The 54,480-nt window shown below is 37.9% G+C and overlaps 1 protein-coding gene across 1 annotated transcript; it reads right to left on the reverse strand.

The window, feature by feature from the left end:
- Positions 1–18,585: 18,585 nt before the first annotated feature.
- Positions 18,586–48,293, reverse strand: LOC141522499 (serine palmitoyltransferase small subunit A). The gene is made up of 2 exons (XM_074235986.1): positions 48,058–48,293; positions 18,586–40,189 (listed from the first exon to the last, which is right to left on the reverse strand). The coding sequence occupies exons 1-2, from the start codon at positions 48,167–48,169 to the stop codon at positions 40,086–40,088; spliced, it is 216 nt and encodes a 71-aa protein (XP_074092087.1). The 5' UTR covers positions 48,170–48,293; the 3' UTR covers positions 18,586–40,085.
- Positions 48,294–54,480: the final 6,187 nt, after the last annotated feature.

Genomic DNA, 54,480 nt, shown 5'->3' on the forward strand with positions numbered 1-54,480 from the left:
AAGGATCTTGAAAAGCATCACTAGAGGAATAGCTGAATTCCAGATATTTTATATGACAGATTCAAGCTAAATCAGTATTTTCACATACTGACACTTCTAAGTCAAGAACAAAGGAATAAAAAGGCTCAATATGGGCTCAAAAGGACTTTTGACTCATTCATTTTCCATTGTTCTCTGAGATGGAAATAGATTCAGAATTTGAGTAACAACAGTGCATTTGTAATACTTATGCAATGTCTGTATTATTCATTGCAATGCATTTGTCAGTAGATAAAAGACTCCATTGTTTAGCAATCTACAGAGTATTTTACCAGACAAATCACTGACTCATTCCTCACTAGATTGCTTCATCTGTAGCTCTATATCATCTGTAAAAATGAAGTTAATATCTTTACCTACTTACCTCAATGTGTCACCAGAATTGTTTTTTAAGTGCTTTGAATTCATCTTATTTTGTAAATTAAAATTAGCTATGACATTCATTTTTCAATACATCCCAATTCCCTTATTTAAACTTTTAAAGCTTTAACCCTTTAAAAAAATCTTTTAAACATCAACTTTAGTACAAGTTCCCTGACTCATTTCAAAAAAAAAATATGGCCTCTGTTTTAACTCTTTGCATCAAACATTTGGAAAACTTTGATTGTACTCTAATAAGGAATGATCTGGAATCAGATGTGACTTAGAAAATAGTCAAGCTATAGCATTAATCAGATTAACATTTTTAAAACAGTTAAATAAATGCTTTGCATTATATATTTACTATAGTTTCTTTGAATTATAATTTATTTGCTGTAGAGAGCCAGCCCCAGGTAGTGATATTCACATATCCTTGATGATCTTCTTCATCAAAGATATATATGGATTATTGCTCATTGTAAGGATCCGTTGGCTCAACCAGTAAACCCTCTGGAGGTAGTTGTAAAAGGTTTCTTTGATAGAGAAATATGCATATTTTTAAGAACAAATATTGTAAATTTACCCAGGAACTTGTAAAACTGGGTCTCCTTTAAGTTTTTGCTATAAAATTTCTGAGTTTCCAAAAATAAAGTTGGTAGATTTTCACTTCCCAACCTTTCGTGTTTGGATATGTTTGCCTACCCAACCTGACTCTTGGAAATTCATGTCCAGACCCACACCAGAGCTATTGCAGGTGATAATTTGCATTACTGGAAGTCATGAACAGAAATTGCTTCAGAAGGTTACCTCCTAACTATAATTTTAAAAATCTGAATCTTCCATATCTATGTAAATGACCACTTTTTGCATGATTTTGATAACTATCCCTAATGGGAATAGTTAAAAAAAAACTTGTTCTTTTTATACACTGGATTATAAAAGTATGGGTATAGTATATAACTATTATTAAAGCAAATCTATAAATTCTTAATTATATTAAAAAACCCTACATGTTAAATTCTAATTTGAAAATACACATTGTCTAGACTGGTTACTTCTAACTAATATTATAAATCAATGGGTACAGGAATTAAAACATTTTTTTAATCATCATTTCCTTTGATCTATTAACTTGATGAACTGACAATAATATAGTATATGAAATACTCCAAGATATAAATATTAAAGATGTTTTCTTCTGGGATACAGCCCAAACTTGTGGGTTGGATTATCTAAGAGTAGCTACTCTCTCAGGTTTTTAGTGATAAGCCAACGGACCTGTATTTTTAACAGTTTAACTCACAAATTCCTATTAACAATGTTAGACACAACTCACTTTTAGTGAAATCCTTTAAGATGATGTGATGATATTTGTCCTTCATTCATGAAAAAGACCATGACATCAGGGAAGTAAATGCCATGACAAGCAAGCAAATTGGATTTGAGTGAGCCAGGTGTTGTGCTAAGTCATCAGCCTTATTTTCTCCTCCAGAGCCAACTGGTCCAGTGGCCAGATATGAATCAAGACTACCAGAGGTGACCCTGGATATGAGGCAATCAACAAAGATGCTGTAATAAGAACAGTAGCTACAAAATATTCTCCCCCCAAAACTTGGGACATACTTTTCCACAGATACACAAGATGTTCATAGGAAGAGTGGGTTCAAATTTAGGGTACAATGGTAAAGGGGAACGTGTGAAAGATACATGTATGACAAAGGTATCCCATAACTTTGGAGACTTAAGGCCCTCTCTTTATAGAGGATTAATGCAGCTTCCTTTTGGGTTGCTCACCTGGATTCCCTAGGGCTGTACCTTTCCATAGCCAATTCTATCTTCTATGCTTCCAAGCGTCATGATCCCTGAAGCTACTACCTCTTTCTAGTCTATCTAAACTAAACTAAAATGTTCATCCAGAATTTATATCTGTACTTCCTGATTTAACAATTAGTGTTTCCTACTAATCGAGTTACTTTCTCCTCCTCCTTCCTCCCTTCTACCTTTGTAGGAGTCTCCTCAGGGAGCTCCAGGTTGCAAAGTCTCTAATTCTTCAGGGCCTAGTTATTTAAAGTCCTCTGGGATATGACTAATTTGTTTGCTCTCAAAATGGTGCTCATTCTGGCCCTTAGTGTCAGAAGGACTGGTATGGTCAGACTTTACTCCTCCACCAAGGTTTGTTTGTAACATTAAAGTGATCCTGAATGGGGTGTTTGAGCTCTCTTCCATTGGCTACAGCTTCCACCAAAGGAGATTACCTGTGCCTCTGTTTTCTATAACTACTTAAAAGTTGGATTAATTTTTACAAAGAAATATTTACTTCAAAGGTATAGCATGAACCAACATAAAAAACACCCACTCCCCTAACACAAGGGGTGCATAATACCTCTTTGACTTCCCTGACTAAAGAGTGAGTAGATTCACAGTTTAATTTAATTCCTATGTTATACAGTTCCATCAAAGTTCCAGGTCCAAAGTCTCCCTTGAGCTAGAATTTCAAGTAACCCTTGGTTTCTCAGAAAGTCCCTTCTGAATGCAACATCTAGAATCCTGCCTCCTATGTTGCCCTGGCTCAATTCTGGGTCCAGACTATACCAAGTACAAAAGAACTTGGCCATAATAGGAGAGGCTTCATCTAAAGGAAGATATATGGCAGAAGTGGTTGGAAGAAACTTGTGAAAGCTTTTGACTAGAACCCTACATTTATGTATTCAGGTGAAGTACTTGACTTCATATACCTAATACACTTCTAACATATGTGGATTGGTCAAAGATCATCACAAACTGTAGTACAAGAGAAAGAACATTGATCCTGTGTTATGTTCCCACTTAGACTAGTTTATCCTTCCCCAGGTGAACCTTGAAGAGGCAGGAAACAAGGATGGAAAGTTCTCCAAGTTCTCCAAGATCTCCATTTATTAAACCAAATACAAGTGCTTAAATATCCTCCCAGCCCCTGGTCCACTCCCATGCCTATGGCACTTAGTAAAACAATGCTCTGGTGCTAGAGGATACCAGGTGATAAAGGTTTACAGAACTCTCACACAAAACAGTCCCTTATATCCCTGGAGTCAGAGGTCCAAATTCAAATTCTGTTTCTGATATTGTATGCCACAGGCAAATCACTTAACCTCTTTGGGACTCATTTAAACTGAGAAGTTGGATGGTATAATTTCTGGGACCTATTCCAGCTTTCAAACTATGATCCCATGATTTTCAGAAGCAGGAATATGCAAATCATGGTAAAGTAATGGCAAGTTTGAGGAGATAGCAAGATTTGAGTCATTATAGAAAGCATAGCAGTTGGTGATATGGTTAAGAAAGAGTGAATCAGACTTCCGGCCAAGATGGTGGAGAGAAGACAGGCACAGTTCTAAAGTCTCCTGATCTCTTCCTCATCTATCACATGAAATAAACCTCTTAAAAGAAATCCAACCCACAAAACCCAGAAAGAAAAGCCAGGATTTATCTCCAGCAGCAGCACTGTATAAATTTGGGTGGGCCCAGGTGTGTGAGCAGAAGAACCAGCCCAGCTGAGGAATGACCTCAGGTCAGGGTAAAGAGCACCATTGATTGAAGGCAAAATAATTCAATTGCTCCAACTCCTCCCTTCAAGCAAAGAGAGAAGGCCTCAATCAAGGTCACAGACACTCCAGAGAAAGCAACCAGCACCTCCTACTGGCCAGCCAGAGAAACTGTACTCAGTGAGTAAAGCCTTTAGTGATCCCAAGGCCCTGTGAACCAGCCCCTTCCCAACTCAAGGTCTTAGCAAAATGAAGAAGGATCAGCAGAAAGGTGGATCCATAGAAAACTTCTTGGAAGGGAAAGACTAACTCAGCGAGACCTGGAACCTCTAAGGAGAATATGATATTGAAGAGAAAAAAAGCCTGGACTTAATATTACAGGATCTAGAGAGGAAAAACTGCCCTGATATCATGGAATTGGAGGGCAAAGTAGTTTTTGAAAAAGTACATCGATCCCCACCAAAAAAAATCCTAAAATGAAAGCACCAAGGAATGTTGTGGCCAAACTCCAGAAGGATCAGATAAAAGAGAAAATCCTGCAAGCAGCAAGAAAGAAACAATTTAAATATCAAGGAGCCACAGTGATCACGCAGGACCTGGCTGCATCAACATTAAGGAATTAAAGGGCCTGGAATGAGATATTTCAAAAAACAAGGGAACTAGGAATGCAACCAAGAATTTACTTTCTTGCAAAGCTGAGCCTTCTCTTCCAGGGGAAAAAGATGGACATTTAATGAAATGGAAGAATTCCAAAAATTTCTGATGAAAAGACCAGAACTAAACAGAAAATTTGGACATCAAACAGGAGGTTCAAGAGACACATGAAAAGGTTAAAAAAAAGGGGAGGTAAAAGGAAAAAAAAATGCTATCCAGTAAGTTGAAACTGGCTATATTCCAGCATAGGGGAAAAAAGATTTTCATAAATCTTGAGAATTGTAACTCTAACAGAGAGAATATATCTAGCCAGAAATGATGGACATTCATGACCTATCCATGAGACTGCTATCTAAAGAGATGTAACTGACTTTAACCCCACTTGGGAGAAAGACTGTAATAACTCTCAGGAATTTTGACTCTATTCGATAGAATATACTGAACTAGAAGGGACAGACACTCAGAATTTTCTATGACTTAGAATGATCCAAGAAATACTACCTCCTTAAAAAGGGGGACAGGAAAGAGATGGGAGGAGGGAGGGGATTGAATGGGGGTAAATCTCATTACACTAAGAGGTACAAAATACCTATAGTAATAGAGGGGAAGAAGGGAGGATATGGGAAACACCTGAATCTTCTCATCAGACCTGGCTTAAAGTCAATTTACACATACTTAATTAACTTAAAAAAATCTAACATTTCAAGTATTAAAAGGGGAAAAGGGGAGGGGGGACAGAGAAAGGGAGGGGGAGTGGGGGAAAAAGGGGAAATAACAAAAGGAAGGGAAAGGAAAGGGGAAAGGGGAGAGGTGATATAGGAATGCAAACACACTGAGGGGGGTGGTATTCAGAAACAAAATACTGGGGAATATGGATAAGGGGGGGAAGGGGGAAAATACAAACTGAGGGAAGATAGCACAGAGGGCAATAAAGAATTAGTAATCATAACTTTGAATGTGAATGGGATTAACTCTCCCTTAAAATGTAAGCAAATAAGAGTGGATTAAAAACCAGAACCCTACAATATGCTGCTTACAAGAAACTCATTTGAAGCAGAGAGATACATATAGAATAAAGGTAAAAGGTTGGAGCAAAATGTATTTTGCTTCAGCTGAAGTAAAAAAAAAGCAGGGGTAGCAATCCTTATCTCAGACAAAGCAGCAGCAAAAATAGATAGCGTTATAAGAGGTAAGGATGGAAACTTTATCCTCCTAAAAGGTACCATAGACAATGAAATCATTTCAATACTGAATATATATGTACCCAGTGAGACAGCACCCAAATTCTTAGAGGAGAAGCTGAAAGAACTACAGGAAGACATAGAGAGCAAAACTCTACTAGTGGCAGATCTCAACCTCCCACTCTCAGATCTAGATAAATCAAATCATAAAATAAACAAGAAAGAAGTTAAGGAGGTAAATAGATTATTAGAAAAATTAGATATGGTAGACTTATGGAGGAAACTGAATGGGGATAGAAAGGAATATACCTTTTTCACTGCAGTACATGGAACTTATACAAAAATTGACCATGTACTAGGACATAAAAACTTAATGATCAACTGCAGAAAGGCAGAAATAGTGAATACATCTTTCTCAGATCACAATGCAATAAAAGTTATATGCAATACTGGGCTAAGGAGATATAGACCCAGAATAAATTGGAAACTGAATAACTTCATTTTAAAAATGAGTGGACCAAAAAACAAATTATAGAAAGAATTAACCATTTTATCCTAGATAATGATAATAATGAAACAACATACTAAAACCTGTGGGATTCATTAAAAGCAACTCTCAGGGGATATATTGTAGCTCTAAATGATTACATGAATAAATTGGAGAAAGAGGAAATCAATGAACTAAACATGCAACTAAAAAAATTAGAGAAAGAACAAATCAAAAATCCCCAATTAAATACCAAATTAGAAATTCTAAAAATTAAAGGCAAAATTAATAAAATTGAAAGCAAAAAACCTATTGAATTAATAAATAAAACCAAAAGTTGGTATTATGAAAGAACCAATAAAATTGATAAACCTCTGGTCAATTTGATTAAAAAAAAGAAAGAAGAAAACCAAATTGCTAGTATCATAAATGAAAAAGGTGAACTTACCACCAATGAGGAGGAAATTAAAGTAATAATTTGAAATTATTTTGCCCAACTTTATGCCAATAAATTTGATAATCTAAGTGAAATTGATAAATTTTTACAAAAATATAAGTTGCCCAGGTTAAATGAAGAAGAGATTAAATACCTAAACAAGCCAATTTCAGAAAAAGAAATTCAACAAACCACCATTGAACTCCCTAAAAAAAAAATCTCCAGGGCCTGATGGATTCACAAGTAAATTTTACCAAACATTTAAGGAACAATTAGTTCCAATTCTCTATAAACTCTTTGGGAAAATAGGGAAAGATGGAACTCTGCCTAACTCTTTTTATGAAACCAATATGGTGCTGTTACCTAAACCAGGAAGAGTTAAAACAGAGAAAGACAATTAGAGACCTATTTCCCTGATGAATATAGATGCAAAAATCTTAAATAAAATCTTAGCAAAATGATTACAACAAATTATCACCAGGATAATACATTATGATCAAGTAGGATTTATTCCAGGAATGCAGGGTTGGTTCAATATTAGGAAAACTGTTAGTATACTCAATTATATCAACAACAAATCTATCAGAAATCATATGATCATATAAATGGATGCTGAGAAAGGTTTTGACAAAATACAGCATCCATTCCTATTAAAAACACTAGAGAGTGTAGGAATAAATGGACTGTTGCTTAAAATAATTAGCAGTATCTATCTGAAATCATCAACAGCCATTATATTCAAAGGGGAGAGGCTAGAGGCATTCCCAATAAGATCAGGGGTGAAACAAGGGTGCACATTATCACCACTACTATTCAATATTGTATTACAATGTCAGCAATTAGAGAAGAAAAAGAAAGTGAAGGAATTAGAATTGGGAAGGAAGAGACAAAACTCTCACTCTTTGCAGATGACATGATGGTCTACCTAGAGAATCCTAAGAAATCATCCAAAAAACTACTAGAAACAATTAGTAATTTCAGCAAAGTTGCAGGTTATAAAATAAACCCTTATAAATCCTTAACTTTTCTATATATGTCTAGCAAGATACAACAGGAAGAGCTAGAAAGAGAAATCCCATTCAAAGTAACCTCAGACAATATAAAATACTTGGGAGTCTATTTGTTAAGACAGACTCAGAATCTTTTTGAAAACAATTATAAAACATTTCTCACACAAATTAAATCAGATTTAAATAACTGGGCAAATATCAACTGCTCATGGATAGGTAGAGATAATATAATAAAAATGACAATGCTACCAAAACTAAACTATCTGTTTAGTGCCCTATCAATCAAAATTCCAAAAAATTACTTAATGAGTTAGAAAAAATTGTAAGTAAATTCATATGGAGAAATAAAAAGTCAAGAATTGCCAGGAGCTTAATGAAAAAAAGTGCAAAAGAAGGTGCTTAGCCCTACCTGATCTAAAATTATATTATAAAGCATCAGTCATCAAAATTGTTTGGTATTGGCTAAGAAATAGAGTGGTGGACCAGTGGAATGGGTGTAAAAGCAGGAGATGATTATAGCAATCTGCTATTTGATAAACCCAAAGAGTCCAGCCATTGGGATAAAAACTCCCACTTTGATAAAAACTGCTGAGATAATTGGAAGTTAGTATGGAAGAAACTTAGATTAGAACAACACCTAACACCCTTTACCAAGATAAGATCCAAATGGTTACAGGACTTAGACATAAAAAAAATACTATAAGCAAATTAGAAGATCAAGGACTAGTTTACCTGTCAGAGCTATGGAAAGGGGAGCAGTTTATGACTAAGGAAGAGTTGGAGAACATCACCAAAAAACCAATTAGATGACTTCAATTACATTAAAAAGATTTTGCACAGATAAAACCACTGTAACCAAGAGCAAAAGAAATGTAGTAAATTGGGAAAGAATCTTTACAACTAATGATTCTGACACAAAGGACTCATTTCTAAAATATACAGAGAACTGAGTCCTATTTTTAAAATAAAAAGCCATTCCCCAATTGACAAATGGTCAAAGGATATGCAAAGGCAATTTACAGATGAGGAGATCAAAGCAATTCATAGCCATATGAAAAAATGCTCGAAATCATTAATTATTAGAGAAATGCAAATTAATGCTTCTCTGAGGTACCACCTCACACCTCTCAGATTGGCCAATATGACATGAAAGGATAATGATCATTGTTGGAAGGGATGTGGGAAATCTGGGACACTATTACACTGTTGGTGGAGCTGTGAATTCATCCAGCCTTTCTGGAGAGTTATTTGGAACTACTCCCAAAGGGAAACAAAAATGAGCATACCCTTTGACCCAGCAATACACTACTGGGTCTATAGCCTGAAGAGATGAAGAAAAAGGCTAAAAACATTACTTGTACAAAAATATTTATAGCAGCCCTGTTTGTGGTGGCAAAGAATTGGAAATTAAGTAAATGTCCTTCAATTGGGGAATGGCTTAGCAAACTGTGGCATATGTATGTCATGGAATACTATTGTTATATTAGAAACCAGGAGGGATGGGAATTCAGGGAACCCTGGAGGGATCTGCATGAACTGATGCTGAATGTGATGAGCAGAACCAGAAGAACACTGTACACCCTAACAGCAACATGGGAGTGATGATCAACCTTGAAGGACTTGCTCATTCCATCAGTGCAACAATCGGGAGCAATTTTGGGCTGTCTGCAAAGGAAAGTGTCATCTGTATCCAGTTAAGGAGCTGTGGAGTTTGAACAAAGTTCAAGGACTATTCCCTTTAATTTAGAAAAAAAACATATATCTTATTGTCTGATCTTGTTATCTCTTAGAATTCTTGTCTCTTCTCTAAGGATATGATTTCTCTCTCATCACACCCCATTTGGATCAAGGTACAACATGGAAAGAAAGTAAAGACTGAAAGATTGCTTTCCGTGGGGGGTGGGGTGGGGGGAGTGAAGTAAGATTTGGGGGGAAATTGTAAAACTCAAATAATATCTTTAATAAAAATTAATAAAAAAAGTGAATCAATTCCCTAATTGACAAATGGTTAAAGGATATGTGTTGTGGCTTGCTTCCTTGGGGTCCACAGTGGCAACCTCCCTCCAGGAGGGGAGCTGAGAATAAGGAGTCAAGCCACTACTGCCTTATGCCTCCAGCTCAATTTTATTATTGCTTAGCTATTACATATATACTGTTAGGTCTTCCGGGGTAGAACAAAGAATAATGAGGTAATTGTTAGAGGGTGCAAGCGATGTGTAGGTGTAGCTTCTTGCATTACAGGATAGGAGGGTACATTAGGGAGGAGATGATAAGGCACAGCTGTGTCTAGTACCCTCGGACAGTGGGGCGGAATGTCCAGCTCCCAAGAACTTTGGCTCCCAAGGACTCCAGCTCACCTTATCTCTCAGGGTGGCAAGCCAGCTCCTGAGACTGTCCAGGTGGTGGTTTACTTGGAGATGATTTGTGTCATGGCTGTTAGAATAGCCTGTGTACCCACATCTCCCCCGTTTTTCATTTAGGACCTGGAGGGTCTGAATAGTCATGGCAGAGCCGATGAGGGCTTTTGCAGCTTTGCACTGGTTAATCAAAGAACAGAGGAGGAGTAATAGGCAAATAAGAATGAGAACCCCAAGAACAATTTTGGTTGGGCAAGTCCAGCTAAAAAAATCATGCAAGAGCATGTCTATGGAATCACTATCTAGTCGTGGTCGGATGACCGTGTCATTGAGTTCCAGGACCTTATATGTCATGTTGGCAAGCAGGGATTGCAAGTGGGAGTCCCACTGGGAGGAAAGCTGCCTATTGAGGAGAATTTGAGCATGGGAAAGGTTTTTTACAAGGAATGGTGTCACACAAAAGGAGGTATATCTTGCATCATACATGGTCCTAATTTGCTGTTCTACAAAAGAGATTCGTTCATTAGTGAGGGCTAGCTGTTGTTTTAGATTAAGGATAGCTCCTCTCAGGAGATTATTAACCTCATTTTGCTGGTGAAAGATTCCAGCCATTTGTCTGGCCATGTGCTCTATATCCTCTGGCCGTGGGGTGGTGGCAAGGGTGGTGGCTATAGAGGTGGCTGCAGAAGCTATAAATGTAATAAGGGATGCTATGAGCAGGGCAAGTAGGCCAATGGCTCGGGATTCCCTGTGATAGATTGTAACTTGCTGAGTCCACCCATCAGTGGTCGCAGGTATCCATAGATACCTGGGTGTATGGACCAGGACATGTGTGTCAGCATCAGGCAGGGTGCAGGAGGTAAGATAGCAAGAATTATTACTGGAGCAGTTCAGGATATCAGAGTGGTCAGGGGTCAGATTGGTAGCTACCCAGAAAAATGGGGGTGTGAGACAGGCCTGCCTGTGTAAAAATACTGATCTTTCTGGCTGTATTGTAGGCTCAACCAATGCTAGCTTGGACCACCTAGGGTCCATTTTTCCCCAAGTTCCATTATACCAGACAAGCCCTCTCATGAAAAAAAGAGGTCTAATGTCTGTTCAGGCTGAAGGGCCACACAGAAAGGCCTGAGACAGGGCGGTGTATTTTGTATATGGGAGGGGTCTATATCTCAACGGGGGTGCCCCAATCTCATCTAAATCAGAATAGATACTGAGCTGGGAACCGAACCAGGGGGAATGTCCAACATTAGGGAGAAAAGGGCAGGGAGGGGAGTGTGGAATTTGGGGTGGTCTAGTATTCTCAGGTCCATAGTACAGTGTTTTAAAATCCTTGGGCCAGCACACACCAGTGCCATTGTATCTCCATAGACTTCCAGCTGGGAATCTTATGTCAGAAGAGTCAAAAGCAAAAAGGTCCTCTTGAATTGAGCATGTTAGCGGGACCCAGTATAGGTGTACAAAGGATCAGTTAAAGGTGAAACCGACAGAATTGGAAACGTTAAGAGTCCTGGGAAATGGTGTAGCTGCTTGTTCTTCCAGTGAGAGTGCAGGGAGACCCACAGCAAAGAGTGCAGGGAAGAGAGATGCATCATAACCTACGGGTAAAAGAATTGAGGGGGAAGGGATAAGTGCCCACGGGGGTGGGGTGGCCTGTACTTCGGGGTATTCAGCAGGAACAGCATAGTAATGAGGAGTTGGTGAAGAGACAAGTGTCCTTTGGGTTTAAAGTCCATTGCTCTTTTTGCCAAGGTGAGGAGCTGGTGCTGGAGCACTGTGGGAGGTTGGGGAAATCGCCTCCTCCCCCTCCCTCTGCGTCTGTTGTTCAGCGACATTCTCTGAATCTCTTTGGTGAGGGCTGTGACGTGGGGCGTCATCTCGAGAGGCAGGCCGGATCAAACAGTTGGGAATCCACAGTGGGTCAGTGCAATCTGTGGGAAAAACACAAGCAAACCCTCTCCCTTGTGTTAGAATAGGGTCAGGTCCCCTCCATTTGTTAGAAATAGCATCCTTCCAGTGAACCATGGGCAAAGGTGTGGCCGGGAAAAGAGCCCCCCAGTGTTTAAAGGCAGGGGAAAACCCTTCAGAATCAAAAGTCAGTAAGTTCATAGTAAAGAGGGCCCCGTGCAGGGCAATTTTTGGGCTATGCCAGTTGTGGGCATCACTGTCTTTTTGTTTTAGGAGAGTGTTCTTTTACGTGCCATGAGTCCGTTCAACAATTGCCTGGCCTTGTTGGTTGAGATTCCCGTGACGTGTTTAATTCTCCACTGGGAACAAAATGTAGCAAAGGGGGAAGAGGTAAAGCAGGGGCTATTATCTGTTTTTATAGTGTGAGGGACCCCTAGGGTGCAGAAGGTGGCCATCTAAACAGTGACAACTGCTCTGGAAGTTTTAGAAGTCATGGCTTCAGCAAAAAGAAAGTGAGAGAAAGTGTCAATACAAGTAAATATGTATTTGTGCCAGCCAAAAGGCTCAAAATGAGTGACATCAGCCTGCCACAGAGTTGGGTCGGAGCCCGCGAGGGATGACTCATGTCCTAGCGAGTGGGCTGAGGGGTAAAAAGGGTGCACACTTACTGCACTGTTGAGAGAGGTGTTTGCATGCCTCAATGGTTAAATCAGGGTAAAGGCGGTGAAGGGATGCCGGAGACAAATGAAACCTGTGGTGGAGCTCCTTTGCCTGCTGCAGGGGGTCAGAGGGGGCAGTTAACAAGATAAGATTGTCCACGAGACCGTTGCCTGCAGACAAGGGACCTGGCAGCCTGGTATGTGAGCGGATGTGGGAGAGGAACCACGGTGCTGCTCTGCTGTGTAGAAGTGACTGGCAGGAATGCATCAGAGCGGAGATGAGGTCGGCTCTTCTGGAGGCAGGGATGCAAAGGGGAGGCTAGAAAGCGTCTGTACAGCATAAGCACTGTCACTGAAAATGTTGCTGGGATCGGACAAGGACCAAGGCTAGGGCCTGCAGTTCTCCCCATTGCATAGACTGGGTGTGAGGGCTCTTATGAGTGAACAAAACAGAGCCATTTTTGTAGATAACATTAGCCCAGGTGCTTTCTGTTTGCATCTGTAAAGGCTACATAAGCTTGTGGAATGGGTCGAGGGGAGGGAAATGAGAAGGGGAGTGTGCTGACAGGGGGTGCTGAAATCCCCTTGAGGAGAGGGGAGGGCGGGTAATGGTTACCAACAGACCCTGCAAAGCCCAGAAGTGCCAAGGCGAGATCAGGGGAGTCAGAAAAGCAGTGAGGGATATGGTGAAGGGGTATGGGGAGGACAAGTTCGTCAGGGTCGGTTCCAAAATGAACTTTGGCAGCCTTCCGACCCTTTAGCATGAGATGAGCCAAGGACAACACCAGTGAGGCTATACGGGGAAGGGAGGACTGTGATAGGTGTACCCAAAGCAGGGGTGCACTCTGCCAGAGGAGGGCAATGTGTGGAAAGACAATCAGGGAGAATGGTTTGTGAGGGTCCCTTTGGGAGATGGTAGCTAGGCGTAAAGCTGAGTTAACTTTGTCAATGGCTGCCACGGCCTCTCTGGTCAGCACACAGGGGCTAGAGGGATCAGGGGAGCCTCTAAGGCAGTTGAAAAGAGGCTTCAAATCTTTAGTCGAGACAGGCAGGGAGGGGTGAAGCCAGTGAATGTTCCCACAAATCTCCTGGAGGGAAGTAAGAGTGAGGGTCTTTGGAATGGTAATGGCTGGCCGGCCTAAGAGGGCTGAGGAAGAATGCACCGTAAAGCCCAGGTAGGTAAATGGGGGGTGCCTCTGAATCTTATCTGGAGCTATTTTCAGGCCAAAAGTAGAAAGGCTCTCTATAACCCAGGCCTCTATCGTCTTAAGGGTGGCCCAAGAGGGGTGGGACACTAATATATCGTCCATGTAGTGGATGCAGGTTAGATGTGGGTAGGGTTAACATTAACTGGGAAAGCCTGAGCAAAAGGTTCTGGCTTGGGGGGAAATGCACCCCAGCAGGAATCTCTCATCTGGCAGGCTTCCGTGAAGTCATTAGTAGGTGCTGAGGGGGCAGGGGAAGCATCTTGATGTTTCAGGCCCTAGGGGTTATCATCAATGGGCTTGTCTGGGATTTCACTGTGTGTCCAGGGTGGCTCTGGGGGAGAGTGTTGGGGGAGTTGGATCCAGTCATTTCCCTGAGGCAACTCAGGGTAGAGACGAGGAGGCTTTGGGCGGGGTGGTTTCTCTGATGGAGGATCAGGGAGGGCTTAGGAGGAGGGGGGTGAGTGGATTTCTCATTAGTTTGAGTGCCCTCATCGCAGACCTCAGTGAGGTGGCATGGGCTCTCTGCTCTGGCCTTTTCTGCATCTAAAGCTGCCTGTAAAATATCTTGAGGCTTTTCCTCTCTCCCTGAAAGGCAGGCATGTATTGCAGTGACAATAGGATAGAAGGGCAGAGGGGGAGAAAAGTCACTATGGACCTCAGCTCTGCAGGCAAGTGTCAAAACATGCCCCCAAACATCAGGATCCAGGATGTGACCAGCTTCAATCCAGGGGGGCCAAAGCCAAAACTGCCTGGAGTGTTATTTTACATTCTTTTTCAGTGCATTTCAGGCAACGGGAACTTAGGAGTTGTTTAAGAACCCGTACTTGCGTATCTTGGGAAGAAGGGGGAAGATTCCCCATTAGAATAAGGGACTACAGGGGGCTCTAATAGCCATGGGGCCGCTGGGGCAGGGGGCTGTCAAGTGACCAGCCCGAATGGGGCACTTACTTTGGCCAGCAAGGAGTGCGAGTCTGAAGAGCTCTTCAGAGGGGGATCCCGGGTTTCGACACCATTTGTTGTGGCTTGCTTCCTTGGGGCCCACAGTGGCGACCTCCCTCCAGGAGGGGAGCTGAGAATAAGGAGTCAAGCCACTACTGCCTTATGCCTCCAGCTCAATTTTATTATTGCTTAGCTATTACATATATACTGTTAGGTCTTCCGGGGTAGAACAAAGAATAATGAGGTAATTGTTAGGGGGTGCAAACGATATGTAGGTGTAGCTTCTTGCATTACAGGATAGGAGGGTACATTAGGGAGGAGATGATAAGGCACAGCTGTGTCTAGTACCCTCGGACAGTGGGGCGGAATGTCCAGCTCCCAAGGACTTTGGCTCCCAAGGACTCCAGCTCACCTTATCTCTCAGGGTGGCAAGCCAGCTCCTGAGACTGTCCAGGTGGTGGTTACTTGGAGATGATTTGTGTCACAGCTGTTAGAATAGCCTGTGTACCCACTGATATGCAAAGACAATTTTCAGATGAGGATTAAAGCTATTTATAGTTATGTGAAAAATTGCTCTAAATCATTATTGGTTAGAGAATTGCAAGTTAAAGCATCTTTGAACCACCTCACATCTCTCAGATTGGCCAATATGATTAAAAAGAATAATGATCAATGTTGGAGGTTGTAAGGGTTTAATAGAGTACATGGCCATGAGGAATTCATCCTGAGAGTCATGAGACTGGTGACAACAGGAATGTCCATACCAGAGTGCTCTGAACTCAGGAAGGAGCTCTGGCCCTTCTCTCTGTTTGTTCTCTGCCTTTCATCCTTATCTTGTTGAAGATTCTCAGGAAGGAGCTTTTCATTCTTACCTTGTTTAAGTGTCTCAGGAAGGAGCTTTGGCCCTTATCTCTCTGCCTTTCATCCTCATCCTGTTTAAGCCAGGATACACACCTTTTGTGGCATGCCCATTACTCTTTCACAGTGCCTGGAGATGAGGGATGGTATTAACAGGGGGACTAGGCTTATATATACCCTTACTCAACTATGTGAGTTAGAGATGTAGAGATGTAGTATCCTGTTAATAAAACCTGTTACGCATCTCTCCTGGTTGAACTCTCATTATTGAACACGCGGGTCATGTTCAGTGGCGCCACGAAGACCTTGGAACTAAGGTAGGACCCGGCTGCCCAAAAGGAAAAGTCAAAGGACTTTTCAAGTGGCACCCTGAACAGGGATGGGGTATAGGAACCGGGACATAGTCTAAACAGAAAGACAGGAAGTAGTGAGAGTACCCTAAGAAAAAGGTTGGGAAGATGAGAAATGTGTTACCCATAATTAAACCAGAAGAACAGGAAGTTTGGGCTCAACAATTATATAAAACTGTAAAGAAGCAAGGAGTAACTATAAATCTTCCAGATTTAAAGAGTTTCATAGAAAGAATTCCGACTGTTTCACCAGGGCTTCGAGATATAGAATTAACCCCTGAAAAATGGAAAATAGTAGGAGAACAGATGACTAGCTATGAACAAGAATGCCCTGATTATCTTAAAGAACTAGATTTCTTGATAATTAGTATAGTGAAAAATGCTTTTGGGGGAACGGAGCAACCTAAAAGACATTTCTCTACAGAAAGCCAAACAGACAGTAAAACTGTACAAAAGAAAAAGTAAATAGAAAAAAAGAAATAAAGTTATATAGGAGGATGAAAATTGGCTTCCTCCTCCCCCACCAGCTCCTTCATAGTAGTTTAAGAGAGAATCTCCCCTCACAGCATTCCTGAGATGTCAGGAATTTGCCATTTTTCTGTGTTTGTGGATATGTGTTGAGATTGTCAGTTTGGAAAATTCTGTTGCATTTGTGTGATCTGTGCTTGTGCCTCATCTGTCTTTATGTGTTTAGATTGTCTGTTTACTTGTGTGTTCAGGTTCTTCTATTGATTTGCTACATGGGGAGAAAAGTTCCCCTAAAATTGTCCTTGAGTTGCCTCATTTAAATTGCTTCTCTTTGTTATTTTGGCATCTAATGCCGTCACTGGCTCTCCCCTTGAGCCTGCTTTCTGTGAGTAATCTGATCCCCCCTCCTCTTGAGTACTTCCAAGAGGTATTTTTTTTGTTTTTATTTTAAAAAAGGAATGGATTTTGGTGTTAAATTGACTGAGGCCAAACTACTCACCCTGTTATTTTACTATTATGAGAAGCCCCACCCCCCCATTCCTTGTTTATGTTCCCTTCTCTTTCCCATTCTCCTTGATTCTGTGTGGCTGGAGTGTTTCCCCCTCCCTCCCCCTTTCAGGAGGGAGAGATACTTCAGGAAGAATTAGTAAAGTAAGTGTTAAAAAGGGCCTTATTTTGAAGTTAAAGAAACAGCAAATATTATCAAATATGATAAACAAAGAAATCATAGAAAGAAATGCTACTTTACTTTGAAAATAGAGAAAATAAATTTCAGAAAGACAAGAGAGTGTCAGGTTAATCCTAAAGTGTATAATGTGGTTACCAAATGGCTATATAGTGGAAACTAAATAATTAATCTTTTTTCCAGAATGATATGGCATCATTAGAGCTTCAGAAGTTTATCAAAATAGATTCAGATATTGTTAGTTATTACAGAAAATTATGGGACATGTAAGGGTTGAAGAATAGAAGACCAACCCCCCCCTCCCACCAAAGAATCTAGGATGGTCTCTCTATAAAAGCTATTCAGTTTACTCTATTTGAAGAAGGGGGGGCAGGGAATATTCTAATTAGGCTAAGGGATTTTTAAATGACTGCCTTCTCCAGGATTTTAGCAGTTGTAATCAAGAAATGTTAAATATTAAAACCTTGGAATGAAAAATGCATTGTGAAAAGTGGAATTATATCTGTAGTTTATATAGCTGTATAAGCCATGTGACTCTAGTTTGGAATAGTATGAATTAAAGTCAAGAAGAGCTAATGAAAAGGAATGATGGAAAATGTGAGTTGTATAGTTTGAGTAAGAAATCTGAAAGTACTGGAAAGAAAATCCAGACTTGGAGAGACAATTGGGGTTTCTTTTGAAACATCTGTTAAGTATGGAAATTAGTAAAAGCATGTAGACAGAAGGTTTGAGCAGGGTTGACTTTGTATACAAAGGATGGATTTTGGGAACTTTGGAAAATGGTGTACAAATCATTATAAGAAAAGAAAGTATAGAACTGTAAGTCTATAGGGAGATATGTGTTTATATGATTTAAAATTACATTAAATTGGTACTTTTTCCAATGTTTGGCAATGAATTGATTAGAAAAATGATAAACCCTATAAAATGAAAAGTTTGATACGAAAGCAATTGCTAGGTGAATGTTAATTTTATTATGTTATTATTGATCCTATAATGTGCTAATCTAAAGATTGAATTGAATTAAGGGGTTTGTAAAGAATATGTTTGAATTTGGATTCTGATGTTTTATGGCCCCTCCAGAGTCATGGGAGTCAGGACAGACTTGTGAGTTAGCTTTAGAATAACTAAACAAGAGGAAGTTAATATTTTACAGTGATTGGAATGTGGATCATGTATTTGGGAAGAATATGGAGTGAGTAATGATAAACAGTAAAGGTAAAGAATTAGTACATATCACTTTGATATCTCAAATTGTGGGGAATCTCTCATTCCCAGAACATAGAATGCTCTAATATTAAGAAATGTTGGTCAGTGAGGATAGAATGTTTTTATAAGTGAGAGCATTGAGAAGTTAGAATTGCACTGATGAAGATAAGAAGAATTTGCAAACTTTTTAGGCTTTTAGAAAGAAAAATGATTTAAAACTAATTCGAATATGACTTTTGGAATTTAAGAGAAGTATGAAGAAAATCTTGTAGTCATAAGAAGGGATTTTTTTAGTAACAATTGGTCTTAAGAATTCTTTGTATTTTAAAAGTTTTAGGGAATAAAGCTTGTCACTGGAATTCCTTACAGTTCTACAGGTCAGGCTATAGTGGAATGTGCTAACAGAACTATTAAGGTGATCTTCGCTAAACAAGAAAGGGGAAGAGGATGTCTATCACAAGGAATTCTAGACAAAGCAATATATACGTATAATTTTTTACAAATTTCTAAATTGGACGATTTGTCTCCAGCCATGAGACATTTTATACAAATTAAGAAACAATTGGAAAGAAAATACTTTAAAAATAATTCTGAAAATAAATCTATGGTATTGGAGCTCGATGGCTCATGGTCTGGACCTTATAGAGTATTATATGGGATCCAGGTTTTCTTTGTGTTTCCACAGATCATTGAGTCAAATGGGTTCCTGCAAAAGGAACAAGAAATGTGGAAACTGAGGAAGAATCAACGAAAGAGAAGGCGAGGCAAGAGAGGAAGAAAGAATCATGCTCATAAAAAGACAATTAAAGATACTCATAAGAATATTTATGATGAGGTACTTGTTAACTGTAGAAAAGGCTGATATGACTTATCATTGATGGGCTTTTTCATTTCATCTCTACTGTGGTTGAAAGTACTATCCTGGATAGATACTATGCTAGAATTTATTTTACATGGAAATCTTTCTTGCATGTACAACGAAGGGGGTGTTGAAGCAATAACAAGTAATGAATCCATACAGAACTTTAACAAAACAATGACTTTCATGGGATTGATTAAAGGATTTCCTGTGTGCTTCCAGAAACAAATGGGAGGAATCTGGTTGAGCACTGAATGGAATTACACTAAAAACATTGTACCTGCTGATAGATGGTGTACTCAGATTGTGGATGGAAGGATGTATTTGAGGGATATTGCTGTAAAAACAAATAGAATTCTATACAAATTGACACCTGGAAATATCATTTATATACATGGAGATTAAATGTTACTAAGATACCTTTGAATGAAACTAAACAATATCAAGGGAACAGGTTAAGGTCTTCTTGTAATGCTATTCACTTATGTATCATTATCCTGGTTTCATGCCCTTTAAATATTATCATACTCATCAGTGCATCAAAGTACCTTTAGACTTTATGAATTATACAGAATATTTAATATCTTGTCATAATACCACAAGAGACATGCAAGATACAGGAGCAGTAAATTATCCTTGACTACAATATATACATGGATCTGGAATAGAGGTTAAAGGGATAGAAAAACTTGTTGCATCGGTTGGGGGACATACCGTGCAAGGAATGCCTGAATTGGTTAATATTGATATAAGGAATACTATAACTAGTAATATCACTATTAGTGCTAGGGTATGCTTGAGTGAGGGACATGCATTTTTAGTAGAAGGAAAATCTAATATTACATTAACTAAATATTCTGGTGGGTTATTTAATTTAACCTGTATAAATTGTTTAGTAAGAACCTGCATAGGCCTTAAATTTGCTATAGGTAGAAAAGTTTTCATAGTAACATGACCACATTATACATTTACTATTGTAAAAACAAAAAATTGGTATAGAACACGTAGTGATCATATTTTTGAGACAATTAATGAGAAAATATTATCCTTTCAACAGATAAACAGAAGATGTATTTCTTGTGTTATTTTGGGCATTACATTACTGGTAGAAGCCATTGGCCTCTACAGCCCTTGCCATATCAATATCTAACACTCAGAACCAAATAGTTGAAGCACAGGGATTACAAGAATTAATGCAGAATGTTTCAGTGGGATTTAAACACCAACCTCAGGTAGATGAGCAATTTTATAAAGCATTATATTAATTGCAGTAAGCCACTATGTTTTTGGGAGAAGAAGTACAATATTTGGAATTACAACAAAGGTTACTATGTGATTATAGATATAATCAATATTGTTTGACCAAAGTGCGATATAATGAATCTCAAGTAGAATGGAATGTTATTAGAGCCCAGCTACATGGATTGAGTATGGAAAATGTTACATTACAATTGTCAAAATTAGCCCAAATAGCTGATTATATTGACCAGGCAGCAGATTCTGATTTATGACCTAATCAGGTTTCAGATAAGCTGATTCAGTTCTTTCATACTCAATCTGGTGGTCTATTGCATGTATTGTTACCTTATATATTGCTGGGTATTGGACTTTTATTATTTTGCTTGTGTGTGCCCCTTGTGATGCAAGTCCTCATCTCATGCATAAGAAGGGTTTTGACTGATGTTTTTGTCGATCCTCTGAGACAATCCTTTTCTAGGAATCTATAGGGTGCTTCGCTGTTAAACAAGAAAGAGGAATTGTAAGGGGTTAACAGACAGAGTATGTGGCCATGAGGAGTTCATCCTGAGAGTCATGAGACCAGGGACAACAGGAATGTCCATATCAGAGTGCTCTGAACTCAGGAAGGAGCTCTGGCCCTTCTCTCTGTTTGTTCTTTGCCTTTCATCCTTATCTTGTTGAAGATTCTCAGGAAGGAGCTTTTCATTCTTACCTTGTTTAAGTGTCTCAGGAAGGAGCTTTGGCCCTTATCTCTCTGCCTTTCATCCTCATCCTGTTTAAGACAGGATACACACCTTTTGTGGCATGCCCATTACTCTTTCACAGTGCCTGGAGACGAGGAATGCTGATAACAGGGGGACTAGATTAGAGATGTAGAGATGTAGTGTCCTGTTAATAAAACCTGTTATGCATCTCTCCTGGTTGAACTCTCATTATTAAACATACGGGTCATGTACAGCTGCGCAACAAAGACCTTGGAACTAAGGTAGGACCTGGCTGCCCCAAAGGAAAAGTCAAAGGACTTTTCAGGAGGTGATGAGGGTAATCTGGGCCACTAATGTATTGTTGGTGGAGCTGTGAACTCATCTGACTTTTCTGGAGAGCAATTTGGAATTATGCCCAAAGGGCAATAAAATGTGCATACCCAAAACACCACTACTGGGTCTATACCCTGAGGAGGTCATTAAAAAGGGTAAAAACCTCACACATGTACAAAAATATTCATAGCAGCTGTTTGTAGTGGCAAAGAATTGGAAATCGAGGGGATGTCCATCAATTAGGGAATAGTTAAACAAACTGTGGCATATGTATGCTATGGAACACTATTGTTCTGTTAGAAATCAGGAGGGATGGGATTTCAGAAAAGCCTGGAAAGATTTGCATGTCCTGATGCTGAGCAAGATGAGCAGAACCAGAAGAACATTATACACCTTAACAATAACATGGGGTGATACTCAACTTTAATGGACATGTTTACTCCATTAGTGCAATAATCAGGGATAATTTTAGGGGATCTGTGATAGAAAATATCATCTTCATCCAGAGAAGGAACTGTGACGTTTAAATGACCAAAGATTATTATCTACAATTTTTTTTAAAAAAGTTGTTTTATATATCATTTAATTTTTCTATCTCTAATATTCCTTCTTTATGAATGTTTTTTCTTTCAGCGCATTCAATTTTGATCTACACATATCATAGAAACAAATGTAAAGACTAAATCAGATTGTCTTCTGTTGGGGGGAGGGGGAAGGGAAGGAAAGGAGAAAGGAGTTGTAAAATTCAAAACTCTACCAAAAATGATTGGTAGAAACTACTATCATATATAATTTGAAAACAAATACAATGTTGACATAATTTTTAAAAAAGATGAATCAGTGGAAGGTTTCATAGACCAGAGAGAAAAATTTGGATTTATCAAGTTCAGTGGACTGGGATATGATCCCAGCTCTGCCACTGACTTTCTAACTTGAGAAAGTTACTCAAACAGTATGGGTCTGTTTCCTAATAAATAAAACAATGGAATTGTCCTCTAAAGTTCTGTCTAGCTCTATGATCCCATCATAAAAATAGGATTTGAAGAAGATTGGTGTGATATTGGTACCATTGACTATGATGCAAAAACTAAAAAAGAATATATTTTTTGCTAGAATACGTTGGCATGGGTTTTTTTCTACTTTTAAAGTATATTTAATATTGTTAGCAGGACATCTTACAAGTAGAAAGGATCCCTTTTAAGTCAAGATATTCTATGAATTTGCTCAGGAGCAATAGGAGACAATTAATACAGATCACACTAATTACCTGCCTTAGGGAGAGCAGGGTAAGTTTAAATAAGTGATTCAGGACTTACCCCCCAAACTCCCAGATGTCTAAGTGTTGGAGTTTTTGATTTGCTAAATTCCCAGGGGAAAGGGATGAAGGCATGACCTAATTGTCCAAGTATGACCTATGGGAGTCTCTATAGACCAGAGAGAGAAAACTATTCCCAGGAGAAAGGACTATTCTTGAGGCTCTGAAGATAGGGAGGTATCCTTCTCATGCCTGTTTCCAGGCAGCAAGCAAGGTTGAAGGACTAGGGAGACATTATCTCATAACAACACTTCTATGTCCAAAGACCTCTTCTCAGGCTTAGCTCAAATTCAAAGTTTTATTTAACCCCAACAAGGCTATCATAGAGGAACAACACAGTTTCAGAGGTATAAGTCTCTAATTATTACAGTTAAGTAATTAAGTGTCTGAACTCGGGTCCTACTGATTCTATTCTCTGCGCCACCTAACTGTCCTAGATTATACACATTTTAAGGTCCCTTATTTACTGCTGTTTTGATTAGAGTATATCATACATTTCCCTCTACCTATTTCTTCCCCTTTTTTTTAGTCCTCCCATTTTGCAATTTAGTCTCACAAATAACAATGAACAACATTGATTCACTTGTAGATGTGAGACATTGTATTTCAGATCTGTTCCTCCATCATTTAAGTTAGACTTTTCCATATCTCTTAATGAGTTTTCTCTGTAAAACTCTCAGTTATACAATTATTATAGTAGATTTTCACCCTAAAGCTTTCTTTCTTTTTCCTGGGGTAATTTATTTATTGTATATTCTCTGGCATCATTTTGAGTTCATATTTCTTTTGTCAAGACAAATGATCTACTTGACTTTTTTTGGTATCAGAATACTTCAAATACTTAGGGAGATATTTAAGATTTTATTTTTTTTATTGAGGATCCATATTTTTACATCAGTAATTAGGCTTTGATTTGTAAGGCATATCACTTTGTATTATATCTTGAGTACCTTTGCTCTTTAAACCATATTTTATTCCTTTTTTGGTATCTGATTTAGATTAGTTTTACTTTATTTGAATTTCCTTTTCTTTCTGTTTAAAGTCTTCCCCCTCATCACTTGCAGAATTTGTTGTTTGTTGTGGCAATTGTTAAATGTAATTACTATGTATCTTGGTGTTTAGATCATGTTTCACACTATCATATCCTCTCCCTCCTCCCCCACAAGCCCCTTCCATGACTGTCTGAATTCTTTGATTGACAGTTTATGCATTACTTGTATAGAATCATGTGTCCTAATGTAATAATATTAGAAAATATTATTTCTAGAAATATTACTTCTAATTCTATATTTCTCATATATATTAGAATTTTTTTGCTTCTTCATATTGTCTTTTACTTCTACTTATTTATATTTCTTTTTTTTTAAGGTTTTTGCAAGGCAAATGGGGTTAAGTGGCTTGCCCAAGGCCACACAGCTAGGTAATTATTAAGTGTCTGAGACCAGATTTGAACCCAGGTACTCCTGACTCCAAGGCTGGTGCTTTATCCACTACACCACCTAGCTGCCCCTACTTATTTATATTTCTAAGCAGTTCCTTTGTTTTTTTTTTTAAGTGATTTTCCACCAGCATTTCAAGTTTCTCTGTGCTGCCAATTATTTTGCTGTGCAAGCCATAAATTCTTCTCTTGTAATTCTTATTTCTATCTTGAACCATTTAGGAACATGCTGTGCGATTTTATACTTTTATAAATCTACAGGGTCACCTTCCCCATTAAGATTTAAACTTGTTTATTTTCCCTGTTGATAGACTACTTAGGCTCAAGGTTTTTATTTGACTATTTTATTTCCTTCTGAGATCTTTGGAAATGTCCTTTCCCCTTTATATTTCCCTATCACTCACTTTAACATTTCTTTTGTTTTTCCCCTTAGATTTCCCAGGGGCTGTACCTAAAAGGCTATCTCAGCCTCAGCTCAAGCTGGGGATTTTATTATCAACTGGCAAGAGTCCATGGGACTTCAGAGGGGACAGAACCGGTCCCAGTTGGATCACAGCTTCATTTTATTCATCAATCCAGGTGTGTCTCTTTCCTCCATTCTCACATGCTGGTGATCTGCCTCAGTTCCTTCTTTTTTAAATTATTTGTCTGATTATTACTGCAAGTACAATGAGTATGCTGGCACCCCAGGTACAACATGCCTTCACCTTCCTATACCTCTATGTCTTTTGTGAAATGCAGGTGTCATAAGTTGGAGTACAGTTGATTTCTATTACTTGTCTCAGAATAGTGGAATTGCTGAGTGAATCCAAAACACAAGTCTTTGATTCCTTTTATATCACCCTATTAGAGCAATAGGAGACAATGGGGTAGCAATGGTGAGTGAGCCTGTTAGGGATTAACCTTTTTTCTTGTAGTTCATCAGGTTATCTCCTTAGTTTTTATTTTGTTTTTTATGTTTTAGCCTGTGTAGACATCTCTAATTGCTTTATTTCTTATGCATAATGTTGGGGTTCACATCCAGAAATGCTGGATTTCAGTACAGAATGTGAAAGAATTCACTAGATGTGGGCTGTCTCCCAAGCAAGTAGGCATTTTTATTGGGCACTGTGATGGCACAGTGGACTGAGAATTGGGACTCTAGCAAAGAGGGATCTGACCTTCTCATTTAAATAGGGAGAGAAGAAGGAAAAAAAAGAAATAAAAGTGTTTTTAGGTGATTAAATCTAACGGTGAATTCTGGATGTCATAACTTGGTGCAATCAAGGGGCAGTTAGAACTTATAATTAAATTATAAAATGTGTTTGCTAAGGAGGACTTTTGGCTATCAAAGAAGAACTCAGGTGCCAATAATAGGTAATTAAGTCTCTATGCAGACCCTTATAGCTAATTGCTTTATTTCTTATGCATAATGTTGGGGTTCACATCCAGAAATGTTGGATTTCAGGTCAAGGATGGCCTTAAGCAGATCTGGAGCAGTGGACACTGAAAAAGAGCAAACAGAAGACAAAAAGGCCTTGGGCAAAAGCAGAGGCAACAGAGCCAGTAACTAAGTCATAGGTAGAATTCCTGATTGTAGGAAGGACACACAGAGCAGATCTGAATGTTGGGGAGGGACGCTCATTTATTAGGGCCCCACATTACAATACTGCTTTTGGAAAGTATTAAGACTTCATTAAGTTTGAAGAAAATGTATAGTTCTCCTTCATGTTAATCATGTCACACCTAAATCTTGGGGATGATTTTAACACCTTTGAGGAAAAACTAGCTTGGTTTGATTGTCAGTCAGTCAGTTAATAAGCATGTAATGATGTTTATTGCTGTGCTCTGGATACAAAAAATGGCAAAAGACAATCTCTCCATCCCCCCAAATCTCATAATTTAATTGGGAAAACAACATACAAAGAACTTTGTACAAAGAAGTGAGAAGAGAAGTAGATAATAATCAACAGAAGGAAGGCACTATAATGAATAGATATTGGAAAATGTTTCCTGTTCAAAGTGGCATTTTAGATGATATTTAAAGGAAACTGAGAAGGCATAAGAAAGAGATGAGAAAGGAAAGCATTCCAGGCATGGAGGACAGTCAGAGAAAATTTCCAGAGCCAGTTGAAGAGTATGTGGTAGATGGACAGGCTTCAGGTATTAGAAGACTGGAAAGATAAGATGGGCTACATAATGAAGGGTTCTAAATATCAAATGAAGGTTTTATAGTTAATACTGGAGGTGATAAGGAGACACTGGAGTTTAGTGAGGAGAGTGACATAGTGATCTATATTTTAGGAAAACAATTTTAGTTAATTAATGTAAGATGGATTGAAGTGGAAGAGACTTGAGGTATACAGCCCCAATAGCAGGCTACTATTGCAATAATGGTGTGTTCCAGATGTTCAATGAAGGGTAATACCTCTGTGGAAGGGCTTGCTGAGCCCTTTTCAGGGCTGCTTATACATTTTTGGTGTCCACCTGACACTCAACTATCACCCCTGTCCAAAAAACCTATAGCGTGCACGCGCACAGACACACACACACACACACACACACTAATAAACTGCCTCAGCACACTGGCTTAACCAAGTTAAGGATAATGGACTGGTCTCAAATCCTTCAGTCAGTTAGGGAGGTGTCTATCTCTAGTATTATAAAGACTTCCCACAGTGAAATGGGTAGATGAGAATGATGGAATGAGTATACCCCAGCCCCAAATCCCTGTCTCCTGACAGAATAAAAGATCAAGCACACTTTAACTCTTGTTTAGGCCAGCCAATAAGAAAACAGTACCACAGGGATGTGGACCTGGAACTTTAGAGCATAAATCATGGAAGGGACTTTCCCTAAGGCAGTGTGTGCACACTACCCTTCTTTGCTGTCCTTTGGATGACCTTATGATGAATTCAAACTAATTGTAATATCATTATCATACATTAAAACCCCTTAAAGTGGGCTTTTCTGTATGCAGTTTCACCCATACTATGTGGCCCCCTCTCTTAGAAACTTTTTGCCCACTCCTCCACTACCTGTTGAAAATAACGCATGCTGAGCTTTTTAAAACTATTGCCTTCTTCTCATTTGAGGAAGCTAGCCTGTTAATCATTAATAAATGTAATTGCTTGATTCCAGAGGTTTGAGTCTTAATTCTTTAGAGACAAACATGTGATTTGAGTTCAACAAGAACAAATGTTTTCCAGAAGTCATGAAGGTAGCTTCAGCAGGAGCTATGGAGATATCAGACTCCAAGATTATTCACTGCATCCTAGATTATCATCAGTCATCCTGGCTTTTGGTCTTGCCACTGAATTTCAATGACATTGGGGAGTGTGGCTGTTGACTTTGTGCAACTCTGCCTCACTTTAAATCTAATTCACTCACCAGTCATGACATCATCCCATGATGTCATTGATCTACTCCAAAAAAAATAACGGATAGACAGCAACATTTCAATGATCCAGGTGTGAGGTGATGAGGGCCTATACCAGAATGGTGGCAATATCAGAGGAAAGAAGGGGGCATGTGGAGGAAATGTTGCCTTGCCAACAGACTGGTTATAGGGAGTGAGAACTGGTGAGTAGTGGAGCCTATGAAATAACTTAAAATTTAAAAGCACAATAGGAAGGTGCTCTCTATGAACTTATCTAACAATATTTCAGCAATGAAGTGCTAAAGAAATGTCAGGTCACATGGATTTATTATTGGAAATGAAAGGGTTTATACAAAGGGAAATTTAGTACCAGTTCATTGCCACTATATATTACAGAAAAATTGTTCTTAAAGATCCTAAACTTAGCAATCAAGGAAGATTATACAAAGGAAAAAAAAAACAGAAGCTGTGCAACACATCCTTAAGGATTGTACCTTCTGAATATCTAGCAAGAAATGACCTGGTAATTAGGATTACACATCTGAAGTTCACAATTTTTCATGAACCAAGAAATAATAAATGCCAATATTATAAATACAAATGTCCTTAAGATGTCCTCAAAATGACCTTAAGAACTGAAATCCAAGAATTATGATAGATTTGACTTGTTGGCTACCATGACATAGCAAATCTCCATAACAACTTAGGGATATTTTAAAAGATGTCACTATATTTACATTTATAATCACTAAGTTGCATGGAATGAAGAACTCTTAAGCTGCTCTGTCAGGTACATCCTTGGCTACTGAGGAGCTTTGGATCTATTTTATTGGCAGTTGTAAGCCTTGCTAAATACTGATCAGGCTCAGAACTTGCTATCTCAGTTCTTCTATCCTGCAGATTTTTATTGTTGTAGTTGGTAAATTTCTTAGGAGCTGAGTGACAGACCTTCTACCTCAGGACACGAATTCATATAAGTTTTCCCATGTTTTTCTGAAAGTATCTTGATTGTCAAAAGCACATTTTTTCCCCATCAAAATCATATCCTACAATTTGTTTAGCCATTTCCCAATTGATGGGCTTTCCCTTGATTTCAAATTCTTTCCTGATGCTATAAATATTTTTGTACATAAAGGTCCTTTTCCTATTATTCTTTTGGGATACAGACGTAGTAGTAGTATTGTTGGGTCAAAAGTTATGTAATTTTTATATTCTTTGGACATTGGTCCAAATTTCCAAATCTCCACAAGGGTTGGTCCAAGTCACATTTACAATGCATTAGTGTTCCAATTTTCCCATATTTCATCCAGCATTTGTCCTTTTCCTTTTCTGTCATTTAAGTAAATCTAATAGGTGGGAGTTATTTTTAATTTTCATATTTTCATTATTAGAGATTTAGAGCATTGTTTCATGACTATTGATAGCTTTGATTTCTTTTTCTAAAAACTGCCTGTTCATCTTCTTTGACCAATTAGGAACTGGGAAATTCTTAAGTTTTATAAATTTGGATCAGTTCAATATCTATTTGAAAAGTAAGGAATTGATTAGAGAAACTAAAATGTTTTACCCTAATTTTCTTGGAATTTTGATTGCATTGGTTTTATTTCTGCAACCCCTTTTTAATTTCATGCAACTATTCCTTTATCCACAGATCTCTGAGAGTTGAATTTTTTTTATACTCCCCTGTTTGTTCACCTTACCACTCTTTATGTCTAATCATTCTGACCTCCTTGGTTTTCTGCCTAGTTTCTGCCAAACAGCATTCAGGTTTTCCCAGAAAAATCTTTGGATTTCATAAATGCTAGATTACTATAGTCATTTACTACAATGTATTGGGTATCTAATCTATTCCACTGAGCTACCATTATTTCTTAACTAGTACCAGATGATTTGATAATTATCATTTTATATAGAATTACCACCTTATAATACAGTTTGAGATCTGATATAGGTTAACCACCTTCCTTCATATTTTTCTTTCTTTTGTTTGTTTAAATTTTCAACTTTTTGCTCTTCTGGATAATTTTTCTTTGTTATAACAAAGTTCAATGACCATAAAAAGACTAAAAGTATTCAGACAGAGTCCTTGGTTTTTGACAATGCAAAAAAGCTGAAGGGCAGCTATGTAACCCTAATAAGCCAATGGGGACCAATACCAGGGAACACAACAGCTGCTGATGGACTGACCTGGCAACCAGTTTCCAGCCTCAGAGATTTCACTGCAATGAACTGAGATCACAATTATAAGACAGGAGAATTAGAGTAAGACAGAGACTTGGGAAGTGTGGTAACAAAATTCCTGGTATTTCCTTTATCTCAGGGTAACTTCTACTCCAGGGACCAGGGCATGAGTGGAATATCACCACTAAGCTAAATTCAAATCCTATCACACACAAAAAATAACCTTAGCCTCAGTTTCCACATCTGTAAACTGGATATAATAATAGAACCTATCTCACTGCAATGTTGTGAGAAACAAGTAACATATATTAAATGTTTTGTAAACCTTAAAAATGATGATGATGATGATGATGATGCAGCAACTTGGAAAAGGTCAAGTAGCAACCTAAGGAACCTAATAAGTCATTGGAGTTTGTTGTTGAGGTCATTTGGTACTAAGGAGAATCTTCTCTCCCTAGTAGAGATCTATAGGGAAGCTCTCAAAAGTCTTTAATGATAATGTTGGTTAAATCATTACCCAACCCATATTGAAGTTATCTTTTGTCCCTTTTTAGGGAAATAGTATGGGGTATTACACATACCTGATCCCAAAAAAGATAAATTGCTGTTATATCTTGCTTACCAATGAGGGACTGCAAAGGAAGAGGTTAAGTTCCTAAAAGAAATGGGGTTGATAAATTAGATGTATGTAGGTCCTAATATGGACCTACATGTCAAAAACTTATAGCTACTCTAATTCAGGAGTAGATACTTAATAGATCACCCAGATAACTTCAGGCTTTAGCTATGGGTTTTTAATTATATAGGAATAGTCTGACAGAAACAGAGATCAGGACAGCTGCAACCCAGGCAAATAGTTGGATGGAGGCAAAGATCGATGATATTCTCTTTGGGAGGAAGCTTTGAGTGTACAGTTCCTAAAACGCAGGGTTGATAAAAACATAAATGATGATCAGCCTTTGGAGATACCAGTAAAAGTACTAGGAAAATATTTTGTTGCCAACTTGGAGGGCAAGTTGAGCCAATATACAGTTGACAACAGTGGAGCAGAAAAGCTTTCAGAGATCTGGTGTATACTGCATTTGTTCATTTGGGTTAGAACATACATAAACATCAAGTCTGGTTTGAAGGAAATGATAGGGAAATACAGAAGATGCTAAATGAAAAATGAAAACTCCACAGCGTTTACCAGCAGGGTAGTTCATCCATTTATAATAAGGCAGCATTTAATTCCATCGAAGTACAAATGAAGCTAAGAAAGACACAGGATTCTTGGCTCAGTAAGAAGGCAAATGAAATTCAGTTATGCAGAGAGTAACAATCCAAAGTGCTTTTATGATTTCTTGAAGGCTATTTGTGGGCCAAAGACATATGGTGCAATCCAACTACCCCATGCTGATAGCGCCACATTGATTAAGTGATAGGGACATGATCCTAGAGAGGGGCTGAACACTTCCAAAGTGTTTATCATCAATCAATGCAGAACCTATTGACTGTTTACCTTAAATTGAAGTCAATCCATCTCAAGCTGAAGTTTTAGCTGAAGAGATTTTGACTGTCATTAGGCTCCTTACACGTGGCAAAGCACCTGGTGCTGATTCTATTCCAGTTGAGATTTACAAGGTTGAGAGATCTATTGCTCATACAAACCTAGCTAAAATTTTCCAGATTATATGGCATGAGTTCAAGGATACTTTCATTGTCCACCTCTAAAATGGTAAATAGGTTGTCCTGTGACAATCACAAGGGTGTTTTCTCTCTTATTCATTGATGATAAGATTCTTGCCAGAGTTCTTCTTGATCCTTCACCTGGAAGATGGTCACCTACCTAAGAGCCAACATGGCTTCAGAAAGGGTCAAGGAACAGTTGATAAGATGTTTGCTGCCTGACTAATCTAGGAAAAATGCCAGGAGCAGAACAGAGGTCTGTATACAAAGTATGTACATTTGAGCAAGACCTTTGACACTGTCAATTATGAAGGCTTATGGAAAACTATATCAAAATTTGGTTGCCTGGAGAAGTTCATTAGTATTGTATGTCAGTTCCATGATGGCATGCATGCCAGAGTTCTGGATAGTCGACGATACTCTCATGATTTCCCAGTCACCAATGGAGTGACTTTATTTTTTTTAGTATGATGTTTTCAAGCCATGCTTTCAAATCTTCATGGAGGATGAACAAAGCATCAAGGTCAGCTACTGGCACTGCAACTTGAAAAGTCAAGACCAAGGTGGTGGGAATGTTTGGTGCATGATTTTCTGTTTGCAGATTATTGTGCACTCAATAGATCTTCTTAAGTTGAGAAGCTTCAAAATATGGCTCGATTTTCTGCTGCTTGTGCTAATTTTGGCCTAACAATTAACACCAAGAAAATACATGTGCTCCATCAGCTAGTACCACACCATTCATATGTGTAACCATCAATTATAGCAAATTTAAATGCAGTGGATAAGTTCACTTTCTTTTTTCTTTTTGGTCTTTGCAAGGCAATGGGGTAAAGTGACTTGCTCAAGGTCACACAGCAGGTAATCATTAAGTGTCTGAGGCCAGATTTGAACTCAGGTCCTCCCGACTCCAGGGCAGTGCTCTATCCACTGCACCACCTAGCTGCCCCAGTAGTATATTTTCCAAGGAGCTACACATTGACAATGAGGTTGATGCTTGCATTGCCAGAACTAACTCAGTATTTGGGAGGCTCTGAAAGAAAGTATGGGAGAGAAGAGGTATTAGACTGCCTACCAAACTGAAGGTTTACAGAGCTGTTGTGCTGACCTCATTGTTATATGCCTGTGAAAACTGGACTGTCTACTATTTCCATGCCAGAAAACTGAATCTTTTCCATTTAAATTGTCTTAGGAAGATTCTGAAGGTCAAAATAACAGACACTGAGGTTCTTCCTTGAGCTAAACTACCAAGTATTCAAATGTTACTACAGAGAGTGCAACTCATTAGGGTCCCTTCAGTTTCATCTAAGTTCAAGCTCTTAGAAATTGACATCTGTACTGAGACCATTTTGGGAACCTCTATGCAGGTTATTTTGTGCAGGACACAGGAGAATACTTGGTGTTTGAACTATCCCATATAGTTAAACAAATAATACTGGAGGTCATGGAGTAATAGATTTCTTTAGTGATGGTTGAAGAAAGCACAAACACTTCTTGTTCCCCACACAATAATCCTGTTTAGTCCATGAGGAAAGTAGCACAGGGAGCTGAACAGTCACGCCTATCACAACTAAAAGTTATTCCTAACCTCTTCAATGTCATTGACCAAGTAGTTCAGGTCCAAGGTGAGTGAGTGAGTGATATGGGATTACTGATGTCATCCATGCTTTTTTTCTTCATTTCTTGTCTGAGATGATTAAGAAGCATTTTGTTTAAATAGGTTTGACAGACATCTCAAGTTGCACTTTTTCCATTCTTTGAAGGAGTAATGAAATAGGTCCCTTCCTTCTGACTGTTCCTTCCATCTTATGTCACATTCGTCACTAGCCCAAACTCCAATCATTACAAATGGGTCCACTACAAATGAGTACTATATAACCTCAGCTGGGATCTCACAACCATTAGGTAAACTTCTATATATCCTTTATCAGCTCATTTTTCCACCCTCTATAGTGGTTCTCCTAAACCATCTCTCATGGCTTATCTGCCCCTTCCCCCACTCGCATTCTCAGTTGACAATTTTTCAGAAAAAATGGAAGCCATTTTCCATGAACTCCTTCCTTTCATGTCATCTTTCAGATGTGAGCATTTCCTCTGCTGGTTCCTTATGCCTGGAATGTTCTTTCTCTTCTCTTCCTATTGGCTTCTTGGAAGTCTCAACTAGAACTTCATCTTTTGTAGGAATCCTTTTCCAATTCCTCTTCATTTTAATGCCTTCAATTATTTCCTATTTATTCCCCCCCCCAGTTTGTAATTTAAATTGTGAACTTGAGGGTACTGTCCTTTATTTATTATTGTATCCCTAGATTTTAGCATAGCACCTGTAATATTCTAGGTGCTTAATAAATTCTGATTGACTTAGGAATGTACTATTGAAACTCAGTTCCCTATAACGTAAGAAGGAAATCTAGAGATTACAAAGTTATATTGGATGAGATTTTGTTTTATTCTGCTTTCTAATTCTTTCTTGTTAAGTCTTCTCAAATTCCCAGACTCTAGTCTCTAATTCCTTTTTCCTTCCTTCTTTGGGGCATCTAACCCAGGGAGAGTGTGTATTTACAAATACTACAAAAATGATATTGATTTTCTTATGTGCTATTAATAATCTTTTGAAGAAATTTCAAAATGGAAGTTCAAAAGTATTTGAGGAATGTCAGGATCAAATGAAATATTTGGTTTATAAAGCACTTTGCAAAACTTAAAATACTCTAAAAATGCCTAACTTTTAATATCAGGAACTGTTTTTTGTTGTGCTTTGTATTCCCAGGGTTTAGTACAGCACCTGGCACATAGTGGACTCTCAATAAATGTTCACTAACTATCTAGCCCCAGTCTCTCTTCTGAGTTCCAGTCCTGTCTCACTTGCTGCCTTTTGGATCTCCTATAGGTATCACCAAATGAACATGTTTCAACTAGAAGTCAGATTTCCCCTAAATCATAAACTCTTTCCAACTTTCCCATGCTTTTACACTGGGCTTCCTAAATTTCCTTAGTTTCCTTGAAGGCTCAGCTAAAATACTAACCAAAAGAGCACTGTTATCTTCCAGGTGCAATAATGAAGCTAAATTTTACTTTCACAATGTTTAAACAGGTAAAATAACAGCACATGCAAAGTTATGGAATGGATGATTATTGATAAACACTTTTTTGGGAATGTGGGATTAGATTTTATTGCAAGCCTGTGATAAAACCCTTTATTACCTGCAAGAAAAAGGTTTATCTCACATAATGAAGATGTTAACAAGAGAAAACAATTATGTTCCAGGGCCTACATTAAGAGCTGGGGATACAAAGAAAGGCAAAAGAACTTTAGCTGCATTTATAGGAACTCAGTCTAATTGGGGAGACAACTTTCAAATTATGTACAAAGAAAGATAAATCACAGGGAAGGTACTAATATTAAGGGAAGAAAGGTTAGCAAAGGCCTTAGTTGAGATTTCAAGGTGGAGCTGAAGGAGAGAGTTCCAGGCCTAAGGGCCAGTCAGTGAAAATGCAGTGAGACAAAGTCACATGGTAGGAATAGCAATGAAGCCAACATCATCAGACTGTAGTTTTGTGATGAAGAGAAAGGGATAAATAAATTTTGGAAAAGTTTATAGGGACCAAGTTATGAAGGGCTTTAGAAGTCAAACAGAGGAATATATATTTGATCCAGAAGTAAAAAGAGCCACTGGAGTAGCTGAGCACTAAATGTGGGAGAGGTTATGATATTGTCGGTTATTTAGGAAGATCACTTTTCCCTAGGAGAAGGCGTCTGGGCAAGTAAGGTCAATTTATGATTAGTTCTAGTCCTGTCACTGTTTCAGTTAAATTAGTAAAGTATTTTGAAATATATGCTTTAGTTCTTCTCTATATAACAAAGGCATAATTTACCATCAACTATAGAATAATGGCTTTCTATGAAAATCCACAAATCATTTACAATCTCTGTAAGGACAGGCACCTAATGGTGACTTGGTAGATAGCATGATGTACATGAAGCCAAGGCTTGTTTCAATTCTGCCCCAAATCCTGTGACCTGTTCAAATCACTTTCAGTCTGTTTCCTTATCTGTATGAGTAGGATTGTTGGGAGGACCAAAATGAGATAATATGTGTAAAGCACTATATGTTAACTATTGTCATTATTAGTTTTTGTATTCCTGAAGCCTAGTAGAATATTTTGCAATTACTAAGTTTTCAATAAAGGTTTTCTGAATTGCAAGGTGAATTATTTGTTTACTTATGAAGTACACATTACTATACAAAAATAATATGGAGTGCTCAAAGTTTGACACATCTGTCAAATTTGTGGGATTCATAATAACCTAATCTTTACTTCTCTAATAGAATTTTTTAACATCAATTATACCTTTTCTACTTTTAGATTTTTTTTTGCATACCAACTGTACTAGTCATGTTGTGTCATTTCTTTTTCACAGATTAGTACTATCAATTAATCAATAAACATATATTAAGCACCTAGTATTTTTGAGGTACTGTGCTAAGTGATGGGGATACAAAAAGGCAAAAGACAGTTCCTGCCCTTAAAGGAGAGTATAATCTAATGGAGATGACATGTAAATATGTACAAAGCAAGCTACCCAGTATAAAAAGAATTTAGATAAAAAGGGAAAGCACCAGAATTAAGAGTTATTAGGGAAGGCTTCCTTGCAATAGTTGAACCTTAACTGGTACTTAAAGGAAGGTCACTAGGTGGGAATAAGAAGGCTGGAAAGGTAGGAGGGAGGAGGGTTATGGAGAAAGTTCATTTTAGTGACTGAATGGATAATGGACTGCCTTGATAGATTCACCCACAGGTTACAATGCAATAATCCAGGCATGAGGTGATAAGAGTGCACTAGAGCAGTAGTATTGTCAGAAGAGAGAAGGGGGGCATACAGAAATGTTGCAAATGTGAAATTGGTAGGCTCTGGCAACAGTTTGGCTATCTGAAAGTGGGAAATCAAGGATAACTCCACATCAGAGGGATAGGGAAGATGGCATTGCCTGCCACAGTAAGAGAAAAGAGGAGATGAAGAAATATCAATTGTTTTAGATATACTGAGTTTAAGGTGTCTTCTGGACATCCAGTTTGAGATGCCTGAGAGGCAGTAGCCAGGAGATTGCGACACAGAAGGGGGTTACCAATCATGAGCATAAAGAGGGTCATTAAATCCATGGGAGGTGATGAGATCATGAAGTGAAGTAGGATAAATGGAGAAGGTGCAGAACAAAACTTTGAGGGATACCTGTGGTTAGAGGGTGTGACCTGGAAGAAGATCCAGCAAAGACAGAAGAAATGGTCAAATATGTAGGAGATCCATGAGAGAAAGATCCTGAAAACCTAGAGAAAATAGACTATCAAGGGAAGAGAGTGAGCAATGGTATCAAGAAGCCAAGGAAAATGACAATTAAGAAAAGACCACTGCATTAGGCAACTAGGTCATTGGTAACTTTGGAGAGAATATTTGGTGGAATTTTGTGGATTTGGTGGAATGATAACACTGGAAATTAGATTGGAAGAAGAAAGTGAGAGGAAATGGAGGCAACTATTATAGATAACCTTTTAGAGAAGTTTAGCTAAAAAGGGCAGAAGAGATATAAAACAAGAAAGCATCAGGTATGGAAGAATCAAGTGATGGTCTTTTCAAAAGGAAGACATGGACATGTTTAGAAGCCCCTAGGAAATGAACCAGTTGCTATTTGAAATTTCCTATCATCTTGTGAAAAAAGTCCCTGACTCTAGTCATTATCCCTATTTCTTCCCACATCACCCCTGGAATGAATTAGTTTTATTGTATGAATTTTTGCCCTGATGAGGCTTCCATGCCATTTTTAGGCAATGCTTGTAACACAATTTCCCCTCTTCCAGATGCCATTTGTGTTCTTTTCCCCATCAGAATGTATGCTCCTTGAAAACTTGCTTTCTTGCATTTATGTCACTGAACAGCAAGCACTCAATTTATTAATGTCTTTGAAATTTTAAGAAAATTTTTTTGCAAGGCAATGGTGTTGTGACTTGTCTAAAGTCACACAGCTAAATAAAATAAGTGTCTATGAGGTCAGATTTGGACTCAGGTATTCTTGATTCCAGGGTTGGTGCTCTATCCATTTCACCACCTAGCTGCCCCTGAAATTTTGAAAATTTGCTTAAACTCACTCTATTATTTTGATTCACATAAAAATCAGAGCTGTTTAGTATCCACATAAAAGTAACTTCATTTTAAGATGTAAAACTATTATGTAATTTAGTCCCAGAAAATTGGTTGGGGCACCAACAGATTAAATGATTTTTTATGGTCACAGATCTATAGGTATTATGTTATAGGTGGGATTTCATCCAAGTATTCCTGACCACAAAGAGAAGTGAAGGCAATGAAAGCAAGATTCAAACCAATGGTGGAACAGAACAGGGGTCAATATTCAAAAAGCTTAATGATATTTACAGTAGCCAGCAAGTACCACATTATATTAAGGAATAGTACTGAACATAGCTGAAAGGAAGAGAGATAAACTTCAATTAAATATTCCTGCTTAATACTGAGCATGAGAGAGGTGGTAGTTAAGTGCTTTGTGGGCTTGTCCTACACAGTAAGATAATTTTTAAAAAGCATGGAGTACAAATAGATGCTTTTGTATTTCAAAAACCTTTAGTGCAACACCTGGTATTATTGGCATGCAATTTTAATTAATATAAACATATATCACTAGAAGTCCAGTAAACCAAGCCAAATTAAAGCAAGCAAGAAGCAATGTTGGATGGTAATAGAGAGCCAGTCTTGGAGCAAGAAAGACCCCAGTTCAAGACCTGACTCTGACCAAGCTCTGTAACCATGGGCAAATCACTTAATTTCTTAGTACCCCAAATAGCTACATGTTTTACATGAGTTGTTCATGTGCATGGATCTTCCCTGTCTAAAAGAGTTTCTGGGATACTAGAGGGGCCTTGTCTAGTTCCTTTTAACTGGACAGAGCCAGTGTGTAGAGGCAGAAACTGAGCTTAGATTCTCCTTGATGCAGACTCCAGCTTCCATTCTGCCAGGTCAGAATGCCTCTCTAATAAAGAGTTAACTAAAAAAATTATTTGAGTCATGTACCCCTTGGACAGTCTGCTGAAGTGTAGGATACTCTTTTTAGAATAAGTTTAGTTTATTATATTCATAATTGAAGGAATGTCAAATTTCAGTTGGAAGTTCTTGAAAAATTCTTTTTTCCCATTCAAGTTCATGGATCCCCTTAAATCTATTCAAAGAACTATTAAGAGACTCTCTCCATATTCTTAAAACATACAAAGATCTCTGGGTAAAAGTATTATTATTCTAATTAGTCATATTAGGGATGAAGACACATAGGCTTCAAGAGGTTTAGCAACTCTACATTTCCATATAATTAGTATCAGTATAAGATATATTAGTATCAGTATAAGATTGCTTTCTTATGTTTTTCTGACTGTAATTCAGATTTCCTGGTCTACTCAAAATGAGGGATCAGAAATGTTTTTGAGACTTAACTTCTTTAGGGCTCAGTTTTAGTGTACACTAAGTGTCAACTAAGTAGTCTATATATCTGAGTAAGGTCCCTCCCAGCTTTAAATTCTATGATCCAAAATAAATATTTCATAATGAGCAGAATCTAGATAACTAAAACTACTCCTGAGCATACAAAAACTTACAAAGTTCAACTAAGTATTCCCTCTTCATATTATTTGTATGCAATTTTAAGGGTACTCCAAATACTACCTGAACCATCAATAAAGAAGAAAATACTAGATGAGGGTCAGAATCTTAGATTTTTAAATCAAGACAAAATGTGAAATGCTATTTTAACAAATTTGTAAAGTTCTTTGGATTGTCGTTTTCCTAAATATTCAATGTGAACAATAATATGCTCATTTTCTTTTCAGTACCAGTCGCAATCTTGAAATTCAGTTTTACAGGATTAAATGTTAGTAATGCCCTTTAGAGAAATCTTTTACTTTTTATTTAATAAAACTACTTGAAATCAGCATTCCAAAATATTGCTAAGTAAGTTAATTATTTTTCCAAGGATTTTATCTCAGAACTTTTTCTGTGTTCCTTTATTGGCCTATAGAAAGATTTTCTTTGCTTTTTCACTATTATTCTCTATTTTGTATTTTAAAATAACACTAATGTAAAATAAATGTTTTATAATGAGCATGGTCTAGATAGCTGAAACTACTTCTGCGTTTACACTTACAAAGAAGTCTCTTATGTTCAATTAAAACATTCCCTCTTCATCTTATTGTTATTTCTACAAAATTATGGTGAATATTATAAATATATCCAGGTAGATTCTTGTGCTAGACAACTGCCAAAGCAAAAGATCTCAGATTAAAAAACAGAAGGCAATCAAAATGTACTCAGTGTTACTTTAAGAAAAACTTTCACAGAACAATATTGAAACAGTTCCAAAGATTAAGAAAATACTGATATTTAGAGTACAAACAACCACAATGTCAAAATAGACAAAACTATTATATAAGAGAATATCTGAATAATGAAAACAACACAGGAGTTGGGATCAATTCCTTGTCCTACTAATATGGAATTTAGTCTTTATATTCATAACATATGTCTGGAATCTGTTGAAGTCTCATTTCACCAAAGGAGACTGCTTCTCCCCTTCAAATGGGTCTCTGGTTCATTGCTTCTTGAGCACCTTGTATTCATTGTACAATTTCAAAGTAGTGTAATATTGCCAAGATATGTTGAGGCATGAAGATGTATCCAGTGTATAATGCCATCCCAACAATGGAAACCAACATGGAATCTGAGTTTTAATTAAGGAAAACTATTAAGTTGTTTCTCTTAGTACAATCAAGAATCTTAACAAAGATAATTTAAAAATATTATGAAAATGTATGGTCTAAAAAAGTAAACTCAAAATTTTAAAATCAGGAACACTTTATTTCTAAAGTGTTTTATAATTAAATAATCACAATTGGCAAAGCATCAAAAAACCAATACAGGATGTAATTTAAATAAAAATTATGTAATAATTTAGACTACAGGGGTGGCACATAGAGCACTGGCCCTGGAGTCAGGAGTATCTGAGTTCAAATCTAGCCTCAGACATGTAATAATTACCTAGCTGTGTGGCCTTGGGCAAGCCACTTAACCCCATTGCCTTGTAAAACCTAATCATCATCATCATCATCATCTAGACTATAAACACATCAGTTTATGTTATGTTACTTCAATTCTCAATCTTTTCAATACATTTTAGAAGTACTGTTGTATGTCAGCAAAATCTGAAATACCACTGCCTGCAAAGAACTAAAGGAGGATATCACACAAAATTCTAAAGGAGAACAAGATTAAAGGATGTTATCAAAAAATTGGAAGACAGGAAGCAAAGATGGACTAGGCATTAGTAAAGGGATGGCAAATGGTCAGCCAAAATGACGAACTCATGATGCCAGGAGAAATCAAAGAAGACCTTCAGTAAAATCAGTTGTCCTTTTGTGGCACATTTTAGGGTAAACATGCCAAGTAAATCCTAATCATCTGACATAACCAAAAACTATGTATTTCAAACTTAGTGCCCAGCAAAATTATTTAAATCTACACAAAACATAAATATTATATAATTTACAAAATTATATAAGTGTTTCTTCTCTGGGTTTTAAATAAGGGTGAAACAGAAAGTACTTCAGGGTTATAATCTAAAGATTATAAATAACTTTATAACAATTCACAGATTTTCAGGGGGATAAATGATATATCCAATGTCTTTAAAAACAACAACCGATAATTTCTTTGAATATATTTGATTTCATATTATGCAAAATTTAAAAACATTATTCTAAGAGGGGACCCATAGGCTTCAACAGTCTGCCCAAGGGACCAATAACATAAAAAAAGTTTAAAAAAAAACCAAACCCACTCCAGAACAAGCCAATGTTCTTTCGAACGTCTCCCATTCTCTTCCCAGACAAAAAGGTCTAATCTGGAACGCTCATCAGCCAATACCAAAATGTGACTAATTGAAGCCAGTTCCCAGTTTCCTTGTTACCCACAGAAAGACAAATGTTCCCAAAAGGAACTTCTATTCCCTCACAAATAAACACAAAGATAATTCCTACTCCCTGGATGCAGACCTGAATGCAAAGGTTCCAATGGAGTTACAGTGATGCCTAGCAGTGGGGATGGAGGTCCCTGATTCATACAAGCAATGCTTTTTAGGATCCAATCACCTTACCCAGAGTGAGTAGAGACAAGGTTAGTGTACTAAAGGCAAAGAAATCCTCACCACTGTTGATCGTAATGTGTTATCAAATGAAAATGAAGGGGGGGGGGGAGAAGTAGTTACGCTAAGAATAACCTATCTCAGTCTCAATATTGCTGCCCCTTTTAATATTTCTCATTTCTTTCTGTTTATTTGTACTATTTCTCCTGGGTCTTCCTTTGTGTTTTTCTTTTTTTTTTTCCTGGCAAGTCAATGGGGTTAAATGACTTGCCCAAAGTCAAACAACCAGGTAATTATTAAGTCTCTGAAGCCAAATTTGAACTCAGATCCTCCTGATCCTCCTGACTCCAGGATTAGTGCTATATCCTCTGCACTATCTGGCTGTCCCTTGGATTTCTTTATGTAAAAGCAATATGACCATGCATGGGAGGGCACATCAGCAATATATCACTAAAAAAATATGAAAACCTACAATAGATCCTATGAAAGACTTTTACAGCCTATATGACAAAGAACATTCTCTTAAAGGGAAAAAATTAAATCAAAAACACATATCCTGGAAAGTTTAAAAAAAGTTTATCAGGAAACTGTATTCAAGCACTTGAATTCTTATATGCTGAATGAAAAGCATGAAGACGGCAGACTCTCAGGGGATAGCTACAGTTACAGGTCATGATGATAATCCAGTTATACATTTAACAGTCATTCCAGAGAGGTAGGAGTATATTTTCTAAGTATACTTCTAAGGATGTAAAAAGCCCCTTTGTCCTATCCTCATTTCTTCTAAAACTATATACATATTACACAAATAATTTATACTCTTCCAAGACAGGAGACAGCATTTGATAGCATGGTAACTTTCTCAAATTTTACTTAAGAGTAATTTAATACAAAAAAGTTCTTTAAGAACTATAAACTATTGAGAAGGAACAAAAAATGCAGAAGGTCTTTAGATATAAAAACTTTTCCAGTAACAAAAGTTGGCAACTCGTCTGTAACTTAAGAATTACCTAGAACTCTTAAGAGGTTTGGCAACCTGCCCTAAGTCACATAGCTAGTATATATTAAAACCTGAAATTAAAAGGGGATCTTGAACCTGGGGGATGGTAGTAACTTCACCAGAAACAGAAAAATGTAGAAGAGGGAAAGTTTTGGGGAAAAGAAAATGAGTTTTGTTTTGAATATGGTCAGTTTGAGATCTCTTCAGGAAAACCAGCCTGAAACGTCCAATAGGTGACATGGCACTAAAACTTAGTAGAATAACAAAAGTATTATAAGCAATTGGGTACTCATATGCACATGCTCATGTATGAAAACATAAATAAACACAGAAATATAGAATAATAGTGCAATTAAACACACAAGAGACCAAGACAAAGTATATAAATAGGATTTTGTTTTTAAATCTTTTTTTTTTTTGGTTCATGAACCCCTTTCAAAGTTGGGTAAAATCTATGGATTCTATCCATAAGACTAAAAAGAAAAACATATTTAATTAGGTATATAAACAACAACAAACATATTCATGGACAACAGATTAAGATCCAGTAGCCAGAAGAGAGAACCTAAAGTTATGTCTTGATGATGAACCAACAAAGATAAGAGAAGGAATGAAAAATAGGGCAGAGTATTATCTCAAAAATCTAGAGAGGTCAGAGAATTCAGGAAGAGAGGGATATTAAATGCCAAACATAGCAGACAAACTGAGAAGGATGGACATAGAGAAAATAGAATCTGATTGGGAAATTAAGAGACTATCTTTTCAAATAGTTTGTTTTAGTTGAAGGTCTAAAGCTAGAATGCAAGGGATTGAGTTGTTGAGAGGATGAATGTGGAATCTGATTGAGAAAGGAAATAAAAGGAAATAAAGATATATTGAATAGACATTAGCAAAGTATCACTATGTGATATGAGCATGTGAGGTCTTCCACTGATGAGAACAATCTGTTCCAAAGCAGCAGCTGTGGAGCACTTAAGAGTTTAGTAAGACATTGAGGAACATTGACCACAGTGATAGCAATATTGTAAGGATGATCAACTGTGAAAAACTTAGGTGTTTTGATCAAGACAATTCCAAAGGACTCATGTGAAAAATGCTACGTAGCTCCAGAGAGAACTTACTAAGTCTGAGTGCAAACAGAAGTACAGCCAGTACTCCAAGTAACTGCTCAGTTCCACAGACCCCTCCAGAGTCCTAATGACTGGTGTCCTTCAAAGACAGTCAAATTGTCTGTAAAGTTTTTTCATTCATTCATTCACTCATTTTTCTAACTACAAGCTATTGCAGTTTTCAGCAATCATTATTTTGCAAGGTTTTGAGTTTTACATTTTTCTCCCTCCTTGCTTTCCCTCCCCATGACAAAAGCAATATAATACAGCAATATAATAATATAATTATACATATTTATAACTTTGCAAAACTTTCATGTTATGAAAGAAGAATCAAATCAAATGGCGGAAAAAAAACTAATTTAGAGAGAAAAACATAGTATGTAAGACAACTTTTAAAAATTGATGATAGTAATGGTCTGCATTTAAATTTCATAGTTCCTTCTCTGGATATGGATGGAATTTTCCACCACAAGTCTTTTATCATTATCTTTTTTTTAAAGGATTTTGCAAGGCAAATGGGGTTAAGTGGCTTACCCAAGGCCATACAGCTAGGTAATTATTAAGTGTCTGAGCTTGGATTTGAACCCAAGTACTCCTGACTTCAGGGCTGGTGCTTTATCCACTGCACCACCTAGCTGCCCTAGAATTATCTTTGATTAACATATTGTCGAAATAAACAAGTTCATCATAGTTGATCATCACTCAATGTTGCTATTAATTTGTATAATGTTGTTCTGGTTCTGCTCACTTTTTGTCAGTATCAATTCATGCAATTCTTTCCTAGACTCTGGAGTCCTTTCTCCTGTGATTTCCTATACAGCAATAGTATTCCATCACATTCATATATCACAATTTGTTCAACCATTCCTCAATTTCCAATTCTTTGTCACTACAAAAAGAGTTGCTATAATTACTTTTGTACATGTGGATTTTTTACCCTTTTTTTGGTGATCTCTTTGGGATATAGACTTAGTAGTGGTATTGCTGGATCAAAGGGTATGCACAGCTTTAATGCCTTAAGGCAATAAATTCCAAATTGCTCTCTAAAACAGTTGGATCATTTCACAACTCCACCAATAATGCATTAGTGTCCCAGTTTCTGTATAGTATTTTTAAACCTTACTTTTCGTGTGTGTGTGTGTGTTTTACAAAATGGATTTTAGAAATGTTTTGCATGACCTCCCTATTACTGGCATATTGCTTGACTTCTCAGTGGGTAGGGAGAAAGAGAATTTGGAACTCAAAATTTTAAAAAATGATTGCTAAAAAAAATTTTTACATGTAACTGGGTAACATTTAACTAAATTTAAAAAAGCACCTTTTTTTAAAAGAAACATTTTTTGATTCCTCCTTAATCCCAAGATTATATCCAGTTTTTCCTATATACATTTTATTTATACATAGCTGTTTGTACTTTTATGTTCCTACATACAAAAGTCACCCCCCCCATTAGACTTTGAAATATTTGAGGGCAAAAACTGTTCCTTCCTTTTTTTGTAAACCAGTCTTAGCAAAGATGTAGATTGACTAATTTATAAGAAAAGAGTCAATCTCCAATTGAAAAAAGTTTTTTTGACTAAAAGCAGGCAGTTTTTCTAAGAAATAGAACCTATCAATAGTCATGTGAAAAAAATGCTTCAAATCAACAGTAATTAGAGAACTGCAAATTAAAGCAATTCTGAGGTTCTACCTTATCTATCTCAGCTTTCTAGAAAGGAAAAAACAAATATTGGGGGTGTTATCGCTGTTCTCAGAAATACAATAATCTAAAACAATACTAAAAGGACTGACTCATGATGAAAAAATGTTATTCACCTCCAGAGCAAAACCTTTGTTTTTGACTTGAGTTTTCTTCCAAAAATGACTAATATGGACATGTTTTATATTGAACATATATATATATACATATATATATATATGTATATATATATGTATAAAACCTATGTCAGATTGCTTACTGTCTCAGAGAAGCAGGGGGAGGAACAGAATTTGGAACTTGGAACTTAAGAAAAAAAGTTAAAATTGTTTTTATATGTTGATTGGGAAATAGCCAAAATAATATTCTTAAAAGATAGAGATCATACCTAACAACCCTTCTGGCTACTTGGATTTTGGGTAGCAACTTTCAGAATTAATCTCTTAGTTCCCTGGGGAATCTGTGATCCAAAAGTAGGCAGAGATGCTGGCAATGCTCCCACTCCCGTTCACCCTTTTATCTCATGGTCCAAGCCTTTTGACTGTTGCAGTTTTAGGCAAAGATTTTGAATATTTTGTGATATAGTACATTAGAAATAAAGGGTGGAAAAGAGACCCTCATTCAGTCTTCTCAAAACAGCTTTCAGCATTATCCTGAGGAATTCCTCTTCAAAATGAATTGATGGGGGGCCAGCTTATGAAGAAAATCAGTTAGTGTTGGGCACACAGGTGTGGATCTGATAATAGTAGAGAATGGGTTCAACTACAATGGACACTCAAGTTTTTTTCCCCCAATAGGAAATTTTTTGAGATTTGTGAGCAGAGCAGGGACAGGGTTTGATTTGTGATTTAAAGTCACTTTGGAAGTTGAAAGTATGATTAGAGGGCAATCAATTAGGAACCTATTATTCTCTCTGGGTTCTAGTAGATTTCAAAGCTCCAATATAGTTTTGAAGTCACTGAAAATACATCTTAAAAAAAAAACTCTATAATTAGAAAAAGCTCTTACTTGTTGAAGCTTATCAACTAGTGATGAAACTTAATGAAACTGCACGTTTGCAGCAGTACCTAAAGTAAAGAACAGGCTAGAAGTACAAATCATTTCGTTATTTTCCTGGAGGAGTTAAAAGAATAACCACACCAAAAAATATTTCAATTATAAATGGTGCTGTGGTATATATACACAAAAAAATTGCTTGTCTGAATTTCAAAGTAACACTAACATTATGAAACCTCAAAATTCTTTATACACACACACACACACACACACACACACACATATATATACATCTAAATATAAAAATAAAATATACAATCTATTATATATGAAAAATCCAATGTAGGAGTTTGAATAGTTTTCTCATTTTCCACTTACAGGAGACGAGAATGACAGCATTACTTTTCAATTAAAAGTAAGGCACCAAACCTGGTTTATCCCCTAACATTTCTCAGAAGGTAAAGATCTTAAGGTAAGGTAAGATCTTAAAGTAAAAAGTCTTAAGAGTTCAGGGTATGGGAAGGATAAAAAGGACTAAAAATAAGTTAAGTGACACTTTCTGAAGACTGATTCGGTTATCAGTGGATTTTGAAAAGAAAATTCTATTAATCCCATCAGTTTATAATTTTAAATGAATTTACTATTTTCCATACACTAGCAATAAAATTACTTCAATATTTCACTATAATGGGGGCGGCTAGGTGGCGTAGTGGATAAAGCACCGGCCTTGGAGTCAGGAGTACCTGGGTTCAAAATCCGGCCTCAGACACTTCATAATTACCTAGCTGTGTGGCCTTGGGCAAGCCACTTAACCCCATTTGCCTTGCAAAAAAAACCCTAAAAACAAAAACAAAAAAAAATGTTTCACTATAATGTTTTACATGTTCATTTTAAAAACTAAGGCCCTCTCCAGGAAACTATACTGACAACACCAATGGGTATACAAAAAGGAATGCCCTGTACCTGTCACTAAGACAGACTTAAAACAATTATTCCGGGAGCCATCATTTGGCCTACTTTTTTCCTTTGGAAAACCAACTTAGTTGTCCATTTCAGTAGGGCCTTTTGGTCTTCCGACTACGAACAAATAGTCTCTAGTGCACAGCTAAGCGTTAATGAGTAAGATCCGGAACTCAGCGCTGCTGGGGCACAAGGATAAGCGTCCACCGCTTCCCTGGGAGCCAGCGTTTAGGCCCTCGGACGGCCCTGCGCTACGAGGCGCGCCCAGCCCTCTGCCTCCCTCACACGCGGTCACCGGAAGGCGGATCCCTTCGGCCACGCGCAGCGGCGGAAACTCTGCTCATGGGCAGCGGCGTCTCCACTTTTCTCCACGTCTCTCCCTCCTCCTTTCTCTCCTTCCCGCCCCGTTCTCAGGCGGCTCCAAGGAGGATGCACGCAAGCGCCGCCACGTCCTCCAAAGCCCCCCGCCCCCCAGGGACCCCCGAACTTTCCCACGCTCGGAGGCCCACACCCGCGGCCTAGTCTGGGCTCCGCCCCATCCGGGGCTCTCTCGGCCACTCGGCTCCCGGGACGGCTGACGTCACCTCCTCCCCTCCGCCAATCCGGCTCTTGCTCCTTGCCCCGCGCCCGCCCGCCCGCCCCCAAGTCCCGTCCCGCCGCCCCCGCCGCCGAGCGAGCAGGATACTGAAGACCGTCCTCTCCCAAGGTTCCAGCATGTAGAGCGCCGTGACGAGCAGGTACTGGTAGTAGAACCAAGACATCTGCTGCCAAGCCCTTCCGAGCGTCGCGCCCGCCATCGGAGCCTCCACCGAGAACCGTGGCTTCCGGGAGCCTTCGCGTCGACACCCACTCCCTCCCGCCGAGGCCTCTCAGCCCATTCAGCCGGAGGAGACGTAGGCGTCGCCCCGCCTGCTCCGCTTCCCGTGCGAGCTGACGTCAGCCCCGCCTTCCTGGGAGCTCCTGATTGGTTGGAGGCTTGCGGTGGGCGGGTCGCGCCGCTCGCTAAAGCTACTGTCACTCAACTGCCGGGATTCGGGCTTCTAGCCCGGGCCTCGGCGCTGGAGGTGCGGCCTCTGGAAGGACGCCGGGAGGGCGTGGGCTCGAGCTGGGAAGAAGCCGGGCAAAAGTGGGAGCGGTTGGCAGAAGTGGAGCATAATGTGCCTGGGGGGGACTTGAAGGGGTCACCAAAGACTAGACCGGGTGATTCCCTCCGGGTGCGCCTTGAATAGCGGCCCTCCTTATTGTGCTGCTGTGAGTGGTAACCCTGCTTCTACCATCTCTACGGGAGCATTGTGACCTGGAGCCCACACTTGTCGTTAAGTCGTTTCAATTGTTTCTGACTCTTGGTGACACCATTTAGGATTTGGGGGCAAAGTTTCCGGAGTGGTCTGCCCTTACCTTTTCCAGCACATTTTACAGATAAGGAATCACAGTTAAGTGATCTGCCCAGGATTACAAAACTAGGAAATGGTCTGAGGTCAGATTTGAACTCAAATGAATCTTCCTGACTCCAGTCCCAGCATTCTATCCACCTGTTGCCCCTAAGCATCTACCTACTTTTACCTTTTTTAAAGTTAATATGTTTCTATAAATGAAGACCAGATCATGGGAGCGGAAAACAGCAAAGGATCCTTTCTTAAGATTCAAATTCAACTGTGCAGACTTTGCTCTGTTTTCCTTTCATAATCCTGATAGGAGCATTCCCTGTCCTAGTATTTCCAACTACACAAAGAGCAAACCCAAAAGGTATAAGAGATAAAGGCTATGTAGGAAGTCTCAAAACAGGAAGTGAATTCACGTGGTGGGAGAGGGTGGAGAGAGACCTACCGGTGGAAACAGGCAGAGGAGAATTTAAATGAGAGCTCACAGCTTTTTTCATTGTACAGAAAGCTATTAGGAAATCAAAAGTAAGCTTCTAGTGGATAAGCTAAGAACCACCCTTTAAAGAGGGTTCTGGAGTGAGGGGTGGGGTTAGGTAGGGGAAGAAAAGTTAGAAATACTAGACTTTTCCACTTTCCTTCAGCATGACCAGATCTACAGTCTAGTGCACCTCCTAATGAGATGAGTGAAGCTGAAGTATAGCCTAAGAAACATCAGTTAGGGTTCAAGTTGTGAAATCAGTGAGTGGACTAGCATTTAACATCTACTATGTACCAGGAAGTGTACTAAGTGCTAGGGATACATAGAAAGGTAAAAAAGAATCCCTGTTTTTTAAGGAGCTCAAAGTCTAATGTGGGAGACAACATACAAACCACTATGTATAAGCAGTAGTCACCTTACACCTGTGCCCTCTCTGTATTCTCCTTTAACTGCCCTTATAATTGTTTCCTCTTTCCTGTTTTCTTTTTTATTGTTTTCTTTTGAGTCTTTTATTGGAAAGTCAAATGTTGCAGCAACTAGGTATTCATGTTCATTTAACTGCCCTTATAATTGTTTCCTCTTTCCTGTTTTCTTTTTTTATTGTTTTCTTTTGAGTCTTTTATTGGAAAGTCAAATGTTGCAGCAACTAGGTATTCATGTTCAAAGGATGATACCAAAAGTAATTTAGGATAGCAGGGAATAGTTTACTTGTCAGATCTTTGGGGAAAGGAAGAATTTAGGACCAAAGAAGATAGAGTGCATTATGAGATGGAAAGTGGATAATTTTGATTATGTCATATTTAAAAAGATATGCACAACAGAACCAATGCAGCCAAGATTAAAAGGAAAGCAGAAAACTGGGAAACAAAATTTTTTAGTAAGTGTCTCTGATAAAAACCTCATTTCTCAAATATATAATGAGTCAAACCGCTAAGAAAACAGGTCATTTCCAAATTGATAAATGGCCAGAGGATTATGAATAGGTAGTTTTCAGATGAAGAAAACAAAGCTAATCATAGTCATAAAAAATGCTCCAAATCATTTTGATTAAAGAAATACAGGGACAGCCAGGAGGCACAGAGGATAGAGCACAGGCCCTGAAGTCAGGAGGCCCTGAGTTCAAATCCAGCATCAGACACTTGATACTAGCTGTGTGACATTGGGCAAGTCACTTAACCCATTGCCTTGCAAAAAGCAAACAAAAAAAGGAATGCAAATTAAAACAACTCTGAGGTACCACCTCACATCTATATCAGTTTGGCTAATATGACAGAAAAAGAAAATGATATGTTAGAGGGGATGTGGAAAAATTGGGAACTAGTAGCTGTTAGTGGAATTGTGAACTGATCTAATCATTCTGAAGAGCAATTTGCCTAATGGACAATCAAACTTTGCATACCCTTTGATCCAACTATAAGCTACTAGGTCTGTATTCCAAAGAGATTTCCCCCAAAAGGTGGAAAGGACCTATTTTATGAAAATTATTTTTGGCAGTTTTTTTGTGGTATCAAAGAATTAAAAATTGAGGGGATGCCCATTAATTGAGGAATGACTGAGCAAGTCTTAGTACATTATTATGATGAGTAGGCTGATTTCAGAAAACCCTAAAAAGACTTATTTGAAATGATGCATAGAGAAATGAGCAGAACCAGGAGAACATTATATGCAGCAGTAACAGTATTGTATAATGATTAGCCATGAATTATTTAGTTATTGTAAGCCATGAATTGATCCAAGCAATTCCAAAGGACTCGTGTTGAAAAATGCTTCCCAAGCCCACAGAAAGAACTGATGGAGTATGAATGCAGATCAAAGCATACTGTTTTTTATTTTATTTTTGTTATTTTATTTCTTCTTTGAATCTGTTTCTTATTTCATGACTTGACTATTATGGAAATATGTTTTATATGATTTGCATTTGTATAACCTATATCAAATTGCTTACTGCCTTAAGATGCAGGTATGAGGGAGAAAGAAAATTTAAAACATAAAAATTTAAATGAATATTAAAAGTTGTCTATACATATGATTGAGAAAATGAATTTTTTTTTTAAAAAAGAAAGTCAGAATTACTTCAGTTTTGCTGAGCAGGTGATTTGTGTTATAATTCTAGTTCTTTTCTTCCAAAATATCATATTCCAAATCCTCAGATCCTTTAATGCAGAAGATGCTAAATTTTGTGTTGAACTGACTATGGCTCCACAGTTATTTTGGATGTTTCTTTCTGGATGCTTAAACTATTTTCTCCTTGAACTGAGAAGCTCTGGGATTCGACTATAATAGTCCTAGAAATTTTTATTTTGTGATCTCCTTCATTAGGTGATCAATGAATTCTTCCCATTTCTATTTTACTCTCTGATTCTAGAATATGGGGGAGTGAACAGATTCCTTGATAATTCTTGAAATGTAATGTCTAGGGTTTTTTTTTTAATTATGAATGACAAGTAGTACGGTTATTCTTAAATTATCTTTCCTTGCTCTATTTTCCAGATAAGTTTTTTCCAATGAGATGTTTCCTATTTTCTTTTGTTGTGGTTCTTTGTTTCCTAAAATCATTTCCTTTCTGTTGGGAGCCAGGGTCTCTAAGCTGTTTGACACAGTGGCAGCAAGAAGACTCAAGGCAGTCACACTGCCTGATGGAACATTTCCTTCTTCAATATATATAGGGATTCCATGCATACCAATATTTATAGGTCTATTATTGATTGCAATATTTACTCACCCTAATAGTGGAATGACTATAAAGGAAGGATTTCAGAAAAATTCCTTGAATAAAACAAATTGTAACCTCTGTCCAAATTTAACAGGACTGCCTTTCCCTGAGGCATACAAAAGCTTCAACATTATGAAATCTCTGGAAAACCCAACACTGGGAGTTCCAAGGAGATGTCAGAATATATATACAGGGAATACAGATACAAGATGGGTAAGATAGAATTCCAGGTAAATTAATAGTTTTGCCCCCCTTACCGTACACAGGAATATATGCAAAAGATGGTGAGAAAATAGTTAGTATAGGTGGCCAACATGTGAACTCTAACAGCCTTAGTTTTGTGGGAAAGAATAAAAAAGTCACAGAAACCATGGTTTCTACCAACAAGGCCTGAAAGAAAAATTGGTTATTGTTAAGAGTGAATGGATGGGTACACAAGCATAAAGACCCTCACTATAGATTGTTAAGGGAGTATATCAAAAAACATTACTTACACAGAAAATATAAAAAACTTTCCATTAAAAGAATTGCTTAATTAATAACTTTAAATGAATTAACAATTATACAATGTAGTAATAAACAAGGTAACAGGTTGAGGTCATCATGGTCTGAGTAGGGATAAAAAAATCAAATATATGATTATTAATTAAACTTGTAACCACATGAATTATATGATTGATGATGAAAATTGTACACTTTTGTAACCAAGGAAATGATCTTAGCTTGCTTGCTTAATGCATACATAATTCTGAGACTATAAAAATAAATCCAAGCAGCTGACAGTCAGTCAACCTGCTCCTGCCTTTACCCCTGTGTTGACTCAACTCATGCCGACTCTATCCCTCCTGTCAGGTTCCAAGGACCCCACGGAGGCTGGACCCTCACATATTCCACTTACCCAATTCTAATTTTTATTTTTTTTTTTTATTTAAGGCAGTGGGGTTAAGTAACTTGCCCAAGGTCACACAGCTAGGCAATTATTAAGTGTCTGAGGCCGAATTTGAACTCGGGTACTCATGACTCCAGGGCCGGTGCTCTATCCACTTCGTCACCTTGCTGCCCTTGTCTGGTACTTCCATGGCAACCACAGGCAGGACTCAAAATTCAACAAATCTAGGAACTTTTGGGGTGAATTAAATATTTGACTAAATATAGCAGGGGAGGGGGTGGCTAGGTGGTGCAGTGGATAAAGCACCGGTCCTGGAGTCAGGAGTACCCGGGTTCAAATCCTGTCTCAGACACTTAATAATTACCTAGCTGTGTGGCCTTGGGCAAGCCACTTAACCCCATTTGCCTTGCAAAAAAAAAAGAAACATAAATATAGGAGTGATATAAATATCCAAATGGTCCTTGGTAGTAACCCCCTCACCCCCTGCCTTAAAATGAGTATCCTTTTCCAGTGTGGTATGGTTAAACTGTTCTGGAAAACATTTGCCCCCAAAATCTGAAGGCTTATGACCACATCTGCTGTGTAAGCCTACAAGGATTATATTAACTCAGAAGAATTTAAGACCCAGGAGAGATCTCTGGGAATAGTCATCTGAAGTTTTTGAAAGCCAGTTTTGGGTGACCAAGTCTTGACCCACCTGTTTGGCTTTACCAAAAACTGTGACAGCTGAAGTCTGAAATGACTAAGGAAAGAAAGGTTTGAGTTTCCAAACAAATGGAGTTGTGGAGCAATGGGTGCCAATTACATAACAAATCAGGACCATACCACCTCAGCTTTCCACTGGATCCCAGATTCTTACAAATAAAACAATTAACAGGATAAAAAAGATTAGGTAATCTGATTTTTAATTGAAGGAAAGATATTAGATTTTCCAAGTTGGGAGAGAGGAAGAGTGGATTTTAGTTAAGTTAGAAGAGGGCAAGCAGACAAATGCTCTTTTATCTCTAAAATCTATTTTACAACTTTATCTTTCAACTGAAACAATTTTTTAAAAAAGTTACCAGTTGGTAATTTTTTTCATTGCACAGGGCACTAGGTGGCGCAGTGGATAGAGCACCGGCCCTGGAGTCAGGAGTACCTGAGTTCAAATGTGGCCTCAGACACTTAATTACTTAGCTGTGTGGCCTTGGACAAGCCACTTAACCCTGTTTGCCTTGCAAAAACCTAAAAAAAAAAAGTTACCAGTGATAATTGCCAAAGTCAATTTAAGTGTCTCAGGTCCTCTCTGCAGCCTTTTGACCCTCACAGTATTGAGCATGTGGGGGTCTTTTTTTTTTGCCTATTTCTTCTGTGAGCTTTTTTTATTTTATTTTATTTTATTTTTCAAGAGTTGAAAATTGATATCATAATCTCTGTGGTTCTTTGTTCATTTATTTTCAAAGTTTGACAATAAGAAAAAAAGGAAATTATATTATGCTTAAAGTACAATAGACAATTATGTGGGATAAAAATCCACTTGAAAAAAATAGAGACTCCTCTGAGCAAAAAAAAAAAAAGAAAGTTTATTTTGTCTTCTCTCAAGAAAAGGGCACACTCCAAGTTTCACAAATGTAGTGAAGATCAAGAAGCTGTCGTGAATTTACAGT

This window comes from Macrotis lagotis, chromosome 4, assembly GCF_037893015.1.
Source record: "Macrotis lagotis isolate mMagLag1 chromosome 4, bilby.v1.9.chrom.fasta, whole genome shotgun sequence".
Lineage (NCBI taxonomy): Eukaryota > Metazoa > Chordata > Mammalia > Peramelemorphia > Peramelidae > Macrotis > Macrotis lagotis.

What these genes read in the sequence shown, in the direction of transcription:
- LOC141522499 (XM_074235986.1), bottom strand. Translation starts at nt 48,169, where the DNA reads ATGGCGGGCGCGACGCTCGGAAGGGCTTGGCAGCAGATGTCTTGGTTC. An exon ending in TTGGGAGAGGACGGTCTTCA is followed by an intron (nt 40,190 to 48,057) that starts GTATCCTGCTCG and finishes ATTAAAACTCAG; the next exon opens with ATTCCATGTTGGTTTCCATT.